At 45.0% G+C, this 71,657-nt stretch overlaps 3 protein-coding genes across 6 annotated transcripts; all 3 read right to left on the bottom strand.

The window, feature by feature from the left end:
• Nucleotides 1-25,813: 25,813 nt before the first annotated feature.
• Nucleotides 25,814-28,850, bottom strand: LOC123075872 (glutamate decarboxylase). Its single transcript, XM_044498371.1, has 7 exons — nucleotides 28,565-28,850; nucleotides 28,273-28,477; nucleotides 27,568-27,768; nucleotides 27,258-27,472; nucleotides 26,816-27,069; nucleotides 26,678-26,730; nucleotides 25,814-26,591 (listed from the first exon to the last, which is right to left on the bottom strand). Exons 1-7 carry the CDS (start codon nucleotides 28,648-28,650, stop codon nucleotides 26,100-26,102), a joined length of 1,506 nt encoding a protein of 501 aa, XP_044354306.1. The 5' UTR covers nucleotides 28,651-28,850; the 3' UTR covers nucleotides 25,814-26,099.
• An 8,258-nt stretch (nucleotides 28,851-37,108) lies between these two features.
• LOC123075870 (F-box/FBD/LRR-repeat protein At1g13570) lies at nucleotides 37,109-39,805 on the bottom strand. Of its 2 annotated transcripts, none has more exons than XM_044498369.1 (4): nucleotides 39,568-39,805; nucleotides 37,942-38,786; nucleotides 37,690-37,845; nucleotides 37,109-37,590 (listed from the first exon to the last, which is right to left on the bottom strand). In XM_044498369.1, the coding sequence occupies exons 2-4, from the start codon at nucleotides 38,758-38,760 to the stop codon at nucleotides 37,321-37,323; spliced, it is 1,245 nt and encodes a 414-aa protein (XP_044354304.1). In that variant the 5' UTR covers nucleotides 38,761-38,786; nucleotides 39,568-39,805; the 3' UTR covers nucleotides 37,109-37,320. The 2 variants fall into 2 exon arrangements, with proteins under 2 accessions (XP_044354304.1, XP_044354305.1); XM_044498370.1 differs by having other exon boundaries at nucleotides 37,942-38,781.
• Nucleotides 39,806-56,026: 16,221 nt separating this feature from the next.
• On the bottom strand, nucleotides 56,027-61,643 carry LOC123075869 (F-box/FBD/LRR-repeat protein At1g13570-like). Of its 3 annotated transcripts, none has more exons than XM_044498368.1 (4): nucleotides 61,452-61,637; nucleotides 57,081-57,922; nucleotides 56,825-56,983; nucleotides 56,027-56,738 (listed from the first exon to the last, which is right to left on the bottom strand). In XM_044498368.1, exons 2-4 carry the CDS (start codon nucleotides 57,894-57,896, stop codon nucleotides 56,466-56,468), a joined length of 1,248 nt encoding a protein of 415 aa, XP_044354303.1. In that variant the 5' UTR covers nucleotides 57,897-57,922; nucleotides 61,452-61,637; the 3' UTR covers nucleotides 56,027-56,465. The 3 variants fall into 3 exon arrangements, with proteins under 3 accessions (XP_044354303.1, XP_044354302.1, XP_044354301.1); XM_044498367.1 differs by having other exon boundaries at nucleotides 56,030-56,744; nucleotides 57,081-57,917; nucleotides 61,452-61,643; XM_044498366.1 differs by having other exon boundaries at nucleotides 56,030-56,744.
• Nucleotides 61,644-71,657: the final 10,014 nt, after the last annotated feature.

Here is a 71,657-nt window from a genome sequence, read left to right as displayed (position 1 = left end):
CCCCTTCTTCCTTCTCCCTCCAATTTGAATTCTACTGTACTGGAGTTGAGATCTGAGCGTATCAATAAAGCTAGATCGAGTAGAGTAATTCGTTGCTCACAGCATGGGACATGTTTCTCTTCAAGATGACAAAATTAGGCTTGTAACGCATGCCAAATGATAATCAAGCTTTCAGCTCACAAACGCAGTTGCCGAGTACAGTTTTGTTCATACAAAGATACCAGACTTGTTTGCCGAAACTGCCATCCCTCGGTCGTTGCTTATTTTTTGTTTTGCTATGAATAAGCGACTTAATGCACCATTTAATTTCTGTATGTATTTTGTATTGAGTGATATGCGGTAGACTGCACACTTATTTCGGTACCCTGTCTTCTGGTAATGCTAGGATAGTTTAATCTGGATTCTGAAGCAATGAGCACCTGTAAAAAGGCCAGGGAGGAAGCTACATCTACTGGGTGCATCTGCTTGGGCCGTCGGCCAATAAAATCTTGTACGGAAGGCTTTGCTAACAAGGGCCCGATCTGCAGCGTGGTGCCCGCCGAGACCGGCATGAATCTCAGCCAGGAGCTGCCGCCCCTCCTCCTCGGAGATACATCTTTGAAGGACTCTGGTGGTGCTTTTCTTGTAGAGCTGTCCGTCATGAACCTTATAGGCCTTCGAACGCCGGACGATGCGGCAGGCCTCATTCTGATCCTCAGGGAGTTCCTTCCTACTAAGGTAGGCCAAGAAGGGTTCGGTCCATGGGGCAATGACTGCCCATGATGAGATGGGTCGACGGTGTTATTTCGGTGGCTGAGCCCCCGATGATATCGGTGTGTTCGGAATTTGGGGCTGTGTTCGAATCCGAACTAGTGTTGCCGCTCTCCCCTTGCCACACCACGGATGGCTTAAAAAGCCTTTCCAGAAAGATGTTACGTGGGACGGGGTCGCGCTTGGCGCCGATGCGGGCGAGGACATCCGTCGCTTGATTACTTTCTCGGGCCACGTGATGAAACTCGAGCCCCTCGAACCAAGCCAACATTTTTAGGACGGCATTACGATAGGCCGCCATCTTCGGGTCTTTGGCGTCGAAGTCTCCGTTTACTTGAGATATTGCGAGGTTTGAGTCCCCGCACACTTCTAGGCGTTGTATGCCCATGGAGACAACCATCCGAAGGCCATGCAATAAGGCTTCGTATTCGGCTGCGTTATTCAACAGCGTATGAAGGCTCAAGCTGACAAGCACCGGACAGAGAGATCTTTTGAGGTGGGAGACACAGTTTTCCTGAAGATGCAACCTTATATACAGTCTTCCATCGCTCTGCGAGCAAACCACAAGCTAGCTTTCAAATATTTTGGTCCCTTTGAGATCACAGCAAAGGTTGGAGCAGTGGCATAGAGATTGGCGTTGCCGGAAAACTATAGAGTGCATCCAGTCTTCCATGTATCTCTCCTCAAGCGCCATGTTAAGTCTGACCAGCAGGTATTACCAACACTTCCTTCTTCAGCAGCTCAACTGCAGGTTCCGTCTCGCTTTATCAATCGCCGCGTGGTGCCGCGGGGGAACAAGTTGGTCGCTCAAGTGCTCATAAAGTGGTGGAGCCACTCTCCGGCATCGATGGCCACCTGGGAAGATCAAGAGATGCTCAAGCAACGGTTCCCTTAAGCACCGGCTTGGGGCAAGCCGTTTTTCTTCCAGGGGGAATTGTCAGCAATACTAATGATGATCCAGCGGCAAGACCTGAAACGCTCCAGGACGATCCGGCAAGCGAGCAACAGGCCAGGCCCAAGAGAAGTATTCAAGCACCCGCCTGGCTACACGGCCCAGAGTGGGCCCGATAGCTAAACACTATACAGCGGGACTTGTGCTCTATAACGGGTGGGCGGGGGGCTTCGGCCGATGACAGGATAAGATAGTTGGTGTGAGTGGTTAACTCGCTCGAGTTCCCCTTCTTCTTTCTCCCTCCAATTTGAATTCTACTGTACTGGAGTTGAGATCTGAGCGTATCAATAAAGCTAGATCGAGTAGAGTAATTCGTTGCTCACAGCATGGGACATGTTTCTCTTCAAGATGACAAAATTAGGCTTGTAACGCATGCCAAATGATAATCAAGCTTTCAGCTCACAAACGCAGTTGCCGAGTACAGTTTTGTTCATACAAAGATACAAGACTTGTTTGCCGAAACTGCCATCCCTCGGTCGTTGCTTATTTTTTGTTTTGCTATGAATAAGCAACTTAATGCACCATTTAATTTCTGTATGTATTTTGTATTGAGTGATATGCGGTAGACTGCACACTTATTTCGGTACCCTGTCTTCTGGTAATGCTAGGATAGTTTAATCTGGATTCTGAAGCAATGAGCACCTGTAAAAAGGCCAGGGAGGAAGCTACATCTACTGGGTGTTCAGACAGAGTGAGCAACCTACTTCCAGAGATAAAGTGTGACATTCTCTCCCGTTTGAATGTCGAAGAAGCGGTTAGGACTAGCACCTTATCAAGTACTTGGAGGGATGCATGGACTGATATACCAGAGATATGTCTGCGCGATGGAAATTTTGCACGAACCAAGTACATTACATTAGTCGATATGGTGCTATTACTCCAGAGAAGAACAATAGATGAGTTTGATATTTCAGGTAACAAAAATTACCATGATGAGTTCGCTAGTTGGATGCTCGTGCTGGTGCTGTCAAGGAGATCATTAAGATCGGTTATAATCAAGTTGAGCTCAGGACCAAGGTATAAGATTACCTCATGCATCTTTTCTATCGCGACTTGGAGTTTATGCGCCTGAAAAGATGCATCATCAGCTTGCCCCAAGTATTCCAAGGTTTCAACAGCCTAACTGACCTAGGCATGAAAAAAAAATATCTTTCACAGATATGGATATCCAAATTTTGATCTCCTTCTGCCCCGAACTGATTCATTTGAGATTAAGTTCTTTTGTGGGCATCAACTGTCTGAACATTCAAGCCCGTAAACTGAAATATCTAGATGTTGATGGGGGCTTTGAAACATTAATTTGGATGCCCCTAATCTGGAAAGGGCCCTTCTGTCTTGATCAGGAAGCTAAAGTATATCAATCTGTTCCGATTGCGTATGGCAAGTAGTCATTGGGAACTTCAGCTTTTAATTTGTGGCTTTTTCCTCAAGGTGACCTATTACTAGCTCCAGCTTTACTATGCCCTTTTTCTGCCTTCTGAGTTCTGACTAATCTGTGTTGCTATTTTATTTTATTTTTCTGTTTTCTTGTTGCAGTATCTATCAAAAGGGTGCATACTTACAACATTCCCCTCTATGTTTACTTGCCTGGAGAATATTTTGCTTATGATATGCTTTTGGGACCACAGGCAAGTCCTCACCGCTTGTTCATTGTTTGAGAAGGCCCCTAACTTAATGAAGCTTGAGATGTGGGTACGTATGCCTCCAGTAATTCCTCTCTCTCCCTCGATCAGCCAATCCATGATCCTTGTGTTTACCGCACCTAATGAGTAGCGAAAATAATATATGCAGAGTTACCCTTCGAGCACATGGGATCAGGATCAGGCGAGCATTCATGAGCTTACCATGCAAATGTGAATGGACCATATTGCAGTGGCGAGTGTGATTGGTTTCGGGGGTCTGGTGTGCGAAGTCAATTTTGTGGCTAAGCTACTGAGCTGGGCATCAGCTCCGGAAGAATTGAAGATAGACTGGAGTGGAGGAACAGAGTGCAGCATGGTTTTTGCTAAGCTATTAGCTCTGCCGAGGGTGTCTACCAGTGCCAAGGTCATTGTTACATTTTGATAAGCATGCACCCCTACATTCTACAGAGCATCCCCCATCACTTTGCTGGTTTAATTTGCTGCCGAGTAGAACTATTTCATCTTTCTTTATGCCAAGACTAGCTGGTGGTTATATAAGTGTGCATTTGACGCAAATCATCATCCAGAGGGTAGTGTGTTTTGTTGGGAACATTCGGTGGGAGTACTTGATGTGCGACCAGCAACATCAAGTGCTTTCCATATGAAACACTCCATTCCTTTGTACTGTTTACCATGAATTCCTGGTTCTAGCAAATATATCTTTCCATAAGAAGTAATCACATATATGGAAACACAAGAATACAAGATGAATCAAAGGCACATGAGTAGACATACGAAGCCTGAAGTAATGAGTCTACCTTTTGGAAATCATAGCATTTATCAGATTGGTTTACGTTGGTTTCATATTGGAATGAGCGCTCAATGCTCTCCTTACATGATCCCTTTTTTACTACAATTTGTTTAAAAGAAAGTCAAAGCCATTTAATCAAACATGTGCTACAACTACTAGCCAGTTATTGTTCTCAGTACGTGCCTAGATCGGGCTTGCTTTTAGGGCGTTTGAATTAATGGCATCCTATCTGTATTACATACTCACTCCGTCCAATAATGTAAAATGTTTTTGCAAGCTAGTTTAGCTTGCAAAAACGTCTTACATTATGAGACAGAGTAGTATATCTGAAATTAAATGGCCATACATTTATTTCACCTATATAAACTCGCTCTGGGCTCTACTCTGGCAGCCGAGAAGGACTGAACTAGGCTCCAGAGGGAAAATTGTAAGACGCTATCTTTTTATGAAAAAAAATACCATATCCAAACAAACAAACAAACCCTAGGACGTCATTACATGAAATGTACCATTTTCTCATAACAATAACTTGGGTTGTTTAATTGTATATTGGTGTAGATACATAACTAAAATACAACAGAAAGAAAGAAAGAACACGTGGTTCAGATTATTAGCTCGGGAGGAAAGATCCATGTCAACGTATAGATATCGTAGACCTGCCGCTTTGATGCGCTAATGCTTTGTGATCTCAAGTTGAACCCCTCGCATGTGTCGTCGAAAACAATATCATCCTCTTTTATCTCCTCCCAACAAGCCGGAACAGACTTTGAAAAGAGCTTGCTAATGAAAATTGCATGGCCGTCTAGAGTAGTCGTTGTTAGAATACTTGTATGCGTATTATGCTAGAGTATAAACCGTATATACGCTGTAGGGCCGGTGTGGCATGTTTATCTCAATGTAACTTGGTTAGTAGGTTGTTGGAGGATCTCTATCTTGTATAGTTAACTTGGAGATCAATCCAACAACCTAACCATCCAGATCCTTGTAAACCCTAGCCGCATTGTGGCCTATATATAACACGCAACGCGTCCCTGCTAGGCATACGCTTAACGCAATCTTTCATGGTATTCAGAGCCTACCTTCTCTAAGCACATCTCGCAGCCATGGGCTCCTCCAGCTCCGCCGTCGCCACACCAGCCCTCATCCCAATCGCCGACCGCCTTCATCGCTCCAACTTCCTGGTGTGGCGCGCACAGGCCATGGCGGCCATCCGGGGCGCGCAGCTCGTCTCCTACCTCGACCCAGACAGAGAGCTGCTGGCCTGCAAGCTCACGGACAAGGACGGCAAGCCCACCGACGTGCCCAACCCGGCGTACGACATCGACAGGGCCCATGACTCCCAGGTGCTGAGTTTCATCTTCAATTCAATCTCAGCACTAGTTATGATCCAGGTTGCACACTGCAACACGGCGGCCGAAGCTTGGGTCGCCATCACGGAGATCTTTATCTCCCAGACTCAGGCGCACATCGTCAACACAAGGATTGCTCTCTCCATGACGAAGAAGCGCAACTCCACGGTGGCCGAATACTTCGGGCGCATGAAAGCGCTCGGCGATGAGATGGCATCTGCAGGAAAGCCTCTCACCGACGACGACATGGTGTCCTACATCCTGGCGGGACTTGACTTCAACTACATGTCTTTCGTCTCCACCATCTGCGCCCGAACTAAGTCCATCAAGGTGAGCGAGCTCTACTCGCAGCTCGTCAATTTTGAAAGCAGGCTAGCCATGTTTGAAGGCGGCGGCCAATCGTCTCACTCCTCCGCCAACACCGTCTCTCGCGGCGGGCGCGACGGACCCAGCCGTGGTGGTGGCCGTGGTGGCAATGGTGGTCGCTATGGAGGCGGCCGAGGCAACGGGGGTGGTGGCCGTGGCCAAGGCCGTGGCGGTGGCCGCGGCAACGGAGGAGGAGGTCGCAACGATCTCCCAGAAGTTTTCTGTCAAATCTGCACCAAGCCAAACCACACCGCCATGGAGTGCTACCGCCGCTTCGACATCTCCTTCAACAAAGAGAAGAGCGCGGTGGCCGTCAACACCAACCATGCCAACTCCCAATCCTCCTACGGGGTGGATACTAACTGGTATGTGGATTCTGGAGCGACAGATCACATTACCAGCGAGCTCGACAAGCTCACTGTTCGGGACAAGTACAACGGGCACGATTAAGTAAACATGCCAAATAGCGCAGGTATGAAGATTTCCCATATAGGTAATGCTTATGTTCGTACCCCTACTCGAAATCTTCATCTCAAAGCCATCTTGCATGTACCAAATGCCACTAAAAACTTGATCTCTGCTCATCGGTTATCATATGACAATCATGTGTTTCTTGAAACTCACCCTCACTTTTTCTTTGTCAAGGACAAGGCAACGAGGAAAACCCTCCTCCACGGCAGGTGTAGAAACGGGCTCTATCCCCTATCATCAGGTCCCATAAGCTCGGGCAGGCATGCACTTGGCGCCACCAAGATCTCATCATCACGGTGGCACAATCGCTTAGGTCATCCATCCTCGACGATCGTTCAGCATGTTCTCAAGCACAATAATATTTCCTTTTCTAGCAAAGAGTTGAATAATCAGGGTGTGTGTGATGCTTGCCAACAAGGCAAGAGCCATCAACTACCCTATCCGAATTCTAGTAGTGTTTCCAATGCTCCTTTAGAGCTAGTTTTTTCTGATATATGGGGGCCTGCCAGAGATTCAATCAATAAGAAAAACTATTATGTGAGTTTCATAGATGATTTCAGTAAGTTCACTTGGATCTACATTCTCAAACATAGATCAGAAGTGTTCAAAGTTTTTCATGAGTTTCAAGTGCTAGTTGAACGTCTTTTTGACCGAAAAATTATCACTATGCAAACGGACTGGGGAGGCGAGTATGAGCGCCTAAACTCCTTTTTCCACTAGATAGGCATTACACACCATGTGTCATGTCCTCATGCCCATCAACAGAATGGGTCAGCCGAGAGAAAACACCGCCACATTGTCGATGTAGGTCTCTCACTTTTGGCTCATGCTTCCATGCCCTTGAAATTTTGGGACGAAGCATTCCTCGCTGCCACCTATCTCATAAACCACACTCCTAGCAAGGTAATCAACCTTGAAACTCCCTTGGAAAAATTGTTTCATGAAAAACCCAATTATCATGCTCTCCGCACTTTTGGTTGCGCTTGCTGGCCAAATCTCCGTCCCTTCAACTCTAGAAAGCTAGAATTCCGCTCAAAACAATGTGTTTTTCTTGGCTACAACAATCTTCACAAAGGTTTCAAATGTATCGATATACAAGCAGGACGGGTTTATATTTCCCGTGATGTCATCTTTGATGAATCCATTTTTCCCTTTGCTGCTTTAAATCCAAACGCCGGGACTCCTCTTCGCTCCGAAGTTCTCCTCCTTCCTGAAACTATACCCTCTGCACCTCTTGATCATGGGGACGAACAAACAGCTGATCCATCGGTTGATCTTCATAAAAATCCTGCTGTTAATTTTGGTGGAAATCCGGTTGTGTTTCATGATTTTATGCAGCAGACAGGCGCGGAACACCATGCAGATTTAGGTGCTGCAGCAGATCCTGATAGCGGCGATCCCGGGGTTGATTTTCCCTCGTCTGGCACGCCTGTCAGCAGCAGTGGCGGCGTATCCGCCGCGGGAGGAGGCGAGCCACCAGCGACGTCCCACGCGTCCAGCCGCGGGCCCGGAAGTGCGCGCCCGATGGGTCCAGCGCGCCTGTCCTGAACCGCCAGGTGGCGCGGTCTCCTGCGCGCAGTCGGGCCGACTAGCCGGGTGCCTCACGGGCAGGGGGCTGCATTCGCCTTGCCCCTCGTGCCGGCCAATTAGGCGCGTCGCATGAGGCCGATAGCATCCGCATCGGATTTGATGCATCCGGATCGGCTGCTCCGGCGCCTGGTACGAGGACGGATGGATCTTCTGCGGCTGATGGTTCTGCGGTTATTCCTGCACCAACACAGAGAACAACAAGATCACAACATGGTATTTCGACACCAAAAATACGTACGGATGGTACAGTCAGGTATGATAAGGTGCGATTTGTTGGCCTTGCTACTACAGGAGAACCATGCAACTTGATAGAAGCTTTAGAAGATAAAGACTGGAAAAATGCAATGGATGAGGAATATAATGCTCTCATGAAAAACAGAACATGGCATTTAGTTCCTCCGGCAAAAGGCAGAAATATAATTGATTGTAAATGGTTTTATAGAGAAATAGATAGATACAAAGCTAGACTAGTTGCAAAGGGTTTTAAGCAAAGGTATGGGATAGATTGTGAAGATACCTTTAGCCCAGTTGTGAAAGCAGCTACTGTCAGACTTGTTCTCTCTATTGCAGTATCAAACAACTGGAGTCTTCATCAATTGGATGTGCAGAATGTGTTTCTTCATGGTGTTCTATAGGAGGAAGTGTATATGAAGCAACCACCTGGGTATGAGGTAAAGGATAAACATAATTATGTTTGCAGGCTTGATAAGGCTTTATATGGTTTGAAACAAGCACCCAGAGCATGGTACTCTAGGCTGAGTGAGAAACTCCAAAGGCTTGGTTTTCGGCCATCCAGAGCTGACACATCACTGTTCTTCTATAGAAAAGGAAAAATCACCATTTTCATGTTAGTATATGTTCATGATATTATTGTTGCAAGCTCATCACAGGATGCGACTAGGCCATTGCTTGAAGATCTAAGGAGAGACTTTGCTCTAAAAGATCTTGGTGATTTGCACTATTTCTTGGGAATAGAGGTAAAGAAGGTTAAAGATGGCATAGTCTTGAGTCAAGAAAAGTATGTGTCAGATGTGTTAAAACGAGTAGGTATGATGAATTGCAAGATTTCGAATATGCCTCTCTCAACTTCTGAAAAATTGTCAAAAGAAGAAGGTGAGCCTTTGAGTGCTGAAGAATCTACAAACTATAGAAGTGTTGTAGGTGCCTTGCAATATTTAACGCTTACAAGACCTGATATATCTTTTCCTATCAATAAAGTATGTCAGTTCTTGCACACTCCTACTCTTGCACACTGGACAGCAGTAAAGAGGATCTTGAGATATCTAAGAGGCACTATGAGTACAGGTTTGAAAGTCACAAGGTCAACATCAACTTTGGTGAGTGCATTTTCTGATGCAGATCGGGCAGGTTGTCCTGATAATAGAAGATCAACAGGGGGCTTTGCTGTTTTCTTTGGACCAAATCTTATTTCATGGAGTGCACGGAAACAAGCTATTGTATCAAGATCAAGTACAGAAGCTGAGTACAAAGCCTTGGCCAATGCTACAGCAGAATTAATATGGATTCAAACCTTACTAAATGAGCTTCGTGTGAGTCATTCTCCTATTGCACGTTTGTGGTGTGATAATATTGGTGCCACTTACCTTTCAGCAAATCCAGTGTTTCATGCAAGAACAAAGCATATTGAAGTGGATTATCATTTTGTGCGAGAAAGAGTAGCTAAGAAGCTACTTGATATTCGTTTCATTCCCACGAATGATCAAGTTGCAGATGGATTCACTAAAGCCTTATCTTGGCAGAAATTAGAAGAGTTTAAGAACAATCTCAACTTGGTAAAGTTATGATTGAGGGGGAGTGTTAGAATACTTCTTTGCGCATTATGGTGGAGTATAAACCGTATATACGTTGTAGGGCCGGTGCGGCATGTTTATCTCAATGTAACTTGGTTGGTAGGTTGTTGGAGGATCTCTATCTTGTATAGTTAACTTGGAGATCAATCCAACAACCTAACCATCCAGATCCTTGTAAACCCTAGCCGCATTGTGGCCTGTATATAACACGCAACGCGTCCCTGCTAGGCATACACTTAACACAATCTTTCAGTCATCATTGGCACCCACATGCTTGTGTTGGTATCTGCCTTGTGTACATCCACCTTGCGGGTGAAGCTGAAACCGCGTGAATTGTATTATATCACTAGTTGCCGCCTGACCATGAGAAATTTTGCACATGATTCAACAAAGTACCTAATGACGCAGAGATGACCACTGCCTTCTTCGTCATATATGTACTTGATGACATCTTTAATCTTGTCACGCCCTTCTTCAAGCGCATGATTATCATCGGCCTCGTCGCACTCTTCTTTAAGCACCATATCATCATCTTCGTTCTCATTCACATTCTCATCACTAGTCGCCTCCTCATCGTCGTGGTCGTTGCTCCACACATTGGAATCATCATTAGCTGCCTCCTCATCCTCATCATCGCTCCGCACAATGGAATCATCATCACGTGCCTCATCATCTTCATCATCGCTCCACACATTGAAATCATCATTAGCCGCCTCCTCATCCTCGACATCGCTCCACACATCGGAATCATCATCACCTATTTGATGTTGAATGATGCGCTTGATATTGGTGACCAGAGGTAGCCCATTGCTATCAAAGCTGACATTGAGGGAGATGAGGTCCTCAGCTTGAGTGATTCCATAGACCATGTCTCCAAGGAATGCAATCTCGATGATGCGAGTGAAGATAGTACTATATGGCTTAGGCAACCAAACACCTTTCCCGGGGCGGATAAAAATGACGGGGTAGCTTGCGATGTTGGTCATGAGGACGACAAGGTCATCCGGATTTGACCGTACGAGCACCTTGTGGATCTGGAACCACTCTGGGACACTGCCGATGATGGCATCAAGTTCGGAGAGTAGCACAGTCGTTCTATAGAAAGGGTTGTGCAAGAGATAGGTACGTCTCTTCTGGGCATTAGTGCAACAGGCGGCTAGCCAGCCATCCGTTGAGCCAATGCAGATCGCAGTTTCTGGGATGGAGAGGATGGGCTGTCCGTCGCAGTTGAGATCAGATGTTTTAAAAACCTTGCCCGAAAAGACAGGATCCAAGGCAGCTGGCGCTTCGGCGGACCTCGACGACGCAGAGCACGATGCCACGAGCGACAGACGGCTCGATAGCGCGCGAGATCTACGGTGCTTGGGACCATGCCGATGCTGGGGATCATGCCGAAGATGAGGCCGAGGAGTTCCGGTGGGAGGTCAGACCACGGCGGAGTTGAACCACTACGGAGTTGACGTCGTCATCATCGATCGCCGCTTGCACGCATGGCCGAGATCGAGGTATGGCGTGTTTTTCCCTTGTGTGCGCTGCAGGTGCAAGGAATTATGTGCCGGGACGGGACCAATATATATAGGACGTCGATAACTACCGAACGTTCGGGCTGGGAGACTCCCAACCCGAACGAGTCATTCGTTACATCGTGGGGAACCTACCGAACGATTCAGTTCGGTCACAAAATGTCCCGTCCCGAACGACCCCCCTGGTGGCCCACTTGGCACACAAGTCATCAGCCCAGAAACCGAAAAAGTGAGGCACAACCCAATTGCATACTGCAGCGCTAAAAAAGCCCGAAAACGCAAAAAAAAACAATGAGAAAAATTTCTTAACTTTGCCATCTTTCAATACACAAATATAAAAGGCAGAAAAACTTCACATGGGAAGTTAAACTAAAATTTGCCATGTGAATAAAAGTATTTTTTTTCCATGGCAAAAATGGATTAAATTTTGCCATGGAAAAAAATGGAGTAAATTTTGCCATGAAAAAATAAATGAAAAATTGCCATGGGAACACAAGTATATTTACCATGCTACATAGTAAAAATTTGCAACGTTCCAGAAAATGTAAATTTTCCATCATATTTAAATTATGGAATGTTGACATGATCTTATGATAGAAATGCATAGGCTATAATCTCATGGCATGATCCATAGACTAAAATGTAGACTACAAAATGCCATGATCCATACAATAAAATTTCCATGATGCATAGACTTAATTTGCCATGGTCCTGTGCAAAAGAAATTTGCCATGTTGCAAAAAGGAAGAAAGAATGGTCATGGTGCATATAGTTAAATTTACCATGATCATAACCAAAATCATATTAAAATTCGCATATATTTGACATGGCAAAAAAAAGTAAAATCAGCCATGTTAATAAAGGTCAAATAAATAGTAAATCTTGCCATGGCAATAAAAGCTAAAAATTGCCATGGGAATTTAGGTAAATTTTCCATGTTAAGAAAAGGTAAATTAGCCATGGCAAATAAGAAGTAAAACTTGCCATGGCAATAAAAAATAAAAATTTCCATGGGAATTTACGTAAATTTTCCATGGCAAATTGACTAAAAAAATTGTCATGGTAAGAAAAGTTTGACATCGTCTAGAAAAAAGAAAGTTGCCATGGCAAGAAAAGTTTGACATCGGCTTGAAAAAAGAAACTTGCCATGGGCATGTTAGTGAATTTGCCGTGGGACATCTAGTGAATTTTGCCATGCAAATTCAAAAAAAATTGCCATGGTAAGAAAAGTTTGACATCGTCTTGAAAGAAGAAAGTTGCCATGGCAAGAAAAGTTTGGCATCGGCTTGAAAAAAGAAACTTGCCATGGGCATGTAAGTGAATTTGCTGTGGGACATCTTGATGAAGTTTGAAATCATCTTGAAAAAAGAAGTTGTCATGGCAAGAAAAACTTTGACATCAGCTTGAAAAGAGAAACTTGCCATGGCAAGAAAAGTTTGACATCGGCTTGAAAAAACCAAACTTGCCATGGGCATGTTTGTGAATTTGTTGTGGGAGGTCTAGTGAATTTGCCATGGCAAATTCACTGAAAAATTGCCATGGTAAGAAAAGTTTGACATTGCCCTGTAAAATTGCCATGATGATCTACTAAAAATTTGCCATCGTCTTGGAAATTAATGTAAATTTGACATGCAAATACATGAAACTATAATTTGCCATGGTGTATAAACAAAATGTGACATGCAAATACATGAAACTATAATTTGCCATGGTGTATAAACTAAATTTGTAGTTGTCAATTACTATATTTACCATGATCAAACTGAAAATATGCCATGCTTAATTAACGAGAAAATAAAATTTGCCATGATTTGTTAACTAAATTTGCCATGGTCAAAATACTAAAATAACCATGACCAATGAAATAAATTTGCCAGGGTTAATGAAAATGAAATTTACCAACTTCATCTGTAGTAACATCGATCTACAAAGGAACAAAGTGCGAACCCGTGTGCACTCAGAGGAGGCGGCCACACCAGCGGCTACACCAATGGCTATGGGATCCTCTGTACAGGAGGCGTCAGATTCGCCTGTGTCAGCACATGGAGATTCCTCAGGATCTTCTGCGGTGAGTGTTCCTGTGGTCCAGCCAACAGCTCCTTCACGAGTTATGACTCGGTTACAGAAAGGTATACGAAATCCTAAAATAAGAAAAGATGGGACTATACCGTATGGAATGTTGTGTATTTCAGGAGAACCAACAACATTAAATAGTGCACTTGATGATCCTAAGTGGAAGAAGGCAATGGATGAGGAATACTCTGCACTTATGAGGTACAAGACATGGCATCTTGTACCAAATCAAAAAGGTAGAAATATCATCGATTGCAAATGGGTTTACAGAATTATAAAGAAGGCAGATGGCTCCATTGACAGGTACAAAGCACGTCTAGTTGCAAAGGGTTTTAAACAACGTTATGGTATTGATTATGAGGACACTTTCAGTCCTGTTGTTAAAGCTGCAACTATCAGACTTGTGCTAGCCATTGTTGTATCCAAGGGTTGAAGTCTACAACAGCTACATGTACAGAATGCGTTTTTGCATGGTATTCTAGAAGAGGAAGTGTTTATGAGACAACCACCTGGTTATGAGGATAAGAAGTCACCACATTATGTTTGCAAGCTTGACAAAGCACTCTATGGTTTAAAACAAGCACCCAGAGCATGGTACTCTAGATTGAGCTTACAGTTGAAATATATTGGTTTCATTGCCTCCAAAGCTGATACATCTTTGTTTATTTATAACAAGGCTGGAGTAGTCATTTTTGTGCTTATATATGTTGATGATATCATAGTTGCAAGTTCTTCACAAAATGCTACTAATGCACTTCTGCATGACTTGAGCTCAGAGTTTGCCTTGAAGGGCCTAGGTGATTTGCATTTCTTCCTAGGTATTGAGGTCAAGAAAACTCAAGATGGAATTGTGTTAAATCAGGAGAAATATATCATTGAGCTTCTGTCTCGCATGGGAATGAAAAATTGTAAGCCAGTTCCTACACCTTTGTCTTCCTCAGAAAAACTTTCAGCATATGAAGGTGTGCCACTTCAGGAGGAGGAAAGCACAAGGTATAGGAGTACTGTGGGAGCATTACAATATCTAACTCTCACACGTCCAGATATCTCTTTTGCTGTCAACAAGGTTTGTCAATATCTGCATGCACCTACTTCTGCACATTGGTCAGCTGTCAAGAGGATTGTAAGATATGTGAAGCATACTATGGGAATAGGACTTCATTTCAAACGTTCTAGTTCCTCTCTTGTGAGTGCATTCTCTGAGGCTTTGCAGTATTCTTTGGGTCTAATCTTATTTCTTGGAGTGCTAGAAAGCAAGCCACTGTGTCACGGTCAAGTACAGAAGCTGAATACAAGTCCTTGGTGAATGCAACTGCTGAAATCATTTGGGTTGAATCACTTTTGGAGGAATTGGGAATCAAGAAGAATCGTATCTCATGTTTATGGTGTGATAACTTGGGAGAAACATATTTGTCTGCAAATCCTGTGTTTCATGCAAGGACAAAGCACATCGAAATTGATTTTCACTTTGTGCGAGAAAGAGTTGCAGCAAAGAAACTCGAGATACGGTTTATTCCCTCCAAGGATCAAGTAGCAGACGGCTTTACAAAGGCATTACCAGCAAGACCATTTGAGGAGTTCAAGAGTAATCTTAATCTAGGATAGTTAAGATTAAGGGAGGGTGTTAGAGAATATTTCTGTAACCCGTTGCATTGTAATCTCAACCTCCTTCCTATTCCTTGTTCTACTCAAACTTCTGTAATATCTCTTGTACGCCAAGGCAAGGCTTCTGCCCCACATCAATATATACGAGACGCGGCTCCCCTCGAGGGAGTAGGAACGCTTATTATCTTTCACAAGTTACATTAAGGATTACATCGAGAGAAGAGGTATAGATGCCAAGACACGGCGGCCTCCCTACTTATGGTGTCCTTAGATAAAGGCCCAAAGGGGAGTAGTATTTATTGGAATACGAAAGTTGATCAAACTCGGTTTGCTCCCCCCATAACGGAAGGGAGGGGAGGGCTGATCTGTTTGTTTTAGCTCGTAACATTTTTTTGGCCCATTATACACACGAAGCTGCAAACAATGTACAAGCGAACGGACGAAATTATGGCAGCAAGGACGATGTACGAAACTATGGCAACGAGGATGACGTACGCAAATTAGGGAGGAAGAAGTGTTAACCCTTTTATTATTAGGTAAAGATAAAGATAAAGATAAAGTTAGTAAAACTTGAGCCTCGGCTCAGTGGTTGGGCATTGCGGTTGTGCAGCCTAGCGACCCGAGTTCAATTTCTAGAATTGGCAGGTGATGCACAGGGGTTTTCCCCCGTTTATTGAGAATCAAGCTTGGTGTGTGGTGGAATATCTCAATAAGAAATATCTTGATACTCATTTAAAAAATTCTAAGGACCATGTTTATCTTGGTACTCATACTAAAATGGCGGTATGCATCCCTGGTTGGTGGAAAGGCCGGGAAGTGGAGTCCCCGTCCACACCGCCCTCAGCCCTCCCCCTCCATCGCCTCCCACTACCGCCGCTGTCGCTGAGGATGCCGCGGGGCGAAACCCCTGTGGTGAGGCGGCGGCGGCGACGCAGTCCTCGGCCGGCGGTAATGTTGGGGAACGTAGCAATAATTCAAACATTTCCTACGTGTCACCAAGATCAATCTAGGAGATGCTAGCAACGAGAAAGAGGGAGTGCATCTTCATACCCTTGAAGATCGCTAAGCGGAAGCGTTACAAGAACGCGGTTGATGGAGTCGTACTCGCGGCGATTCAAATCGCGGAAGATCCAATCTAGCGCTGAACGGACGGCGCCTCCGCGTTCAACACACGTACAGCCCAGGCACGTCTCCTCCTTCTTGATCCAGCAAGGGGAGAGGAGAAGTTGAGGGAGAACTCCAGCAGCACGACGGCGTGGTGGCAATGGAGCTCGTGGTTCTCCAGCAGAACTTCGCTAAGCACTACGGAGGAGGAGGAGTTGGAGGAGGAGAGGGCTGCGCCAAGGGAAGGGTGTGGCTGCCCTCCCACCCCCTCACTATATATAGGGGGAAGGGAAGAGGGGGCCGGCCCCTCTAGATGGATCTAGAGCAGGAGGCGGCGGCCAGGGGAAACCCTAGATGGGTTTGGGCGCCCCCACCCCCTAGCAAACTTGCCCCCCCAAGCCGGGAGGGGCGGCTGCCCTAGGGGTTGCGCCCCCACCTCTCCTGGTTACATGAGAGGGGTTGGGAGGGGCGCACAGCCCCTTAGTGGGCTGGTTTGCCCCTTCCCCTTGGCCCATAAGTTCCCCCAACGCTTGTCGGGGCCTCCGAAACCCCTTTCGGACATGCTGGCCATAGCCTGGTACCCCCGGAACAATTCTGGACTCCAATACCCTTCGTCCAATATACCGATCTTCACCTCCGGACCATGCCGGAGCTCCTCGTCATGTCCGGGATCTCATCCGGTACTCCGAACAACCTTCGGTAACCACATACTGTTTCCCATAACAACTCTAGCGTCACCGAACCTTAAGTGTGTAGACCCTACGGGTTCGGGAACCATGCAGACATGACCGAGACACCTCTCCGGCCAATAACCAATAGCGGGATCTGGATACCCATATTCGCTCCCACATGTTCCACGATGATCTCATCGGATGAACCACGTTGTCGGGGATTCAATCAATCCCGTATACAATTCCCTTTGTCTATCAGTATGTTACTTGCCCGAGATTCGATCGTCGGTATCCCAATACCTCGTTCAATCTCGTTACCGGCAAGTCTCTTTACTCGTTCAGTAACGCATGATCCCGTGGCTAACTCATTAGTCACATTGAGCTCATTATGATGATGCATTACCGAGTGGGCCCAGAGATACCTCTCCGTCATACGGAGTGACAAATCCCAGTCTCGATTCGTGCCAACCCAACAGAAACTTTCGGAGATACCTGTAGTGCACCTTTATAGCCACCCAGTTACGTTGTGACGTTTGGTACACCCAAAGCATTCCTACGGTATCCGGGAGTTGCACAATCTCATGGTATAAGGAAATGATACTTGACATTAGAAAAGCTCTTAGCAAACGAACTACACGATCTTGTGCTATGCTTAGGATTGGGTCTTGTCCATCACATCATTCTTCCAACGATGTGATCCCGTTATCAACGACATCCAATCTCCATGGCCAGGAAACCATGACCATCTATTGATCAACGAGCTAGTCAACTAGAGGCTTACTAGGGACATGTTGTGGTCTATGTATTCACACATGTATTACGGTTTCCATTCAATACAATTATAGCATGAACAATAGACAATTATCATGAACAAGGAAATACAATAATAACAATTTATTATTGCCTCTAGGGCATATTTCCAATAGTCTCCCACTTGCACTAGAGTCAATAATCTAGTTCACATCACCATGTGATTAACACTCAAAGTTCACATCGCCATGTGACTAATACCCAAGAGTTTACTAGAGTCAATAATCTAGTTCACATCACCATGTGATTAACACTCAATGAGTTCTAGGGTTTGATCATGTTATGCTTACGAGAGAGGTTTTAGTCAACGGGTCTGCAACATTCAGATCCGTGTGTGCTTTACAAATCTCTTTGTCATCTTGTAGATGCAGCTACCACGCGCTACTTGGAGCTATTCCTAATAACTGCTCTACTATACGAATCCGGTTTACTACTCAGAGTCATCCGGATTACTGTCAAAGTTTGCATCGACGTAACCCTTTATGACGAACTCCTTTTCCACCTCCATAATCGAGAAAATTCCTTAGTCCACTAGATACTAAGGATAAGTTTGACCACTGTCATGTGATCCATTCCTGTATCACTATTGTACCCCTTGACTAACTCATGGCAAGGCACACTTCAGGTGCGGTACACAGCATAGCATACTGTAGAGCCTACGTCTAAAGCATAGGGGACGACCTTCGTCCTTTCTCTCTCTTCTGCCGTGGTCAGGTCTTGAGTCTTACTCAATACTCACACCTTGTAACACAGCCAAGAACTCCTTCTTTGCTGATCTATTTTGAACTCCTTCAAAATCTTGTCATGGTATGTATTCATTTGAAAGTACTATTAAGCGTTTTTGATCTATCCTTATAGATCTTGATGCTCAATGTTTAAGTAGGTTAATCCAGGTTTTCCATTGAAAAACACTTTTCAAATAACCCTGTATGCTTTCCAGAAATTCTACATCATTTATGATCAACAATATGTCAACAACATATACTCATCAAAAATTCTATAGCCCACTCACTTCTTTGGAAATACAAGTTTCTCATAAACTTTGTATAAACCTAAAATCTTTGATCATCTCATCAAAGCGTACATTCCAACTCCGAGATGCTTACTCCAGTCCTTAGAAGGATTGCTGGAGCTTTGCATACTTGTTAGCATCTTTCAGGATTGACAAAACCTTCTGGTTGTATCACATACAACCTTTCCTCAAGAAAATCGTCGAGGAAACAATGTTTTGACATCCTATCTGCAAGATTTCATAAATAATGCAGTAACTGCTGATATAATTCCAACACACCCTTAGCATCGCTACGAGTGAGAAAGTCCCATCGCAGTCAACTCCTTGAACTTGTCGGAAAACATCTTAACGACAAGTCGAGCTTTCTTAATGGTGACACTTACCATCATTGTCTGTCTTCCTTTTAAAATCCATCTGCACCCAACAGCCTTACGACCATCAAGTAGTTCTTCCAAAGTCTGTACTTTGTTTTTATACATGGATCCTCTGTCGGATTTTATGGCCTCGAGCCATTCGTCGGAATCCGGGCCCACCATCGCTTCTCCATAGCTCGTAGGTTCATTGTTGTCCAGCAACATGACTTCCAAGACAGGATTATGTACCACTCTGAAGTAGTACGCATCCTTGTGGGCCTACAAGGTTTGGTAGTGACTTGATCCGAAGTTTCATGATCACTATCATAAGCTTCCACTTCAATTGGTGTAGGTGCCACAGGAACAACTTCCTGTGCCCTGCAACACACTAGTTGAAGTCATGGTTCAATAACCTCATCAAGTCTCCACCATCCTCCCACTCAATTCTTTTGAGAGAAACTTTTTCCTCGAGAAAGGACCCGTTTCTAGAAACAATCATTTTTGCTTCCAGATCTGAAATAGGAGGTATACCCAACTGTTTTGGGTATTCTATGAAGATGCATTTATCCACTTTGGGTTCGAGCTTATCAGCCTGAAACTTTTTCACATAAGCGTCGCAGCCCCAAACTTTTAAGAAACGATAGCTTAGGTTTCTCTAAACCATAGTTCATACGGTGTCGTCTCAACGGAATTGTGTGGTGCCCTATTTAAAGTGAATGCGGTTGTCTCTAATGCCTAACCCATAAACGATAGTGTAATTCGATAAGAAACATCATGGTATGCACCATATCCAATAGGGTGCAGTTATGATGTTCGGACACACCATCACACTATGGTGTTCTAGGCGGTATTAGTTGTGAAAGAATTTCCTCAATGTCTTAATTGTGTGCCAAACTCTTAACTCAGATATTTATCTCTATGATCATATCACAGACATTTTATCCTCTTGTCACGACGATATTTAACTTCACTCTAAAATTACTTGAACCTTTCAACAATTCAGACTTGTGTTTCATCAAGTAAATATACTCAGCATCTACTCAAATCATCTGTGAAGTAAGAACATAACGATATCCACTGCATGCCTCAGCACTCATTGGACTGCACACATCAAAATGTATTACTTCCAACAAGTTGCTTTCTTGTTCCATCTTACTGAAAACGAGGCCTTTCAGTCATCTTGCCCATGTGGTATGATTTGCATGTCTCAAGTGATTCAAAATCAAGTGAGTCCAAACGATCCATCTGTATGGACTTTCTTCATGCATATATATACTAATATGACTCAAGTGGCAGTGCCACAAGTATGTGGTACTATCATTACTATCTTATATCTTTTGGCATGAACATGTGTATCACTACGATCGAGATTGAATAAACCATTCATTTTAGGTGCAAGACCATTGAAGGTATTATTCAAATAGACAGCGTAACCATTATTCTCCTTAAATGAATAACCGTATTGCGATAAACATAATCCAATCATGTCTATGCTCAACAACACCAAATAACAATTATTTAGGTTTAACACCAATCTCGATGGTAGAGGGAGCATGCGATGCTTGATCACATCAACCTTGGAAACACTTCCAACACATATCATCATCTCATCTTTAGTTAGTCTCCGTTTATTCCGCAGCTTTTATTTCGAGTTACTAACACTTAGCAACCGAACCGGTATCTAATACCCTGGTGCTACTAGGAGTACTAGTAAAGTACACATTAATATAATGTATATCCAATATACTTCTGTCGACCTTGCCAGCCTTCTCATCTACGAAGTGTCTAGGGCAGTTCGCTTCAGTGACCGTTCCCCTCATTTCAGAAGCACTTAGTCTCAGGTTTGGGTTCAACCTTGGGTTTCTTCACTAGAGCTGCAACTGATTTGTCGTTTCATGAAGTATCCCTTCTTGCCCTTGCCCTTCTTGAAACTAGTGGTTTTACTAACCATCAACAATTGATGCTCCTACTTGATTTCTACTTTCGCGGTGTCAAACATCGCGAATAGCTCAAGGATCATCATATCTATCCCTGATATGTTATAGTTCATCACGAAGCTCCAGTAGCTTGGTGGCAGTGACTTTGGAGAACCATCACTATCTCATCTGGAAGACAACTCCCACTCGATTCAAGCGATTGTAGTACTCAGACAATCTGAGCACATGCTCAACGATTGAGCTTTTCTCCCTTAGTTTGTAGGCTTAAGAAACTTGTCGGAGGTCTCACACCTCCTGACGTGGGCACAAGCCTGAAATCCCAATTTCAGCCCTTGAAACATCTCATATGTTCCGCGACGTTTCAAAACGTCTTCGGTGCCTCAATTCTATACCGTTTTAACATTACGCACTGAACTATCACGTAGTCATCAAAACGTGTATGTCAGGTGTTCGCAGCATCTACAAACGACGCTCGAGGTTCAGCACACCGAGCAGTGCATTAAGGACATAAGCCTTCTGTGCGGCAAAGAGGACAATCCTCAGTTTACGGACCCAGTCCGCATAATTGCTACTATCAACTTTCAACTAAATTTTCTCTAGGAACATATCTTAAACAGTAGAACTAAAGCGTAAGCTATGACATAATTTGCAAAGACTTTTGACTATGTTCATGATAATTAAGTTCATCTGATTATTTAATGAACTCCCACTCAGATAGACATCCCTCTAGTCATCTAAGTGATACATGATCCGAGTCAACTAGGCCGTGTCCGATCATCACGTGAGACGGACTAGTCATCATCGGTGAACATCTTCATGTTGATCGTATCTACTATACGACTCATGTTCGACCTTTCGGTCTCTTGTATTCCGAGGCCATGTCTGTACATGCTAGGCTCGTCAGGTCAACCTAAGTGGTTCGCATGTGTAAATCTGGCTTACGCCCGTTGTATGCGAACGTTAGAATCTATCACACCCGATCATCACGTGGTGCTTCGAAACAACGAACCTTCGCAACGGTGCACAGTTAGGGGGAACACATCTCTTGAAATTTAGGTGAGGCATCATCTTATTTATGCTACCGTCGTTCTAAGCAAATAAGATGTAAACATGACAAACATCACATGCAAATCATAAAGTGACATGATATGGCCAATATCATCTTGCGCCTTTTGATCTCCATCTTCGAAGCGCGGCATGATCACCTTCGTCACCGGCAAGACACCATGATCTACATCATCATGATCTCCATGATCGTGTCTTCATGAAGTTGTCTCGCCAACTATTACTTCTACTACTATGGCTAACGATTAGCAATAAAGTAAAGTAATTACATGGTGTTTTTCATTGACACGTAGGTCATACAATAAATTAAGACAACTCCTATGGCTCCTGCCGGTTGTCATAATCATCGACATGCAAGTCATGATTCCTATTACAAGAACATGATCAATCTCATACATCACATATATATAATTCATCACATCCTTTTGGCCATATCACATCACATAGCATACCCTGCAAAACCAAGTTAGATGTCCTCTAATTGTTGTTGCATGTTTTACGTGGCTGCTATGGGTTTCTAGCAAGAACGTTTCTTACCTACGCAAAAGCCACCACGGTGACATGCCAATTGCTATTTACCCTTCATAAGGACCCTCTTCATCGAATCCGATCCGACTAAAGTGGGAGAGACAGACACCCGCTAGCCACCTTATGCATCAAGTGCATGTCAGTCGGTGGAACCTGTCTCACGTAAGAGTACGTGTAAGGTCGGTCCGGGCCACTTCATCCCACAATGCTGCCGAATCAAGATAAGACTAGTAACGGTAAGCAAATTCAACAAATCATCGCCCACAACTACTTTGTGTTCTACTCGTGCATAGAATCTACGCATAGACCTAGCTCATGATGCCACTGTTGGGGAACGTAGCAATAATTCAAAATTTTCCTACATGTCACCAAGATCAATCTAGGAGATGCTAGCAACGAGAGAGAGGGAGTGCATCTTCATACCCTTGAAGATCGCTAAGCGGAAGCGTTACAAGAACGCGGTTGATGGAGTCGTACTCGCGGCGATTCAAATCGCGGAAGATCCGATCTAGCGCCGAACGGACGGCACCCCCGCGTTCAACACACGTACAGCCCGGGGATGTCTCCTCCTTCTTGATCCAGCAAGGGGAGAGGAGAAGTTGAGGGAGAACTCCAGCAGCACGACGGCGTGGTGGCAATGGAGCTCGTGGTTCTCCGGCAGAGCTTCGCTAAGCACTACGGAGGAGGAGGAGGAGAGGGCTGCGCCAAGGGAAGGGTGTGGCTGCCCTCCCACCCCCTCACTATATATAGGGGAAGGGAAGAGGGGGCCGGCCCCTCTAGATGGATCTAGAGGAGGAGGCGGCGGCCAGGGGAAACCCTAGATGGGTTTGGGCGCCCCCACCCCCTAGGAAACTTGCCCCCCAAGCCGGGAGGGGCGGCTGCCCTAGGGGTGGCGCCCCCACCTCTCCTGGTTACGTGAGAGGGGTTGGGAGGGGCGCACAACCCCTTAGTGGGCTGGTTTGCCCCTTCCCCTTGGCCCATAAGTCCCCCCAACGCTTGCCGGGGCCTCCGAAACCCCTTTCGGACATGCTGGCCATAGCCTGGTACCCCCGGAACAATTCCGGACTCCAATACCCTTCGTCCAATATACCGATCTTCACCTCCGGAGCTCCTCATCATGTCCAGGATCTCATCCGGGACTCTGAACAACCTTCGGTAACCACATACTATTTCCCATAACAACTCTAGCGTCACCGAACCTTAAGTGTAGACCCTACGGGTTCAGGAACCATGCAGACATGACCGAGACACCTCTCCGGCCAATAACCAATAGCGGGATCTGGATACCCATATTGGCTCCCACATGTTCCACGATGATCTCATCGGATGAACCACGTTGTCGGAGATTCAATCAATCCCGTATACAATTCCCTTTGTCTATCGGTATGTTACTTGCCCGAGATTCGATCGTCGGTATCCCAATACCTCGTTCAATCTCGTTACCGGCAAGTCTCTTTACTCGTTCCGTAACGCATGATCCCGTGGCTAACTCATTAGTCACATTGAGCTCATTATGATGATGCATTACCGAGTGGGCCCAGAGATACCTCTCCGTCATACGGAGTGACAAATCCCAGTCTCGATTCGTGCCAACCCAACAGACACTTTCGGAGATACCTGTAGTGCACCTTTATAGCCACCCAGTTACGTTGTGACGTTTGGTACACCCAAAGCATTGCTACGGTATCTGGGAGTTGCACAATCTCATGGTATAAGGAAATGATACTTGACATTAGAAAAGCTCTTAGCAAACGAACTACACGATCTTGTGCTATGCTTAGGATTGGGTCTTGTCCATCACATCATTCTCCCAATGATGTGATCCCGTTATCAACGACATCCAATGTCCATGGCCAGGAAACCATGACCATCTATTGATCAACGAGCTAGTCAACTAGAGGCTTACTAGGGACATGTTGTGGTCTATGTATTCATACATGTATTACGGTTTCCAGTCAATACAATTATAGCTTGAACAATAGACAATTATCATGAACAAGGAAATACAATAATAACCATTTATTATTGCCTCTAGGGCATATTTCCAATAGGTAACACATGGGGGCAGCGGCGTCCATCTCCCTCCTCCTCCAACGGCAGTGCACAACGGGTTGGCGGTGGCCAGGAGATCTCCGGCTGCCGTTGGCGGATGAGATTTTATCTGCGATGAGATCTGATTTGGGCCCGAGGGTTTTAGATCAAGATCCACTGCGGCTGCGCCTCGTCTCGACAACGGCAAGAGGAGATCCCCCTGGGTAATCTTCGCGGCACGAGGACGTCCGGGTCTCTTGGCCCGGGCATGGTGGTGGTGGCTGCCTTCTCCACCGAAGGCGGTTGGTCAGGCTCGTAGTGACGGATCTTCGATCCCACTATTAGCACCGGCGGCGAGTTAGGGAGACATAGTCGCCGGTGAAAACCGAGCCGACTACGGTCATGGCGGGCGAGGGCGGCGTCTACGTCGTTACCTTGATGAAGGCATCGTCAAGCAACTATCGTCAACCTGCTCGTTCCGCTCCGGGAGAAATCCTAAGATCACCGGATCGGACGATGGCGGCGCTGCGGTGTCGTGTTCCCTATTGGGGGCATCGTTGTGGAGCGGCGCCGGATGAAAGAGGCGTGAGGCGGTGTGGTGTGCCTTCTCTCGCGTCGACGACGGCGGGTCTCGGCGGCATGGAGCAGCGGGGTCTCGGCGGTGGGCGTGTGATGATGGACAAGCGCAGGGTGGTGGCGTTGTCCGGCGTCGTGGTGGCGTCGACGGCAGCTAGACCGGGCAAGGTAGATGCAATAGTACAACACTAAAGATGGATTGGTGGCAGGTGGCTGCGGCGGCCTCATACCCGGCATGCGTCCTGGTTGAGGAGTGCGCCGGACTGGTGGGTGCCCCATACCCGGCAGGAGTCCTAGTTGAGACCTCAGGTCTTAGATGTTAGGTTTGGCTGCGAGGTCTGTTTGGTATTAGGCCCAGACTATCAGCATCCCTTCATCAACTGGATAGGAGTAGCGACGGGTGTTGCCTAGACGGTGGCTTTAGTCTTACTGTTGTATGACTTTGTAAGGTCTTGTGTGAATAATTAATAAAGTGGCTACATGCATCGCCCAGATGCAGAGGCCGGGGGTCCTCCTCCTTTTCTAAAAAAAGTGAAACTTGATAGTGACAGAATTTCTAAAGTTGGGGTTTTACATTTTCCCTTTTTAGGAACAAATCCAGTTGTTGGAAAAGCATCCAGTTATTGTGTTGATTTGATAGGGATAGTTTTGGGTTTGATCTTATAGCTAGCTACTGAACTAATCTTTACGTGCATCCATGTTTGAATTCTGCTTATGGGGCTCACCCATGTAATCTTGAATTGACAACGGGCAACCGAATCTGCTTGAAGGAAGCAAGTCCAATCCGATAGCTATCCTCTCTGTATATCGTCAAGCTTCTATATAAGGTGCAAAGCCCAACAAGCCACATGTACAATCATCTCAGTACAAAACTAAAGGATGCAGCAAACACGTAACATTTCAAGGCATAACTAAAGCAAAAAACAAATACGTACATAACCACCATCGAGAGGTGTCATGTACTGTACAGAACCAGAGGCCCTGCGCACTAATCTCTAGCAAGCTGACAGGGAGTGTAATCCACGTACAAAATAATTATAGATACATAGGCATACAAATGACCTTCAAGCGTGCGTCTGAGCATGCCCTTTAGCACACTCCAGTCTTTTTATTTTTCTTTACCAGGGACATGCAGGCCGCAACGAACCTCTTCTCGGTGTCCAGGACGCTCTTCTGTGTCACGGTGTCGTCGCCGTCGACGCCATTGCCGTTTTGTGTTGCGGTAGGAGCAGTGACCTTAATGGCATGGGCTGCATGCGCGTCCAGCTCGTGCAGGACCTTGTTGATGTCCGCGAGGAGCCGCTGGGCGAGGCTCCGGCTGAAGTCCTCCCTGATGACCACACGGAGGACGGCGACGTGCTCCGCATCCGGAGCCATCGTGTAGGCTGGCACGATCCAGCCGAATTTCCGCAGGTTCTCAGAGACGTCGAACACGCTGAATTTGGTGCTGTCCTTGAGCGAGGCGGCGACTAATGGCACGCCGTCCTCCTTGGACACGATGCTGAATCGGCCAGTGGCCTCCATGCCCTCCCTCAGCACGGCTGCATTCGCCTGGCAATTCTCCATGATGTGCTTGTATCCCTGTCAACAAGTCAACACGAAGACATAACTTATGATAAAATTACCAAAGTTCTCTCAAGTCCTAAAATGAGGGAAAATGAACATACCTCGAAGCCAAGGCGTATCAGTTGATAGTATTGTGCAATTATCTGGCTTGCACCTGAACAAAAATGGCATGTACTTAAGTTGTTGAAACGGCATATAACAGAGGATTCATGCTCAACTACAGAACAATTAATACTGACCTTTGGAGAAGTTCAGTGTAAATGTGGGCTGATCTGTCCCTAGATAGTTTATATGGAAAATGAGTTCTTCGGGCAAATCGTCTTTGCTCCGCCAAACGACCCATCCAACACCAGGGTAGACAAGGCCATACTTGTGTCCACTAACATTTATGCTCTTCACCAATGGTAGCCTGAAGTCCCACTCAAGCTCAGGATGTAGGAAAGGAGCGATAAATCCTCCACTAGCAGCATCAACATGGATTGGCACATTCCACCTGCATTATGTGTATCATGTTAAAACATATGCCAACTATGTTTCTTTGCTATACTTCAACAAAACAATTTAGTCAGTATCCATCACTAATTCGCTATCATGCCTTAACAACAATGATGCATCTTTTCTGAACAATTTCAAAGCAATTTGCCTAATTGGGACACAACTGTAAGCAGATAAAATGCATACCCCGTTTCCTTGTTCTTTTCCACAAGAAGGTCATTCAATAGTTTGACATCTTCGTACTCTCCAGTGAGAGTTGATCCCAAGATGGCTGCAACACATATAGTGTTCTCATCCACCATCTCAACGGCCTTCAAAGGATCCATTACATAGTATCCTTCAGTTAACTTGACCTCCTTCAATTCTACTTCAAAATATCTAGCAAATTTCTCCCAGCAAACCTATTAACATGAGAGAGGTTACGAGAGGCACCTTTAAAGTACACACTGTGGTAAAAACGAAAATATTCTACTCCACAGAACAACAACAATAGTACCTGAACATTTGCACCAGTAACAATGTTGGGTTTGTCATATGGCTTCCCCTCCTCCTTCCTTTTATTTGCCCACTTCCTCTTGAACGCAAGGCCTGCAAGCATTATTGCTTCCGAGGATCCAACTGTTGAGACTCCAATAGCTTTCTCATCCTCGTTTATCGGTGCATTGAATAAGTGAGCAATCATATTGACACAACGGTTCTGCAAATTGCAAACACATAATTAGCAAATGCATGTACACGTGCTGAAGGTTAATAACTTCTCCGTGCATTCCAATGATGCATATCAATGTAACATGCATACATATATAGGAGCAGCAGCAGGAGGAGGAATATTAGCTAAATTACTTTTTGACTCCAAACATACCCGCTAGTCACTTGTTGTGGGACCTCCAGAATAGATATCCTACATATATATGTCGAAGAAGAGAGAATGCGGTATATGTGTAACACAACATACGTGGTATAGCAACTACTACAAGAATAATACGGGCAAGCATCCCAATCAAATATCTACGGTGGAATTTTATCCGCTAGAAACCGGTTCAGACAGGAGACTCTCAACCAAGGGACATCAATTGTGACGTCACTTACTAGAACTACTAATTGTGGCATCAATTTTGAGTAGTATTCTTAGAAGTTAAATTACTACTGCTGCTCTTACTACTACTACTGCTGGTGGTGCAAATAAACTGTGATCACGGACCTGGAGCTCGGTGGTGACAGGGTACTCGTCCATGTCGACGTAGTTCTTGTTGATGGAGTCCATGATGAGCTTGTCGCACTCGGGCTCCATCCACGTGGTGACGAAGGACGCCAGGTCCAGCCGCGGGTTGCCGTCCAGCATCAGCTCGTCCGTGATCATCTGGTACGCCGTCTCCTTGGGGATCGAGTTCTCCGGCATCCGGTACCTGATCGAGGCAACAAACACTCTTGTCAGACGGCTCGCCCTGGCGTCGGACCGGTCGGCGGTGGTGGTCGGATATACGGGTCGTCACCTCGGGAGCTCCACGCGGGCGTAGCGCGACGAGAAGGTGTTGTACGCGGACTCGCCGGGGCCGGAGCTCGAGTGCGAGATCACCATGGTCGCCGGCGCTAAGTCCTCTGCTCTCCGCTGCTTGGCCTGCTTGCTGTCACAACGACGGCGTGTGTGTGTTTGGTGCTTGTGGTGCTGAAGTGTCGGCCGTGGAGTACTACTATAAATAATTTAACAGAGAGCCGGATTAGCTCGCCGGAGCATTACCGGCATGTGTACGTGCATGGGAAGGTGGAGTTGTGCGGCTCGGCCGGTCGCTGCCAGTCAGCATCGCCATCGATCATTCTCGCTGTCGACAGCCTCGAAGGCACCAAGACATATCGCCAAAAGGAAGCAAGGTGGCGGCGGGGCCCTCGGCGAGGCACACGTATGCGCGCTCCGTGGCACGCGTGGCGGGGCGAGGTGGCCAGGTGACTCATGACGTTGCCATTTGTTAGTGTTTATTATGCAGGAGATAGATTCCTACGCTCTCACATGGGTGACACGCGTATCGGTCGTCAAGCTGCTCACCAAAAGAGCATCGTCTCCGCTACACTACCAACCCCCGATCGTACCTAAAAGATGCCCACAAGCCACAAGCCAACTTCTCATCTTGTTGCTCCCTATATTATATTTAGACAGACATTATTGCTATGCTTTTGGGCAAAAAGCTTAGACACCGACGTGGAGACCGACGGTGCACTCATCAAAGCCTTGTTTTTGGGGGAAACACATGGAAGATTTTTTTCGATGGAAAGAATGTGGTTTCAATTTTTTCAAAACAGTTGGAACCATTATTATTTAACAACAGGACCCGACCAATCCCACAGACCGTTTCGCCTAGAAGATTCCCACAAACCACCTTCTCATCTTCTTGACAACTATATATTTCATTTTATTTAGCGAGATATGATTGCTAGGTTTATGGACCAAAATCTTACACACAGAAGGTGCACTCGTGAATGCCTCTTTCTGCTAAAAATGTGGTTTCAACTTTTTTCAAACAATTGGAATCGCTATTTCAAAGCATTATGAGTGGTATTACTATAATTAAAATAAGTTATTCTTTAAGGGGATGGTAGGTACTTGCCGGAGCAAAATCCGGCAGATCTCTAGTAAGGAGTCCCGAACTGGTGATCTTGGCATGATGGTAACAGGAAGTAAAGGGACACAGTATTTACCCAGGTTCGGGCCCTCTAGAAGAGGTACGATCCTACATCCTGCTTATATTGTATTGATTATGGATGGGGTACAAAGTACAAGATGATCTACCTCAAGATCGTATGAATGAGTCTAGTCTAAAAGCCTTGCCTCTATAGACTAAAACTCTCGGCTTATATAGGGGCTGAGGGGTACCTAGAGTTACACATGGTCGGTTGCATCTAGAGATAAACATGCCGAATATTTGAATATGCCTTGAAGTATGTGCCAAGTCTTCGTAGGATTTCATCTTGAGTACACCGAGGGCCACAACTATGCGGTCCATTCTTTGATTGTCGGTGGTCCTTGGCCTGGCCCATGATCGGCAGACCGACGTGGCGAGAAAACCATAATCTAGGACACCGTCAGTAGCCCTTGAACTAGTCTTTCTGCCGAGGACCGTAAATTATTCCTCGAGACAGCTTCTTCTGGTCTTCGGCTTCGTAGAGGAATCGGATCTTCCGAATTAACTCCATATCCGAGGATTCTTTGAAGTCCGAAGTTGATGAATTATATTCGACGTTTACTTTATTGCAGCCATGTGTAAACCCGAGCAAGGACGCTCGCTAGGTACAGGGTTGTCTTTTACAAAAAAAAAACCTTCGAAACATTTTATTTTTAAAAGATCCGAAGACCTTTAGCTTAACTGCGAAATCTTGCTATGTGGTAGTGATATGTCTTCAACATATCTACTTTTCCAAATACTTTTGCTTTTGTTTTGGATTCCAATTGCATGATTTGAATGAAATTAATCTGGACTTACGTCGTTTTAAGCAGAACTACCTTGGTGTTGTTTTTGATGCAGAAATAAAAGTTCTCAGAATTAGATGAAACTTTACGGAGTTTTATTATTGAATATATAAAAAATACTAGTGCAAAGATCTACCGGAGGGGGGCCACCAGCAGCCCACAAGGCAGGGGCGCTCGCACCCCCTAGTGCACGCCGTGCTATCTTGTAGGGCCCACGGGCGGCTGTCTAATCTAATTCCACGCCTACAAATACCGTCTTCTTGAGAAAAAATCAGGGACAAAGTTTCATCGCATTTTATGATACTGAGCACTGTCTTTGATATTCCGATAAATCGGCCGATTTATCGCTTACCGGTGTCTAACCGATAAGATAAATTGGCTGATAAATCAGCCGATATGCCGATAAAATGGCTGATTTACCCCTCAACGAGGGTCGACCGATAAGTTCCCGATAAGCGATATCCCCAACATTGATTCTGAGCCGCCGTCACCGCCTGTTCTTTGTCGGGAGGCCTGATCTGGAGTCTATTCGGGGCTCCGGAGAGGGGTATTCGTCACTGTCATCATCCTCAACCTTTCTTCATCAACAATTTGATGATGCTCACTACCGGGAGTAAGTAATTCCTTCGTAGGCTTGCTGGACAGTGATGGAGATGGATGAGATTTCTTACGTAATCGAGTCAATTTCTTAGGGCTTGATCACTGTGTTCTGATAATGATGTTACTATGACTTTGCTATGCTTAATGCTTGTCACTAGGGCTTGAGTACCATGATTTCACATCTGAACCTATTATGTTTTCATGTATATTTTTGAGTTCTTGATTCTATCTGCAAGATATGTGCACCTGTTATTGTTCTAAATCATAGACCCAAGGTCACAATAATTGGGATACTCTGCGGGAACGACTGAATTTGAGGAGTTTATGTATTCACTATGTGTTAATATTTTGTTCTGGTTCTCTATTAAAAGGAGCACCTTACTTACTCTTAGTTTCCATTAGGACCTTACTGCTGCGGGAGGGTAGGATAAAAGATGACATGCAAGTTCTTATTTCAAGCATGTATGACTACATACGGAATACATGCCTACACATGGTTGATGAATTAGAGCCATTGTATATCGCTCTAGATCGTGAATGTGACATATTGAATTTCATGCAAATATCCATCATTGATCCAATGCCTACACTTTCACAATATTGCCTTTGCTTTAATCACTATTGTTGATGTTATTTCAATCACTACAAAACTGCTACTACTATTGTTGATGTTACTTTGTTACTACTGCTATTATCACTATTATCATACTAGTACTATGCTAGTAATAAATTTCTGCAAGGAAGCGACCTGTCAGATGTGGTTGAATTGAAAACTCAACTACTAAGGCTTATAAATATTCTCTAGCTCCCCTTGTGTCGAATTAATAATTTTGGGTGAAATACTACCTTCGAAGACTGCTGCGATCCTCTATAATTATGGATCATCAAGACTATTTACTGACGCCATTGCTAGGAAGCATAAACAACGGCATTAACGTTCGAATCAATACAAAGTGGCAAGTAAATTCTCAAACAAGCAAGTAAAAAGCAAGCATTCGAGCAAGTGGCATAAGTGCCACACTAGTAGAAAACAGGGCTTTGGTTCGGCCAGAAAAGAGCATTAATCCCGGTTGCATTACGAACCGGGACTAATGTGAGCATTAGTCCCGGTTCGAGCGGCTAGGGCACCGTACAGGCATTAGTCCCGGTTCAAATGGGACCTTTAGTCCCGGTTGGTGCCACGAACCGGGACTAAAGGGTGCGATGCCCATTAGTACCGGTTCGTGGCACCAACCGGTACTAAAGGTTAGACCTTTAGTCCCGGTTCGAGCCACCAATAGGTACTAATGGGGTTTGAGGCATTAGTACCGGTTCATGGCACGAACCGGTACTAAAGGTCCCATTTTCAAACTCTACCCCCCCCCCCCCGCCCTATCGCCTTTTCAGTTTTGTAAGAAGCAAAAGAAAATGATAAAAACTTCAAAAATTAAAATCCTTCCAGATGTAGTTATGTTACTACATGTACTAGTTAGGAAAATTTAAAAACTTAAATTTGGACATGTTTTGCAAAAAGTGTAGGGAAAATGTAAAACGGCCATAATTTTTGCATACGATGTCAGAAAAAAACGTATAATATATCAAAATGTTCAGCACGAAAATCCGCATCCAATTTTGACCGCCTACGGCCTGTTTGCAAATTTTTAGAATCCTCAAATTCTAAAAGGAAAAAAAGTTATGCTCAAATTTCTATTTTTTCTTTGAATTTTTGTTAAATCTGGTCAAACTACTTATTCAAGAAGTATTAGTCAAGAAGTATTAGTGTTACTAAATAATTATTCAAGAATATTAGTGTTACTAAATAATTATTTCAGTTTTTTTGAATTTTGGTCAAATCTGGTCAAACTGTGATCAAACTGTGGTCAAACAATGGTCAAACTAATTATTCAAGAAATATTGGTGTTACTAAATAATTATTTCAGTTTTTTTGAATTTTGGTCAAATCTGGTCAAACTGTGGTCAAACTATGGTCAAACTACTTATTCAAGAAATATTAGTGTTACTAAATAATTATTGTTTTTTAGAACAATAGTTTCAAACTCAAACAGTGAAATGCGTGACTTCATGCTCAAGCTAAATTCCTGAGGGTTAATAGGATTGACATCTTACTATTGTCAGGAAAACAACAAGTGCAGACTTGGAAACGAGGGAGAATAGAACCCGGAAGTTAAGCGTGCTCAGGCTGGAGTAGTGAGAGGATGGGTGACCATCCGGAAAGTTAGATGATTTGGAATGATGAGGGGTGATTAGAGATTAGAGGTTAAATTGAGCAGTGATGAGGGGCGATTAGAGATTAGAGGTTAAAATAATTCAGAAATTTGAAAATAAAAAAATTCAAAAAAATCAAAAAAAATCATAAAATTTCCTTTAGTACCGGTTGGTGTTACCAACCGGGACTAAAGGTGGACCTCCAGGCAGCGGCCACGTGGAGGGCCTTTAGTCCCGGAAAGTTAGATGATGAGGGGTGATTAGAGATTAGAGGTTAAATTGAGCAGTGATGAGGGGTGACCGTCCAGAAAGTTAGATGATTTGGAATGATGAGGGATGATTAGAGATTAGAGGTTAAATTGAGCAGTGATGAGGGGTGATTAGAGATTAGAGGTTAAATTGAGCAGTGATGAGGGGTGATTAGAGATTAGAGGTTAAAATAATTCAGAAATTTGAAAATAAAAAAAAATCAAAATTTTTTTAAAAAAAATCATAAAATTTTCTTTAGTACCGGTTGGTGTTACCAACCGGGACTAAAGATGGACCTCCAGGCAGCGACCACGTGGAGGGCCTTTAGTCCCGGTTCGTGTAAGAACCGGGACTAAAGGGGGAGGCTTTAGTAACGACCCTTTAGTCCCGGTTCCAGAACCGGGACTAAAGGCCCTTATGAACCGGGACTAAAGGCCATTTTTCTACTAGTGCCACTAAACCAACACATTGCATGAAAAGTTGACCGCAGCCAAGACCATCTAGAGACTTAAATGAACGCAGAACAGTTGAACCCAATAACAATGACAAGAGTTAGCTAGCAGCACACCACACAGTTTTGGCCATTCTTTTCTTGTGTGGGCCAAGGTTCTTTTTTAAGAGGATGATTACCACCACCCTCTGCATCAAGCGATGCACATAATCATATTATTATGGATCAACCCAAAGTCACCTTCCTGGCAACTACTATCGCTACGTCTACAAACTTGATGATGTACTCTGACCTTGCATCAACACACACCATATACTTCGATGGCCTTACCAAGCCACTCATTGGCAAGCTGAGAGCACCAACCGGTCTAGTTAGACCATTTGCGCGCACCGCATGCGCATGCTCTAGAACTGGCCTCTGCCATTTTCCGATGTCCAACCTTCAGGTGCGATCAACGCATTCATCTCGCTAGGCCATTCTACCGTCGACGCCACCGCGACGTCAGACATCTCCACCATCATGCGCACGTCGATCCACACGCGTCCATCACCAAAACTCCGCCACGCCATGCCGCCGAGACCCGCCGGCGGCCTTGCGATAGATGTAACACCGCTCCTCCTCTTATCCTATCTAGCCAGCACCTACTCCAAAATGATGCCCCGAAGAGAGAGAGAACGGCACCGAAATCACCGTCATCATTTGATCCGGGAGGCTCATATCTGGGACTTAAAATGAAATTTTGGATGTGCGGATCCGAAGGGAATATGAATACCGGAGTTTAAATCCCCGATCTAAAAGTTACACATTCGGCTCAGCCGCGCGGGGCACACTGCAATGTTACACGTTAAATAGCTCAGAACGCCTTAAATAAAACTATGCATGTGGTCTTACATCTCAAGTTAAATATGTATCCTCTTCAATGGACCATATCTTATTTTCTATGGACTGATAAACCGTGTGCGTCCTTGCCATCCTGATGATATTGTGTCGCATTGTTGGGTGTTCTCATGGATAGAACAACTAGCGTTTTATTTGTAGAGCAACACAAGGCGTTCTGTTCTACTGACAAATGTGATTTTAACTAAATTTAAATATAGGATTTTTTTTTTCTTCAGTTGCAACGCACGAATATATGTGCTAGTTATATACTCCATCCTCCCAAAATAAATGTCTCAATTTATACTAAAGTAGTACAAAATTATACTAAAATTGAGACTTTATTTTAGACGGAGTGAGTGCAACATAAACAGGCGCCTTCGGGAGGCGTCGGTTTGTAGGTATGTTTGCAGAAGCGCGATTTCAGAAGCAACCCCTGTGAGGTTGCCAAAGGAACAACCGCACGTGAGGGGAAACGAGGATTCCCCTAATTAATCGTATGTATTAATTAGTCTTAACAAATTCTTCATGTAATGAAGCATTGAAGCCACCCAACATAAGCATACAGTACTCCACATCTAATGAGTACTCCCACCGTCCTTGAAATAGTATATTTTCGACTTTGTTGGAGGGTCACTCCGCAAAAAAGAAACTTTATTGAAGGGTCAAACTATCTTAAAGTTTGATCGAGTTTGTGAAAAAAATGTCAATGCTTGTGAAACCAAATAGATATATGATGAAAATATATTTTATCATGAATCTAATGCTACTAATTTGATGGCATAAATGTTGGTCTATTATTGTATAAAAACATAAAAAAGTTTGACTTTCCAACAAAGTTTAAAGTACACTCTTTCAAGGAAGGAGGGAGTACTAGTCAAGCAAAAATACGATGGTGAACATGGTTTCACGCGCACCCAAATAAATAGTAAATTCAGAAAAGTACTTGAAAAAGTTTTAAAAATCTGAAATTTTGGAGTATGAAACTTAGTCGACCATTGTATTCCAGTGGCGAAGCTAGCCAAAAACTATATTACGGTGCAAATATACTAGAAACTACTCCTCGTCATCGTCCTCCTCAGTGGTGTAGTCCGACGACAGAAACGCGTCATCCCACCGAGGATCGTTGTCAGCAAAGGTCGACGCATGTCCCAGTTTGCATTGCGCTATCGCCAGTGCCTTCCGCGTACGCCTGTCCGCCCGTTCCGCGGCTCGCTTTGCCTTCCTCTCCGCCCAGAAGGCGTTCTCGATGGCGACGTCCTGGGGGAAGTGCTGGCGCCACTCGGCCATGGAGTACTCGTCCGCCTCGGTGGGAGGAGGCGGCGCTCCCGCCTATGGTGTTCGCGGCGGTCCTCGTCGGTTATTAGCCGCCGCGGAGGCACGAGGTCCTGCGCCTGCTGGCACGTCCACGCGTCGTCAAAGTTTATCTGTGAACGTGGCCTCGAGAGGCGCCACGCCGCCGCGTCATACGCGCGGGCGGCCTCGTGGGCGATCTCGAATGTCCCGAGACCGAGACGCACGCCACTGAAGCGGATCTCCGCGTAGAACATGCTGAAAGGGCAGACACGGATGCCACGGTAGCTGGAGCTGCTCCGGGCGCGTGGCGGCATGTCGACGGCGGGGGAGAAGGCGCGGCGGCGTCGGTAGAATGGCGCGGCGGGGCGCTGGATGCAAGGAAAGAAGGGGGCGGCGGGGAAGAAGAAGGCGCTCGACTGGCGGTTGGCGGGCTCAGACGCGCGCGTCGGACGCCGCGCGCCGGGCCGCTTTTTCGCGTGCGCGCGATATTTTTTTTCCCGCGCGCCGGAATCTCCCGCGTCTGTTGGAGCGCGCCAAACCGCTCCGCACGCGATAAAACATGCTTTTCCTGCGTGCACGATATATAGCACGGCTGTTGGAGATGCTTTTCGACAACAACTCTAGCCCCAGTAGCAAGCGTCAAACCCAAAAAGGGAGCACACGAAGAAAGAAAAGAGCATCCAAGTGCCAGAAAAGCAGACACACTAAACAAAGCATGACAACAGAAATAGACATATCATCAAATAACTGAGGTCGACGAAGTTTATGCCATGAGTTCGATTGAGAGTTCGCCATGTATGCAAACCTTTGGGTAAGCTCATCATCCTTTGAAGTGCTCTCAAATATCGTATCTGTGTTGCCTACTACAATAGCATCAGGCATGTGGTGTTCCTTTGAAAGTAAGAAAGCAATAGTTCCATTAGCAGATTTAGCAGAGCAATCCGATAACCCACATAACTTAATCACGCAACTAGGCCTCATGAAGCAAATGAATCTAATTCATGAATCCACCGCACACAAGTCTTGAATTTCAAATATATGAGAACGGGAAGCAAAACGAACCTACGGAGTTGCCATAGGAGACACTCTCGGCAGAGCTAATAGCATACTTATCATGTAACAATGACCTTGGCCCTGGGAGACACTCTCGGCAGAGCTAATAGCTTGGTAAGAACCATGCTGCGGTCTATTTGACCCTTCCACTCTAATTTCACTTCTTCCAAAGCAGGTGCCCAGGTCAGTAGCTTTGCCACGAAATCGACTTCGTAGTCCCGACCCCTAAATTCTTTCACACTAGCTGTTACGAGATGGTCCATTTGCATTTGCAGGGTAAGCTCTTGAATGCTAGCCTTATCCTCATCCCATGTTCTCGAAGGGTAACTCTGCATATATTTTTTCTCACAACGATTAGGTACCGTAAACTCAACGAACATGGATTGGATGGTCGAGGGAGGGAGAGGATTTACTGGAGGCATACATACCAACATCCCAAGGTTCTTCAAGTTGGGGGCATTCTGAAATAATGAACACGCGGTCAAGACTTGCCTCTGGTCCGAAAGGCATATCACAAGATAAATATCCTCTAGGCGAGTAAACACGACAGGGAGCTTCGTAACTATGCACCCCTTTGATAGATACTGCAAAAAGAAAAGAAAAAAAAAAGGAAATGGCAACACACATTAGTTAGAAGGCAGAAGAAGGCCATAGTAATGTTGGAGCAAATAATAGCTCACCTTCATGAAAAAACCACCAACTAAAAGCATTTCGATGTCACTCAGGCTTCCCAATGACTGCTTGACATGGCTTTCCTTGTCATGCGGAATTGGAACAAATTGATATGACTTAGCTTTGAGATCAAGAGAGAGAATGGCCTCCTCCAGATTAGGGGCATCTAAATTAATGTCTTCAAAGTACCCATCAACAAGATCTTCCAGTGTAGGAGATTGAATGTTTAGACATTTGATGCCCTCAAAAGAAGTTAATCTCAAATAAGTCAGTTCAGGACAAAAGGAGATCAGATTTTGGATATCCCTGTCTGTGGAGGAGAAAAAGCTCAGGCTGAGGTAAGTTAGGCTCTTGAAACCTTGGAATACCCGTGGCAAGCTGATAATGCAGTTTTTCAGTCGCAGAGACTTCAGATCGCCGAGAGAAAAGAGGCATGAGGGAATCCTATACATTGGCCCTGAGTTCAACTTGATTATAACTGATCTTGGTGATTTTCTTGACAGCATGAGCATCCACCTACCGAACTCATCATGGTAATTTTTGTTACCTGAAATATGACACTCTTCTATAGTTCCTTTGTGGAGTGATAGCACCATATCGACCAACGTAACGAACTTGGTTCGTGCAAAATTTCCATCGCGCAGAGATATTTTTGGCATATTAGCCCATGCATCCCTCCAAGTACTTGATAAGGTGCAAGTCCTAACTGCTTCTTCGACATTCAAAAGGGAGAGGATGTTGCCCTTTATCTCTGGCGGTAGGCTGCTCAGTCTATCTAAAGTCACAACACATATACCTTCCGCCCTGGCCTTTTTACAGGTACTCATTGCTTCAGAATCCAGATTAAACTTTCCTAGCATTTCCAGAATACAGGGAGCCTAAATTAGCGTGCAGTCTACCACATATCACTAAAAATACAATACATGCAGAAACTAAATGGTACACTAAGTAAGTTGCTTGTTCATAGCAAAACAGAAAACAAGCAACAAAGGAGATATGGCAGTTTAGGGAAACAAGTCCGCTATGTTTCTATGAGCAGAACATAACTCAACTCCTGCGTTGGGTTGGTATAAAGAGAAAAGCTTTCATTATCATTTTACATGTGTTAAAAGACCCTAATTTGTGATCTTGAAGAGCAAACATGTGCCACGCAGAAAGTTGAAAGGGATTTTCTTTTGTTGAATACATGGGCCGTCATTTGAAGAATATTTTATTAAAATTTGGAAGAAAGTAAACCTTGCATTGCAAAATATGGACTGGACAAACAATATAGGGTATATAACTGAGACTCTGTCAACTTTACTTCAGGACAGAGTCAATTTGCACCTGAACAAAGCTTTCTGTTCTTAACCTAGATGTGGACTTGCACCCAAATTATTCACGAGCAGCATGTTTAGTTCCAACATTAACTAGAAGCATGATGGACATGTACTAAACTGGATTCAGTTAAGCAATTTTAATATAAACAAGCATGTGAACAACTGAGTAACAAACAATCTTGCTAGTCGTTAATACTCACAGAGCAATCAGATAACCCACATAGCTTAATCACCAGAGCAATTGAACCAAATTCATCAACCCAACGCACACAAGTCTTGAATTTCAAATATATCAGAACAGGAAACAAAACGAACCTACGGAGTGGCTCAGTTGCTGCAGGAGCGCCGGAGAACGGACGAAGGCGACGCCGCTCGCCCGCTCCGACCTGGGGCCTGGGGCTTGCGCGCCGGCGCTGCCGCCGAACCGGAGCGCAGAATCCAGAGGGGCGAGGAACGAAGGCACGACGCCACGCCGGATGCCTCCGCCGCCGCGGCCGTGCCGTGTCTAGGGATCAAAATGGTCTGCGACTCGTGGTCTCTCTGCGCTGCAGGGCTGGGGATTTCAGAATTGGGCTTATGGAGAGACTGGGCCACTGGGCCATATACTGGGTTAGAAGTTCGAACCCCCAAAAAGAAAACAGACGACTGGGTTGGAGAGATGCGCACCTTAAATTTTGTTCACTGCGTAGGATTTTTTTTTCCGCAGATTCCCGCCGGTTTGACTCTTTTGTCTAAGGCCTCATTCGGTTTGGAGGAAATCAAAACATAGGAATTAAGAATAGTATAGGAATTTGATAGGATGGCATTTGCTATCCTAAGGAAATGTCCTGCCTTGTTCCTACGCACAAAATGAGTTTTGAGTGGATGTGTAGATTCCTCCAAAAACACAGGAAATGAATAGTATTCCTATTAAATCCCCGTACGCGTTTCCTATAAACCGAATGCATCTATAGAAATTTTTCCTATGCAATCCTTGTTCCTACGTTTTTCCTATAGAAATCCTCCAAACCGAATGAGCCCAAAGTATGACTATTTCCCCACTTTCATTCAAAACAAAGAAAAGAAATTCCATGTTTTTTATGGTGCAAGGTTGCTTATCGCCCATGGCTCTTGCCGCATTTGGTGCATGGATGGTTAGTGAATCCAAGTCATAAGACCGACGATCAGGTCATTTTCCAGTTTGTACACAAAGCTTTGTAGCAAGCAATTTATATATCTAGCCAAGTTCAATAATGAAATGTGATATTCCCAGTTAAAATAAAAAAACTTACCATGAGATCAGGGGTATCTACATCTTTTCGGCTTCATTTGTGGTTTGAAAGTGACACTAGGTTTACGCGCTCCTCTCAATGCACTAGGTTTTCAAACTCCAAATGGTGTGGATGATGAAGACGCAAGTATTAGCTAACAATATGTACTTTTATTGACCATCTTCAACATTGATCTCCTCGACGCTCTCCCTCTCCTGAGCGGTGCTCCTCTCCCTCCCTTGAGCCCGCCGAGCGCCACTACAGCGCCGGCGTCCACCCCTCCCGACATTTCCCACTCCGACTACGGCGTCCACCTCCCTCCTCGTCACTCACCACTCCGGCCATGGCGGGCCCTCCCTCCCCTCCCCCTCTCCCGCTCGATGCCATGGCTGGGAGCCCACAGTCGGTGTCCTCCTCCTTCTGAAGGGCGGACGAGCGCCCGGTGGTGTTCGGCCTATGGTTTTCGTCCGGCTTGGAGGGGTCGGCCCTACAACAAAACAGTCACTAACCACGCTCAATTCATACTTAGGGACGTATTGTTCAATCTCTAGGCAACTATAGAGCCATTTTAATAAAGTGTCCTTGGAGCGTATCCTCACGGACCGTCTCACCCATGTAGACACGCTTGCAAGCGTTTCTTACATGGAATGAGAAGCTTTCTAGGGACGCTCAAAATCGTGTGTACATGTAGAGACGTTATATTAGGCAGGTACAACACACGACACCTCCTTTCCAATTTTCCCTCTCGAGGCATGAACCCTCTTGTTTCTTGGCAAAAACGGGTGAAAGAGAGGTGATTCGTAGAGGGTCTCCGGCAACCGAATCCATCTGCATGCAAAGGTTCGAATCCTTTTACTCCAGATTATGAAGACCTGAACGGATTTCTTGCCTCTTCCTGCCTCTCGGTGAACGGAGGTGGGGCGACGATGTACGAGGCACGATGGTGTACTATAGAGTGTAGGGTTGAGGGAGACGCCAGTGAGGCCATTGTGCCAGTGTTGCGTCGGTATAAGCTTCACCAGGTTCCTTCTGCCCATCGTTGAGGAGCTAGCGGGGAGGGGTTTCCCCGGATCTGGTGGAGGTCGAGGGGTATGGGCATTGTGTTCGGCTGGATTTGGCCGGAGGCGGGCACTTCTCGCTGGACTGAGAAGAGTGGGTGTCCTCTTCTTCCTTGTCGGCTCGATCATGTTGTTGTTGTTCATCCTTCCTCCTTGTGTTGGTGTTTGGGGGTTGCTTTGCCCGGGCAGTTGGCCTGGCCACGGCACCGGAACCGGATCCCAGTTCCCTTCCTTCAAGATGGGACATATTTTGCGGTAATCAAAGCCACAATTGGCGAAGGCTCAAGTACGTTACGTGGATGCATGTGTGAATCCATTCCCATTCGGCGTCGGCGTGAAGAAAAGGAGGATAGCAACGGCGGAGATGTGGCCATGCCTAAAGAAGATGACCTGCTTGGGCCAAGTTGTGGTTTACTTTCTTACATGGATCTCTTTGTTAAGTCCAGCGAAGATGTCAAACATCTCCAGGGATCTAGGTGCATTTATGTTTGTTTCAAGGTGCTCTTTGTAAATGTTCTGGGACGTTTTTTTAGAAGAAAGGCCATGACGGGCTAGAGGTTCATTAAAACTTGAGCGGTTACATCACAAAGCCCACACAAGGACTCACATAAAACGAAAATAACACCTAAGCCCTTGGCTTTTACAAGAAGGACCCTAGACTGGAATTGAAAATTGCAACGAGGTCCACAACATCTTCTTCCTCGATGTAGCCTCGCCGGCACCAGGGACGCACCATTTGCGGTGACGAGACCATCACAGCAGCTTGGAACCGCTTCGAACTCCGGATAGAAGATGCATCTGCCTCTCCTATAGCTCTTTCTTTGGGAGGAAATATACACCTGCCATTCAACCAGACGGGGCAGCAGGGTGATGTGGATGACCGATAGCCAGCGGGCGCCGTTGCTCCACCAGATCAACTGCCACTGCTGATATGCTTCGAACCCACTTGCAAGAACTAGATACCCTCGCATCACCATCATTCCATCCGCCCCCATTGCGGCTTGAAGCAACAGAGGAAGGGGACGAATCCTTATCCAAATCATGGCACCAACTGAGCTTATTAAAGGATGTGCCGAGGATGAATCACGAAGCAGTGAGTCGTACCACGCCACCGCCATCAACCAGAAAAATCGCCACTACCCACCATGCAATGCTCTTTGCGCAGGCGGCACGATCCTCTTCGGCACATCACTAGACCTAGGCATCAGGCCCAACACCAGAGTATAAACTGAACCTACTGCTAATATGTACAAAAACACGTCGAGCACCTGCCCATCACTTCTCCGACGACCGCTGCCGGCAGAGATGATCCGGGATCAGGCCGGGGATGAACTCTCTGGAGTGACTCTCAACTGTAGTAGGAAAAGGAGGAGACGTCTCGTACCAATGTCCTGGGATGTGTGGGGTGTCCAGAGAGATCGTGTGAGGTCGAGTGTGTGCTTGTATGTGATCTGTTTCTTGTGCTCTTCTGTGATAGGAATACAAGAATACTTCTAAAAGGAAAGAATTGTACCTCTCGAGCTAGGCCCATGTGACAGAAGAGGTATATGTGTCTTGCCACGAGTGAACTATTTCATGAGTATATATAAATGAAATACAGACATGCCCATTTAATTTCGGATGTATAGAAATGTAGACACGGAGATGCGGCCATGGCTGAAGAATAACTGGCTAGTAGCTGCAGCTGATTCCAAGAGCGAGATTTGATTAAGTACATATTGTGGTTGCATGATGAGGGAGACTGGGCGGGCGACAGGGCGGACGCCCGTGCACGTGACTGCGACGGCGCCGTCCGCCGCCGGTGATCGCCAGCGCGTCGGCGGGCGGTTTTGGGCTCTCGCCGATTCCGACGAGAAAGACGTGGATGACGATGGGGATGCATCCCCGGCGGAGTCGCCGCCCTCATCGACACCTTCGGATCTCATATGTGAATTTTTCCATTCAGGTTATAATGAAGATGAAGTGGCAACGACGATTGATCGTGTTCTGCCATCGGACGATCCGGCGCGAATCGGTCTTCATGCGGGCGAGAAGAAAGAGATGATCCGACGCGTTGTTCATCGGAGGACGGCGGCGTCCGCGCTCAGACCTTGGAAGGGTCCCCTACCTAAGGTGAGTCTTCCGAATCTTACGCTTTTCGATATGATTAGGCCGGAGTCGTGGATTACTGTTAAGAAGAGGAAACATGCGAGGCGGATCGGCGTTCGTCAGGCTCCGACGGCGCCTGTGATGGCTGCTCCGGCGACCGGGATCTCGGAGATGAGATCGCTGCGTTTGAAACGCCTGCTGGGCTGTGCTGGGCCGGCTCGGAGGGAGCCGGGTCCGCGAGGAGATGGGCCTGGGTCAGATGGGTATGAGGCCCATGCTGTACCGGACCATATTCCTGCCCGTATCGCTATCACATGCACGTACGTGGGAGATCGATCTTCTTCCTGTCGTGCGCCGTCTCCTGCAGCTCCTAGGGTTCACAGGCGCGGGACTAGAGGTTTCCCGGTGTGTGGTGCTCGTCGGGCAAGGAGGATCCGGCCTCTCCTGGACATGGCCGGCCGCGGGGCTGCGCCGCCGCCAGCCAAGAAGATGGCCTCATCCGCTCCAGCAGGACGGGGCGGGGAGGCTCCGCCGCCGGCGGCGGGTGCCGGGCGTGGATCCCTGGCGCCGCTTGGCCAGAGGCCGCCGGCGGGCGGGGGTGTTCCTCTGGGTAACCCGGGCCGTGGCAATGGCCACTTGGGCGTGCGGCCGCCGGGGCAAGTGCCCATGCAAACGGCGGCTGGAAAGGGCGGGCTGAGGCCTCCGGCGCCGGGCGCGGCGCCCGTCGCTCAGCCGGCCGCGGGTCGGGGTGGGCCTAGGCCTCAAGCGCCGGGCGTGGCTGGTGTAGCTGTTGCTGGCCGGGGTGGTGCTGCCCTTGGGGTCGTGCCGTCGCATGCGGGCGGTCAGCCTCGTGCCGCGCCTCCGCCTCACTTCGTCGCGAGGCCGGCTCAGAACCGGTCGGGACCGTCTCAGACGAGGCTGAATTCAAACACTAAAGAGTCCCATGTTCCGCCCCGAGGCCAATGGGGGGACGATGGGTTTGATGCGTATGGAGATGGACAACATCGTGGTTCCTCTTCCACGGGAGGAGGTCGTGGTTATGCCCGGCAGAGTGACGGGTCTACTGAGAGACCGTTTCTCGGCCCTCCAAGTGGTTTTGTCGAGGGAGCCTCAGGTCCGGACCACCGCCAGAGAGGTGGCTACCGTGGACATCGTGGTGGTCGGGGCGGTGGCCGTGGGAGGTATCGCAGACTGTCGCCGCCTCCGGCAGTTGTTGACCATGCGGCGTCAGCAATGGAGACCGATCACGCTTCCACGGATCTCCCTACCCAGGCGATGGAGGTGGTGACGGCCTTAGCCAATGTTGAGGTTCCTGCGACTGGGACTGTGGCTGAGGCTACCGACAGGTCTGATGCTGAGAGGGCGTCCAAGTGGGCGCGTAAGAAGGAAAGGATGCTTTGCTACCGTTGTGGTGAGAAGGGCCACTTCATTGCTGAGTGCGTGGCGGAGCTGTGTGAGTCGTGTGGCAAGCCAGCACATGCCTCGGGGGATTGCCCGTTGTTGCGTGACCAGGCTCCGGCTTTGACAATGTATGGAGTTTATTGTGCTGAGCTAATGTTCTTTGAGTCCCCGGCCGCGAGAGAGATTCCGGAGGAGACTCTGAGCTTGACCACCGGGGTTGTGAAAGCTACCTAGGGTGAGGTATCTGAGGCTCAGATTGTGCGGAGGCTTCAGGAGCTGGCACCGGGGGACTTCCAATGGGAGCTGGTTGCTCTCGAGGCCAATGTTTTTAAGGTTGATTTCCCCTCTGTGGATGATCTGCAGAGACTGCTGAGCTTTGGCTTGTGTAGAGTTCCTGGCACTAAGTGCATTCTGGAGTTTCACGAGTGGAAGAAGGTGGAGCCTAAGGGAAAGCCGCTTACGCAGATCTGGTTGAGGTTTTCGGGGGCTCCATCTAAGCCTTTGCAGGATGTTCGAGTTGTGGCCAGTATGGGTATTATGGTTGGCAAGACGGAGAAAGTGGATATGGCTTTTACCCGTGCTCATGAAGTGGCCCGCATTTTAGTGAGCGTTTTGGATATTGAGTTCGTGCCTGATGTGGTCAACTGGACTTATAGGGGAGAGGTGTTTCCGCTTGAGATCGAGTTTGAGGACGCTGATCTGTTTGCTGAGGCGATTAATGGGAATGATGTTGATATGCACGAGGGTGACGACAGTGCGGGAGCCAAGGGGGCACCGACTGATGAGTCGACACGTGAGGGGACTAACGGTTCTCGCCCTGATGCTCAGTTACCCGGGGATGGGACCGGGGTTGAGCCGGCACCCTCACCATCGGTGCCTATGACTTCGTTGCGTTTTGGGTCCTTTGAGCCAGCCTCTGCCCCTCCCAGACTTTGGAGTGACCAGGTAGATTCTGATGATGTGTTTGAGCATTCGCTCCCTTTGTTGGAGTTCGAGGGTGCTGGCGGATCCTTGGCTGGATGCTTGGTGAGGGCATCGTCGGCGAGGACTTTGGATGGAGTTGGGGAGGTGGAGCCGGTGGTTGCTTCCATCTCCCTTGCTTCACCTGTGGTCGAGGCTCCGGAGATGACGACTGCGGCCGAGGTGGGGCGTGGGGGAGGGGGTTCGGGGCAGGTGGCCTCGACTTCTCTCCTCCTATCCCGACGTTGGCGTCGCCGGTCACGGTGGGATCGGCTGGTGCTGGGAGAGGGGGCCCGAAGCAGGCGGCCTCGGCTCTTTCTCCTCCGGTCGTGGCGGCGGCGCCCGCGCTTCCAGAGGCGTTGGGGGAGGGGGGTTTGGGGCAGGTGGCCCTGGCTCCTCCTTCCTCTTCGGCAGTCAGGAGGACCGCGTCTCCTACGGCGACGACGTCCCGCTCTACGCCAAGGGGTGGGGCGGGAGGAGGGCTCGGGCAGGCGGCCCCCTCCATCCTCTCTCCCAACGTGCCCGTGGCCATGGGCCTCGGTGTGGGGCACTTGTCCGAGGGGCATGGGAGCCCGCAGCCGCCTCCTCCGGTAACCTTGGTTGACCCTTTGCGGGATTCAGCGCGAGGATTTACTAGGGAGGAGGTCGTTGCTTTTGGCGGGATCCCTGACCCGGTCTCGACGGGGAGACGGATGAGTGCTCGCATTCAGGAGCTTCCGGAGGTTGATGACATGCAGCAGAGGTGCGCTATGAGGGCGGCCAAGCTTCATGATGCTGAGGTCTCTACTGGTATGTCCGTCAACATATCTAATTCTTTATTGCATTTTTCTAATGAGGAAATTATAAATAATGCAAACCAATTAGGAGTTTCACTAGGGGCTACTGATAGTGAGATTTCCATTTCGGTGAATGATTTGTTAAATTTGGAGGCGGAGCGTGCCTTAGAGACTATTCGTAATCTCGCCTCGGTTAAACCCATGAATGATAATGAGATTGATGCGTTAGGGGTCAGAGTGCTCGATAATCTGTGTGCGGATCTAGCACCCTCCAATCATGAGTCTGTGGACGATGATGTGCCCATAGATAATGCAGTTGTTAGTACCGCTGAGCCCGGTTATGAGGACCGGGAGACAGAACCTAGTAAACCAAAGCGCAAGTGGAAACGGAAAATTTATCCCGATTCTGCAGTTCGTAAGAGTGCTAGGATTCGGACTACTAAAAAATTTCATGATGAGTTATGAAAGGAATCTTTTGGAATAGCAGAGGTCTGAAAGACTTGGCTAAAAGAAGGTTTCTTGCTGAGGCATCTCTGGAGCATCGTTTAGATTTTATTGCTCTATCGGAAACTGGTAGAGATAACTTTGCGCCCCAGTTTCTTTCCTCTCTTGCGGGTGGTGTTGATTTTGATTGGCATTGCCTCCCTCCGCGAGGAAGATCGGGTGGTATCTTGCTGGGTGTGAGATGCGATTCGCTTGAAGTCCGAAGTGTAGTGATGGGCGACTTCGCGGTTAAGTTTCGAGTCATGTCTAAGGTTGATGGTTTCAACTGGGCTTTGGTGGCGGTTTATGGCGCCGCACAGCCCGAGCTTAAACCGGATTTTCTGGCGGACCTTGTTCGAATCTGTGGGTCCGAGCAGCTTCCAATTTTAGTTGGGGGTGATTTTAATATCATTAGGAGGAGAGAGGAGGAGAATAATGATAACTTTGACGGCAGGTGGTCGTTCATGTTCAATACCATTATTGAAAGCTTGGATCTAAGGGAGATAGAGCTTTCTGGTAGAAAGTTTACCTGGGCTAATGCTATGCCAAACCCGACATACGAAAAGCTTGATCGAGTTCTCGCGAGCGTGGAGTGGGAACAGAAGTTCCCTCTTGTTACGGTTCAAGCTCTCTCGCGGGGCATATCCGATCACACACCCTTGTTCTTGGACTCAGGGGAGCCGAACCACGTGGGAAACAAAAACACCTTTTCATTCGAGATGGCCTGGTTCGAACGCGAAGGGTTCTTGGACCTGATTGCCAGGGAATGGGCTAAGGGTGCAGGAGGTAGGACTGCGGTCGAGCGTTGGCAGAATAAGATTAGGAATTTGAGAAGTTTCTTACGGGGTTGGGCTAAGCACCTTAGTGGGGTGTATAAGATTGAAAAGGACAGGCTCCTTTCTCTTATACAGACCCTAGACATAAAGGTCGAATCCACGATTTTGCTGCCAGCTGAGCTTCAGGTTAAAACTGAGGCAGAGAAGAGGTTGAAAGAACTTCTCCGCGAAGAAGAATTGAAGTGGGCATTGCGGGCTAAGGTCCGCAAAGTGGTCCAAGGGGACGCAAATACTCAATTCTTTCACTTGATTGCTAATGGTAAGCACAGAAAGAAGAGAATCTTTCAACTTGAACAAGATGAGGGCACTATTTTAGGACAGGATAACCTAAAAACCTATATAACCGAGTATTATAGGCAGTTATTTGGACCTCCGGAGGATAATTGTGTGTCCCTCGATGAGTCCAGGACTGAGGATGTGCCTCAACTATCGGCTGCTGATAATGATATTCTGGTAGCCCCGTTCTCAGAGAAGGAGGTGTTTGATGCTATTGCACAGATGAAAAACAATAAGGCTCCCGGACCGGATGGATTCCCGGTCGAGTTCTACAAAAAGTGCTGGCACATTATTAAGGGGGATTTGCTACCTATGTTTCATGATCTGTTCTCTGGACAGCTTCACTTATTTCACTTGAATTTTGGAACTATCACACTGCTTCCTAAGAAAACGGATGCTGTGAGAATTGAGCAGTTCAGGCCGATCTGCCTTCTCAATGTTAGTTTCAAAATCTTCACCAAGGTCGGGACTAATAGGCTCACACAGATTGCGCATTCTGTGGTGCAACAATCCCAAACTGCTTTCATGCCGGACAGAAACATCCTTGAAGGGGTGGTCGTCATTCATGAAACGCTTCATGAAATCCATTCCAAAAAATTAGATGGAGTAATTTTTAAGGTGGATTTCGAGAAAGCGTACGATAAGGTCAAATGGCCATTCCTCCAACAGGCATTGCGTATGAAAGGTTTTGATGAAGCCTGGCGCCGCCAGGTTGAATCATTTACGCAAAAAGGGAGTGTGGGAATTAAAGTGAATGACGATATTGGTCATTACTTCCAGACACATAAAGGCCTAAGACAAGGAGATCCGATGTCCCCTATCCTGTTTAACATTGTGGTTGATATGTTAGCAATTTTGATAGGAAGGGCTAAGGAGAATGGTCAAGTAGGTGGCTTGGTACCTCATCTTGTTGATGGAGGTGTATCCATCCTTCAGTACGCTGATGATACAATCATCTTTATGGAGCATGACTTGGCCAAGGCGAGAAATATGAAGCTGGTGTTATGCCTTTTCGAACAATTGACCGGGTTAAAGATTAACTTTCATAAGAGCGAGTTGTTCTGCTTTGGTAGAGCCAAAGACGAACAGGAGGCTTATAGGCAATTGTTTGGGTGCGAGTTGGGGGATTTACCTTTCTCTTACCTAGGTATTCCAATCCACCATCGTAAGCTGACAAACAGAGAATGGAAGTGCATCGAAGACCGATTTGAGAAGAAACTGAGTTGCTGGAAGGGTAAGCTCATGTCATACGGAGGCCGATTAATTCTGATAAATTCGGTGCTCACGAGTATGCCTATGTTTCTCTTATCGTTCTTTGAAGTCCCAGTTGGTGTTAGGAAAAGACTGGACTTTTATCGATCGCGTTTCTTTTGGCAGGGTGATGAACTAAAAAGAAAATACCGGCTTGCTAAATGGGATATCATCTGTAGACCGAAAGACCAAGGGGGTCTTGGTATTGAGAATCTTGAAGTTAAGAACAGATGCCTTCTTAGTAAGTGGCTGTGGAAGCTCTCTTCTGAGACTGATGCCACGTGGGCGCAAATCCTTCGCAGCAAGTACCTACAGACAAAAACCTTGTCCCAGGTCACAGTCAGGCCGACTGACTCGCCTTTCTGGAAAGGACTGATGAAAGTCAAACAATCCTTGTTTAATAGGACAAAGTTTGTTATTGGCAACGGCGCTAGTACACGCTTCTGGGAGGATACTTGGCTCGGCGAGACACCCTTGGCCATTCAATATCCGTCTTTATATCGTATTGTTCAACGACGTGAGGTGTTCGTTGCAACGGTATTTCAATCTATCCCCCTTAATATTCAGTTCAGACGGTCGCTAGCGGGCAATCGTTGGGAAGAATGGCTCCGTCTAGTTAGGAGACTGATGGAGGTTCAGCTTTCTCAACAACCCGATGAATTACGCTGGAAACTGACTAGGTCTGGAGTATTCACAGTTAAATCAATGTATATTGATGTTATTAATTCGAACTCCATTCCTACCTCCAAGCATGTTTGGGCTGTCAAAGTTCCATTGAAAATAAAAGTGTTTATGTGGTTTGTCCATAAACAAGTTATTTTAACCAAGGACAACTTGATAAAGCGTAATTGGACAGGACCGACTAGGTGTAGTTTCTGTGATCGGGATGAGACGATCAAACACCTCTTTCTTGATTGCCCGTTGGCCAAAGTCCTTTGGCGGACGGTCCACATTGCTTTTAATATTACTCCACCGAATTCTGTCAACACGTTATTTGGGACATGGCTTAATGGGATTGAGCCTGACTTAGCGAGACATATTCGTGTTGGAGTTTGCGCTTTGCTGTGGACTATCTGGAATTGCAGAAATGATTTGGTTTTTAACAAAACATCACGTATTCACTTTTTGCAGGTTATTTTCCGAGCCACGGCCGTGATCCGTTCGTGGTCGCTACTCACTCCGATGGAGGCCAGGGAGCATTTGGTTACTGGATCTATCCGCTGGGAGATGGTAGCTCGGGATATTTTCAACCGGTTTGGATGGCGGTCATGTAATAGGATAGGCAATTAGTTTACCTATCTATCTTTAGCCAGCCGGTTGTGGCGTCTTTTCTTGGCTAGTTTGTGTTTCTAGCCCATTATGGCTCTGTGTGAGCTTTCTTTTTAGTTTTTACAGTTGGAGACTTTGGAACCTTATTGGAACCTTTTTATTTGGTTAATAAGTTGGCCGTATGCATCACTCTGATGCAGAGGCCGGGGAGACACCCCTTTTCGAAAAAAAAAACCTGAATCAATAGTTTTCAATTCTTTAAAATTATTTAAGTAAAACCCTGGTTTCTCTTCACCTCAATACGAGAAACCACAGTGAATAATATTGAGGCAACATATTAAAACCTGGTGATTGCCCTTCTACTGAACATTCATTCCATCCTGAAACCAATGTAAACCATTCTGATAAATGCTTTGATTTCCAAAGGTGTACTGATTGAGGCATGTGTTGCCTTATCTCAAAACTGCAGGCTTCTTACATGCACATGCATAAAGTACAAAATGAAGGTACCATTTGATGTCTTTGATTCAGTCTTGTTGACACAACATGAAGGTGCCTTCATAAATGTTATCACTTCTGAAGGACACGTATTTACGAGAACCACGATTTTGCCATATAACAAGTTAACAACATAGGGACAGAACTGGACAAGCTAAACTGATGCCGTCCCACTGGATGTTCTCAACAAAGCACGCTACCTCTACCTGATGATTTGCGTCAAATGCACCCATACATTATAATAACCACCAGCTAGTCCTACTTGGTACATTCGCATAAACATAGCCAAAATAATTCTACCCGCAGCAAATTAGATTGGCAAAGTGATGAGGGTGCATACTTATCATGTAACAATGATCTTGGCTCTGGGAGACACCCTCGGCAGAGCTAATAGCTTGGTAAGAACCATGTTGCGGTCTGTTTTGCCCTTCCACTCTAATTTCACTTCTTCCAAAGCAGGTGCCCAGCTCAGTAGTTTTGCCACGAAATCGACTTCATAGTTCAGACCCCCAAAATGTTTCACATTGGCCATTACGAGATGGTCCATTTGCATTTCCAGGGTAAGCTCTTGAATGCTAGCCTGATCCCGATACTGCTCCCATGTGATCCTAGGGTAACTCTGCATTTTTATTGTTTTCTCAGAACCCATTAGCCGTAAACACAACGAATGAATATGGATTACAGGGGCAGACATACCCATAGCTCAAGCATCTTTAAGTTAGGGGCATTCTGCAACAATGAACAAGTGGCCGAGACTTGTCTCTGGTCCCAAATGTATATGCCAAGATAAATATTCTCCAGGCGATGAAACATGACACGGAACTTCATAAGTATGCATCCTTTTGTTAGATACTACGACAAGAAAAGAAAAAGGAAATGGTAACACAGATCGGTAAAAAGGCATAAGAAGGCCATACTAGTGATGGAGCTAATAATACCACACCTTCCGGAAAACAGAGCCACTAACTGAAAGTGTTTTGACGTCACTTAGGCTTCCCAATAACTGCTTGACATAGCTTTCCTTGTCATGCGCAATTGGAACAGATTGACATGCTTTAGCTTTGTGATCAAGAGAGAAAATGGCCACCTCAAGATTAGGAGCATCCAACTTAATGTCTTCAAACTCCCCTTCAACATTAAGAAATTCCAGTTTAGGAGCTTGAATGTTTAGACAGTTGATGCCCTCAAGGCCTCAACAGAAGTTAATATCAAATCAGTCAGTACAGGGCAGGACGAGATCAATGTTTGCATATCCATGTCTCTGGAGGAGAAATTTTCCAGGCTGAGGTCAGTTAGGCTCTTGAAACCTTGGAATAAGCTGATGATGCAGTTTTCTAGGTCCAGAGACTCCAGATCGCCGATAGAAAAGAGGTATGAGGGAATCCTATACCTTGGCCCTGAGTTCAACTTGATTATAACTGATCTTGGTGATCTCCTTGACAGCATGAGCATCCACCTACCGAACTCATCATGGTAACTTTTGTTACCTGAAATATCAAACTCTTCTATAGTTCCCTTGTGGAGTAATAGCACCATATCAACCAACGTAACGAACTTGGTTCGTGTAAAATTTCCTTCGCGCAGAGATATCTCTGGCATATTACCCCAAGCATCCCTCCAAGTACATGATAAGATGCTAGTCCTAACCGCTTCTTCGACATTCAAACGGGAGAGGATGTCGCCCTTTATCTCTGGAGGTAGACTGCTCAGTCTGTCTGAACACACAACAGATGTAGCTTCCGTCCTGGCCCTTTTACAGGTACTCATTGCTTCAAAATCCAGATTAAGCTGTCCTAGCATTTTCAGAAAACAGGGAGCCTAAATTAGTGTGGATTCTGCCACACATAACTGGATTCAGGTAAGCAATCTAAACAAGCATGCCAACAGCGTTAAGACCTTGCCACCAACAATCCCGCTAGTCATCAATTAATCCTCACGAGCAATCCTGAAGTGATGTTACTGGTTGTTCAATATGTTGAAATGGGAAGCCAACACAGCGCCGGAGAACGCTTCCTTCAGTAACCAGGGAAGGCAACGCCGCTCGCCTGCAGCGGCCGTGGGGTGCGCGGAGGAGGCGTACGCCGCGCCGCCGTGCCGTGTCTAGGGTTCGAAGAGCGCCAGTGGTGGAAACGCCGAACTGGTCTCGTGCGAACAAGGAGGATTCTTTTTTTTTAGAAGGAGGAGGGTTCCCTAATTGGGCTTGAGGACCAGGAGGTGGTGGGTGGGCTAGTCCTTATCTTGGGTTTTCTTTTTCCTAGGCCAGAAAGAGGGTGGGCTACTCCTTACATTGGGATTGGGATGAATGCTTGAATAAGCTGCCATTTTCGTTTTTTCCATACATGTACATTGTTGTATACTTTTTATCAGAAAAAAAGGTTATATTCTACGTATGTACATAATTCTTTTTGGAGAAACAATGGGTATTCGGCTGAATACCCATGAAATGAACTGAGAATGGGTACACAATTGTGGGGTGGGGGGACACAAGCAAGATACATAGGTAGGTTTCGACATACTTTTCAATGCAACATGTTGCTTCATGGTGAGTTTCAAGTTTACTTGTTGAGACATGAGGAAATAGGGGAGAGGGTAAAAGTGCCGGAATGGTTCTGCGGTACTCCGGAGGGGAGACCATAATTATCATCATGTATGGAATTGCGAAACTTGAAGCATGTAGAGAAGGGATCCATCTTGCTCTCCAGTGGACAAATGCTGCCGATTGTTGCTGAGATGGACTGCCTGGAGGCCACACAGCTAAGCTCATTCAAGGTGAGAACGTAGATAGATCAGCGTGTGCTATGCTGATTGATCTAGGCTAGTCTTCGACCTGGATGGGAGTTTTTAATCAAGCACATTAGATGGGAGCAAAATAATGGAAGCCATTACACGGCCAACTTTGGTGGAAGGGAGAGGCGTACAACCATTTGGCTTAGATCTTGACCTGCTGATGTGCTGAATATTTGCAAGGCGGACTTCCCTGCTGCTTGATTAACACAACTCTTTTTCCATCACACACAAAAAAATTATTCTTACTATACATCTTCTGACCGCGGTGGGCACTGCATCCCCTCCATCCCAACAAATGTGATCTGCATCGGCTGAACGGACGCCTGGCTCACCGTCAAGTGCACCGACGCCAACAAGAGACCCACCTATCTCTTGCACAACCCTTTCTTCAGAACGACCATGCTTGACGCCCTCATCTATCGGTCATGTCCTGGAGTGGTTTGAGATCCGCAAGGTGCTCGTACGGTCGACTTCGGATGACCTTGTCGTCTTCATGACCAACAATGCGAACTACCCAATTATTTTTATCCACACGAGGAAAGGTTTTTGGTTTCCTCAGCCATATAGTACTACCTTCACTCGCATCATTGACATTGCATTCCTTAGAGACATAGTCTATGGAATTATTCAGGATGAGGACCTCCTGTCCCTCCGAGTTGGCTTTGATGGCAATGGATGACGAGGTGGCTAATGATGATTCTAATGTGTGGAGCGATGACGAAGATCATGAGGCGGCTGATGATGATTCAGTAGTGTGAAGCGATGACGAGGAAGATGAGGCAGCTAATGATGATTCCAATGTTGTTGAACAACGACGGCGAAGATGAGGAGGCAACTAGTGATGAGAATGTCGACGAGAACAAGAATGCTGACATGGTTCTTAGCCAAAGAGAGTGAAGAGTCTCATGATAATCATGCGTTAAAAGAAGGGCATGACAAGATTAAGGAGGTCATTGAGTATATATATGAGGAAGAAGGCGATGCTCATCTTTGCGCCCTTAGGTATGATGTTGAATTGTGTGGAAAATTGCTCATGGTGAGTCGGCAACTAGTGCTGCAATAGTGTTCACGAGGTTCCAGCTATATCCGCAGGGGTCAATGTATTAAGGCAGATGCCAGCACAAGCATGTGAGTGCCGATGACGGGTGGTCAAGATGGACATGCGATTTTCATTAGCAAACTCTTCTCCAAGTCTGTTTCGGCTTGTTGAGAGCAGATAAAAGAGGGTGATATTGTTTTTGACGGTGCTCAACTCGAGATCCCGGAGCAAGTCTACGATATACTCCCTCCGTTCCAAAATAGATGACCCAACTTTGTACTAACTTTGTACTAAAATTAGTATAAAGTTGAGTCATCTATTTTGGAACGGAGGGAGTATATGCGTTGACATGGATCTTTCCACCCGAGCGAGTGGTATGAACCATGTGTTTTTTCTTTCTATTGTTCTGGTTTGAGTATGTATCTCTATACAACGTATAACTAAATAACACAAGTTATGGTTATGAGAAAATGGTATATCTCCTGTAATGACTCGTCCTAGGGTTGGGTGTTTGGATAAGGTATTTACTTTTCATAACACAAGACAGCAACTTACGAATGTTCCCTCTGGAGCCTCGAGTGAAACTCGTTCAGTCCTTCAAGGGTGCTCATATTTGTACTACGTCTACATATCTGAAAGTAAATGGCCATATCTGCTCGTAAATATATAGAAATGTAATCCAGGCTTTCCAAGAGCGAGATTTGATTAATACCTGAAAACCAGTAAATAAGGCGACAGTGATATAGAAATATTTCACTGATATCAACAACAAAAAAAGGAGATGTAAGAAGCACTGAACATTCATTCCAATCTGAAACTAGTCTGATAAATGCTTTGATTTCCAAAAAGTACACTGATTCAGGCTGCATATGTCGACAAATGCAGAAGGTACAGTTACATGCATTTGATTCACATCTTCATTCTTGTTCATACAAGATGAAGGTGTCATTATATATTTCATTACTTCTTATATTTTTTAGAATCAGGAATTTACGATACACAGGACAACGGGACGAGCTGAACTGACACGGCAACAGCGGCTTGTGTCCCCGGCTCAACAAAGAATAACCTTGCTAATAACACATGAAGTACTCCCTCTGCCTGATGATTTGCGTTAATGCACACATATATAACCACCATCTAGTCTTGGCATAAAGAAAGCTGAAATAATCCTGCTTGGCTGCAAATTAAACCGGCAAAGTGATGGGGGATGCTCTCTAGACTGTAGGGATGCATTCTTATCAAAATGTAACAATGACCTTGGCCCTGGGAGACACCCTCGGCAGAGCTAATAACTTGGCAAGAACCATGCTGCACTCTGTTTTGCCCTTCCATTCTATCTTCAGTTCTTCCAGAGCTGGTGCCCAGCTCAGTAGCTTTGCCACGAAATCGACTTCGCAGTCCAGACCCTTGAAACCTTGCACACTGGCCGTTACGAGATGATCCAATTGCACTTGCATGGTAAACTCTTTAATCCTCGCCTGATCCTGATCCCATGTGTTTGAAGAGTGACTCTGCATCTTTTTTCACAACTCATTAATTAGGTGCCATAAATACAAGAATGAACATGGCAGATGACTGAGGAAGGGAGAGGACTTACTGGAACAACATCAAGCCTCTTTAAGTTAGGGGCATTCTGAAACAATGAACAAGCGGCCAAGAATTGCCGCTGGTCCAAAAAGCATATTGCAAGATAAATATTCTCCAGGCGAGCAAACAGGGCAGGGAGCTTCGTAAGTATGCAACCTTTTGATAAATACTACAACATGAACAGAAAAAGAATAAGGAAATGTCAATACAGATTAGTCAGGAGAAAAAAGAAGGCCATAGTAATGCTGGAGATAATAATAGCTCACCCTCAGCAAAAAGCCGCTAATTGCAAAGCTTTTGATGTCACTTAGGCTTCCCAATAACTGCTTGACATAGCTTTCCTTGTGAAGCGCAATTGGATCAGAATGAGGTGCTATAGCTTTGTGATGCATTAAGAGAGCCACCTCCAAATTAGGTGCATCCAAATTAATTTCAACGTCCCCAATGACATAAAGAAGTTTCAGTTTAGGAGCTTGAACGGTTAGATGGTTAATGCCCTCAAAATAAGTTAGTCTCAAAGAACGCAGTGCGGGGCAGAACGAGACCAAATTTTGGATGTCCATGTCTGTAGATGAGAAATTGTTCAGTCTGAGGCGAGTTAATCTCTTGAAACCTTGGAATACCCGGGGCAAGCTGATGATGCAGTTTTGCAGGTGCAGATTCTCCAAATCACCGATAGAAAATAGACATGAGGGAATCCTATAACCTGGCACTGATTTTAACTCGATTATAATTGATCTTGGTGATCTCCTAGAAAGCATGAGCATCCACCTGCCGAACTCGTCATGGTAAGGTTTGCTACCTGAAATATCAAACTTCTCTACAGTTCCCTTGTGGAGTGATAGCACCATATCGACTAATGTGACGAACTTGGTTCTTGCAAAATTTCCATCGCGCAGAAATATTTTTGGCATATTAGTCCATGCATCCCTCCAAGTACTTGATAAGGTGCTAGTCCTAACCGCCTCTTCGACATTCAGACGGGAGAGGATGTCGCCCTTTATCTCTGGAGGTAGACTGCTCAGTCTGTCTGAACTCACAACAGATGTAGATTCCGCCCTGGCCTTTTTACAGGTACTCATTGCTTCAGAATCCGGATTAAGCTGTCCTAACATTTCCAGAATACAGGGAGCCTATATTAGCATGCAGTCTACCACATATCACTAAAAATACAACACATGCTGAAATTAAATGGTTCACTAAGTAAGTTGCTTGTTCATAGAAAAAAAAGGAACAACCGAGAGATGGCAGTTTAGGGAAGCAAGTCCGGTATGTTTCTATAAACAGAACTGAACTTGACTACTGCATTGGTAAGCTCAAAAGCTTGATTATCATTTGACATGTGTTACAATACCCTAATTTGTGATCTTGAATAGCAACCATTTCCCATGCTGCAAGTTGGAAAGGGGTTTCTTTTGTTGAATATACATGTGCCATCAATCCATCATGCTCCAAGCTGAAAGTGTGGATTTAGCAGTTTTGTCATTTTAGTTTAAACATTAACTATGAAGTCATGATTATGTGTGGTCATACTAAGTACTCCCTCCATTCCATAATATAAGATGTTATTACATCCTTTATCTATATATATTTATTTTCTACTAATAAAGGGAATAGGTATTCTTGGTCCGTCGTGACATTTTACAGTAACACCCTTGACTGTTAGTACAATCTACCGGCAGTAAAAAAACGGTTCGGCAAAAAAAAATGAACGGTTCATGCCTGCCCACGGACTCGAACTCTGGTTGGCAGAAAAGGAGCACAACTTGACCGATTAGCCAACTCAAGCAGCCCATGTTACATGAAAAAAACAATGTTTAATAGATTATATTAAGCCGGACTATGTTCCCATTGCTTCATGCGTCCTTCACACGCACGGGGGCTTGCATGGCCTGGACCGGCCCATGCACGCAACCGCTCATGGGCCTTCCATCCGATAAATCAGCCAACATGTTATGATAAATCAACACAAAGTTAGTCCCACCTTGGCCCCTTGCATCGAATACTTTACAATTTATATACGCCTTTAAGTTTTGTGGGTAACAGGAAGCTCTCTCCGGAATTAATTAGGGAAGGGTGGGGAATGATTCCAGAAATAAGGAAGGAACGTTTCTTGCCTATCCACAGAATAAATCTGGTGTTCAATCATCAATTATCCATGTGAAAGAGAAATAAGGAATGGAAACTGGCCTCTCCACAAAATAAATTAGTGGCGAGAGTGAATTCCAGTGCTACTGGAAAGAAAAATATGGAATGGAATGGAACGACTTTTGTACAATCTACCCGCAGTAAAAAAAATGGTTCGTCAAAAACATAAAAGAACAGTTTGTGCCTCCGCATGGACTCGAACTCGGGTTGGCAGGAAAAGAGCACGACTTGGCTGATTAACCAACTCAACCAGCCCATGCCACGTGAAAAAAACAATGCTTAATACTCCCTCCGTCCCATAATGTAAGACGTTTGTGTCAAAAAACGTCTTACATTATGGGACGGAGGGAGTAGATCATATTAAGCCGGGCTATATTTCCATTTCTTCCTACGGCCATCACACGCACGGAGGCTTGCATGGCCTGGACCAGCCCACGCACGCAACCGCTCATGGGCCTTCTATCTGATAAATCAGCCAACGTGTTATGAATAATCAACAAAAAATTAGTCCCACCTTGGCCCCTTGCATCGAATCCTTCCAATTTATATATGCCTTTAAGTTTTGTGGGTAACAGAAAGTTGTTTCCGGAATCAATTAGCAAAGGGTGAGGAATGAATTCCAGAAATAACGAAGGAGGGTTTCTTGCCTATCGACAGAATAAATCAGTGGTGAATAAATCCGGTGGTCAATCATCAATCAGCCATGTGAAAGAGAAATAAGGAATGGAACCTGGCCTCTCTACAGAATAAATGGTGAGAGTGAATTCCGGTGCGACTGGAAAGAGAAATATGGAAGGAACAGCGAGAAATATGGAATGGAACAACTTTTAGTACAATCTACCCGCAGTAAAAGAACGCTTCGTCAAAAAAATAAATGAACGGTTCGTGCTTGCCGCACGGACTCAAACTCAGGTTGGCAGAAAAAGAACACAACTTGACCGGTTAGCCAACTCAACCAGCCCATGTTATGTGAAAAAACAATGTTTAATAGATCATATTAAGTCAGGCTATGTTTCCATTGCTACCTGCGTCCTTCACACGCACAGGGGCTTGCATGGCCTGGACCGGCCCACGCACGCAACCGCTCATGGGCCTCCCATCCAATAAATTATCCAGCGTGTTATGATAAATCAACCATTGTTACAAATATCGGCTGATTAACTAACGATATGAGCACCCCCCCCCCCCCCCCTCCGATACGAGAAAGGCCTATTCGGCCCATTAACTCAGAGGCCCAGTTAACCGTTCTGTCAGACCGAATTATCAGCTGGGTTGATTAACTGGGCGGCATATTTTGGCCTAAATCTGACCCGTTCCTCCCTTTACCGCCCTACTTTTCAGTTTTCATAGCTGCCACAACATTAGGTTTAGGCCACTCCTCCCTCCTGCTTGATCAATTGCTCGCTCGCGCTCCTGGAGGAGGAGCCGCCGCCCCTCCCAAATCAGCATCTGCAGGTGGTGTCCCCTCCACCAGCAGCCCCCTCCGGCCCTGACCCTCCGTCAGCAGTATTTGGATCTATCCCCTACCCGAGCAGCGGCAAGTTCCCCTCAATGAGCAGTGGTCAATCATCAATTAGTAGTGTGAAAGAGAAATAAGGAATGGAACCTGGCCTTTGCACAGAATAAATTTGTGGCGAGAGTGAATTCCGGTGCGACTGGAAAGAGAAATACGGAAGGAACGCAAGAGAAATATGGAATGGAATGGAACGCGGCCTCTCTACCGAATAATAAATCGGGTGGGGCTCTACACCTACGGTACCAGGAGAGGTTTAAACTAAATCGGCCACTTTGGCCAATTAAACGGGGAGCATACAATTCACGACGTACCAGGCTCCCTGCCAAAGTGAATCTCAAAAAGTTGATATGTTTCTCTGCTTACTTCGTTTGCTTCTTTTTCTTTACATGTCATGTCTTAACTATTTTTTCGCGAATACGCAAAGATTGCGTATCATTGCATTGATAGGAGGGGGTGAAAATACAGGGAGGTGCCTACATTGGCCACGCGTACACAAGCCGGCGCGGGCACAAGTGGCCGGAGCAGAGAAACATGTCATGTCTTAACTAACCACCAAATACTTCATCCTTTATGTATTACAGGCTAGAGGCATATGAGTATTTTTTTTTCACCTGTTGCAATGCAAGGTAATTTTGCTAGTACTCATGTATTGGATGTAATAACATCTTATATCCCGGGTCAGAGGAAGTACAAGACTACTCATGGAAAAGATTAATTCTAGGATCTAGAGAATAATAAGAAAAGGCAATGTAAATAGCAGGGAACTAAACTGGATTCAGTTAAGCAACTGAATCTGAAAAAAGCATGTGAACAGAATTAAGATTAACCAGAACAATCTCATCAATCCTCACAGGGCAATCTGATAGCCCAAAGAACTTAGCGCTGCAGGCCACATGAAGTCATGATGCTGCTTCTTCAATAACTCGTGAATTCACCGCGAACAAATCTCATCTAGGAAGCCAAAATAACTTACGGCGGAGTGTTCCTTCTTCAATAATCAATGAAGGCCACGCTGCTCGGCTGCTGCGGCCTGTCGCCAAGCCGGAGCGCCGAGGGGCGCGGATCGGAGGCACGACGCCACGCCGGATGCCTACGCCGCCGCGCAGCGCCGCCGCCGGAGGGTTGCGCCAGCTGTGGAAACGGCGAATTGGTCGGCGACTCGCTGAGCACTGGTATTACCGAATTGGGCTTGAGGAATGAGGATAGAACCAGGCGGTGGGGATGGGCTACTCCTTATATTGGGCCTTCGTTTTTCTTTGACGTTGGTCCTTACCTTGGGCTGAATGCTTGAATGGCCTGCCATTTTCGGGGTTTTTTTTTTCATAATGGGTGGATTTTATTAATTTACAAGTCGCATCAAGAAAATACAAATATTGGGCACCAGGTCTCTGCACAACTAAGATGTGCATAGCCAACACCAACGCACACAAACACAAGGAAAGAAAAATACATGATCTCCGAAAGTCATGTTCAAGCAAACTCAAGCATGAAGCTGCAAAACAACACCCCCGACTGTGAAAGAAGTGCTTCAATGAAGAGGCATCCAAGAAGGGAACAACACATGACTACCTCTATCACCAGATCGACAGTGGCGAAGCCAAGGGGGGCGAGCAGGAGCCTGGACCCTGCACACTATTGGAGCGCTCTCAAGCTATTATTGGCCGTTTGATCAACTTATAATCCAGCTTTGCACACTATTTGGAACCCTCTCATGCTATTAGTGTTTCCTACCTTGTACCTGTAGGCATTATTGGCCGTTTGATTAACTTATAATCCATCTTGGTTTTAATTGAGGACCAAAGAGGGCTACACAGATAGGTTGTTACTCTTGTAACAAAATTGAAGGTCTTCTACCATTTGGACTTTATGGGCCTTATGTAACCGAGCGATAGTCGAAGAAAGAGCAAGATACACAGTTGTCGGTCTTGCAGTAGTAGGTGGGCTTCGCATGCTGCGAGGGGCTTTGGGGGAGGGGAGCGCTGCTATGTCTAACGGGTGGGTAGCATCCAGATCGTCCATTCGCAAGGAGTAAAGTTTTCTTGGTAGCCGAACACGTGGGGGGGCGCCCCTATATCTTGCCTTCAGCGAGTCTACGTTCTGACTCATTGAAGGGGGTGAGCGAGATGGACATGCCCATGCACGCGGCAGGCCACAACCTCTTTTTTTTTTATGTTTTCCGTTTTTGTTTTTGCTTTACTTTTGTACTTTTATTTATACTTTAAAATATTCTAAATATGTACTCCCTCCGTCTCAAAATAAGTGACTCAACTTTCTACTAACTTTAGTACAAAGTTGGGTCACTTATTTTGGGACGGAGGGAGTATATTACAAAAAGAACTGTACAAAAAACATTTTGAAAATGTTGGAAAGTATTTGAAAAATGTTAACCAAGCATTCGGAAAACGTTGAATAGGTATTTGAAAAATATTGAATAAGCATTTGAAAAATGTTCAACGAGTATTTGAAAAAATGTTGAAGTTTTTGAATTTTTTTAATCAAGCATTCAGAGAATATTGAACAATTTTTTGAAATTTTTTGAACAAGCATTTGAAAATATGGAACAGGTATTTAAAAAAATTGATCAAGCATTTGGAAAATAGTGAACAAGTATTTGAAAAATGTTGAATACGTATTCAAAAAATGTTAATCAAGCATTCGGAAAATGTTGACCAAGTATAGGAAACTTGATTATTTATTAAAATGACAATTTTTTATCATGTATATAAAAGATGAATCAAGAAATTAAAATAAATATTGAAAAACTATTTGAAAAATGTTAATCAAACAATTGGGAAATGTTAAATGTATATAGGAAATATCTGGACCGTCTATTAAAATTTTTAAGAAAAAATGATCTTGTATATAAAAATGTTAATCAAGAATTTCAAAAAATGTTGAACAAGTGTTTGATAATGTGAATCAAACATTTGGAAGAGGTTAAACATGTATAGAAAAAATGTTGACCATGTATTGAAAAAATGTTAATCTTTGTATTTGAAAATTGTTAATAAAGCATTTTAAAAAATGTATCAGAAAATGTGACCACGTGTTTAAAAATTGTTAGTCTTGTATATGAAAAATGTTAGTCAAGCATTTGATTCTTTTTAAATGTGTACAGAAACAATGTTGACCATATATTAAAAATATTAAATTTTATTGGAAAAATGTTAAATGTATGTTCAAAAAATGTTGTTTACATATACAAAAAAATTAGAATGAAAACCCAAAGAAACAAAGAAAAAGAAAAAAAAGAAAAAAATACCAAAGAAAAAATGAAAAATAAAAACCAAAGAAACAAATGCAAAAAGACTGAAAAGGTAAAAACAGAGAAGAAAATAAAAGCAACAAGCGAAAACGAATAAAACCCAAAAAAGGTGACAGGAAAACTGTGGAGAAAATCGGTTCTTTCACCTTTTTTTAAAACACCCCCCTTTATTAATTGGCTACAATTGTAGCATCAAAGACAATGAGGGGGATGACAGCCGTCGGGGCTGCATCCATCCATACATCAGGAGGAGTGAATCTAGCTAGTCTAGCTAATTCGTGGGCTACTGTATTTTTCTCTCTAAAACAATGCTCAAAAACAATATGACTGAAATCTAAGGACATGAACTAACAATCATCAAATATTATCGCGCTGGGCACCAAAGAAGAGTAGCCCTCTCTGAGTGCTGAGATCACCTCCACATTATCTGAATTTACTTTACCTTTGCTAGCTACATCCAGTTGTACGAGCGAGGTTTAAACCCAACCTCATTGCAATTGCTTCTGCTGTGAAGGCATCAGTTTTTCATTCGCGACAGCTATGAACTTGCCGCTGTGGTCTCTGATGACAGCACCTACCAAATCTTCAAGTAAGTCATGATCAAAACTCGCATCCATATTTAGCTTGACATAATCAGTCATCGGTTTCGTCCAGCCTCCCACCCGATTTTTTGGCTTTGAGGGGTTCGCTGCAATGAAGTTTGCCGCCAAGGCTCGTACAGCAAGGTTGATCTATGGCGCTGTTTGTGGATCACCTCCGTGTGTAATCTTTCTCCTTTCCCACCAAAGAAACCAACAACACGTAGCCACAGTTTCTCTCAGTTTCAGCAACCCTAGCACATGGATATGATCGTCTGGTAGATTGAGAAGAAATTCCAACACAACCTCCCAGATGTGTTCATCTCTAATCCCTTATGCATCACATCTAGCACTCCAAGGAGTTTCCATACCTGAACCGCAATTGTGCATTCAAATAGAAGATGGCGGATACTCTCCGGTCCTTGGTTGCATACTGGACAATGTGGTTTGATCTTGATATGTCTATCAACCAGTATTGCACAGCATGGAATAGCACTAAGAAGTGCTCTCCAGAGAAAAAATTTAATCTTTGCTAGGCAGCTCAAACTCCACACCGAATTCCATGTAGGTGTTGGCGAGGATTAGCACGGCGTACCCTGCGAATTGTGGCCAAACTTTGACTCCCAAACGACATGATATCTTGATTTTACTATGAACACACCTGTTTTAGTAAAGCTCAAAGCTAAGAAGTCTGTCGTTTCATATACTGGGAGTGGGATTGCAAGAATTCTCTGAGCATCAACACTGCAAAAAGTTTGGTTCTCCAGCAACGAATCCCAGTCACCCGACACTGGATCAATAAGCTCTGACACCCGAGAGAGGAGATTATTTCCTCTACTAGAGATAACCTTCCTGGATGGTGATTGTGGAATCCAACTATCTTCCCCGTATCTTAATTTTTTGACGATATCCCACCCTCCAAATGTGCATGTTTCAAAGTCTCCACACCTGCCATTATACTTTGCCATGTATAAGAGGCCTTCTTTTTCAACCTACCATTCATAAGCTCATCAGTAGGATAATATTTTGCTTTAAGAGAATCTTTGCACAGAGGGATTTGGGATCTTCAGTAAGTCGTCGTGCTTGTTTTGCCAGCAATGCAAAGTTGAAACAGTGAATGTCTCTGAATCCCATTCCTCCTCTGCTCTTTGGTATGCACATCTTCCACCAAGTAAACCGGTGCATTCTCTTATGTGACGCATCATCATCCCTCCAGTACCGACAGACCGCGTATGTAATTCCTTTGCAAATTTCTTAGGAATTTTGAAGAAGGACATCGCGTATGTTGGTATGGCTTGTGCAACAGATCTAATAAGCACTTCCTTACCTCCGGAAGACAGACACTTTTCCCTCCATCCTGACAATTTCAAGATCAACCGATCAATCAAGTATTGAAAGCTATCTGTTTTGTCTAGTCCTAGGGTAGTGGGCAACCCCAAATATTTGTCATTCAAAGCCTCAGTCATGATATTAAGAGTAGTGCACACCTGAGCCTTGGTAATCGGCTCTTTTACCTTAAAAGAGGTCGTGCCCTACTCAACACGAACCAGACCCAGTGGCTGTGGCTAGCGTCGCTCCTATCCAGGAGAGCCGGATTTGAGCCCTGGTGTTGCTCGCTTTTTCTCCACCTTTTAATTTATTAAGTGGGCCGGCCTAGTTGCTATATGAAACTAATAAAATCCAGCGACAGGTGCTAATATAGCTCTCGCGAGAGAGCTCCTGCTCGACGCTCGCGAGCGTCAAGTTGAGGAGGTTTCGCTGATAGACGTTATTTGCGGGCTGGCTTGTTCGCGGCCCGTTAACTAAGTTTCCCTCGTTTGTTAATTGTCGTGGCTGTTTCCATACTACTTTGCGTACGTGTACGCTGCTTCCGTTGCTCAAAAAAAAAGTGTACGCTGCTTGCCAATTCTAAAAAAAAAAAACGTGTACGCTGCTTCCTGAACATTTTCACGGCTGTTTCCTGTACCTTTTCGTGGCTGTTTCCTGAACTTTTTCGTGACTGTTTTGTGGCTGTTTCAGTTGTTTCAAAAGTTTGTACAATAATTTTGTTTCTGAATTTGTACAGTGAGAAATGCAGACCTGAGGATCATAATAAGAATCGACAACTTTTAGTACAAGAATTTGTACTAATAAGTGACTGTTTCATAGATTTTTGTTTCTGAATTTGTAATAAAAGCAACTGTTTCATCAACTTTTAGTACAGGAATTTGTACTAATTGTTGTTTCTGAATTTGCAGCAATATATTTTCTAGTAATCTGAAGAATAATTAGAATGAGAAAAAAACAGATGTTTGGTGTATATATAAAATTGAAGAGTAAAGTGAAGGGTAAATTCTTGCGTTGTTGAACAATATTCAGAGACAAAAAGAATCAGCAGAAACATTATTTTGGCACAACCGTCTACCAAACGGAATAAATGTTCTCAAAGAAAAAACGAGTTTCACGAGTGGGCTCTCTTTGCATTTGTAATTCTGTCCACTTGTGAATCTGTTCATCCATGTCTCTGTGCACCTGTAACAATTTAGTTTATGTTAATTGTTGGAAAGGAACATTATCAAGTGCGAAGAAAAAAAGATTACTCGTAATATCAGCGAAAGTAGGCTTATGTACCACTACTGTATTTCATAGGAAAATATGTTCCTCATGAGTTTAACTTGAATATGCGGAATCCCTTAAGAATAGGAAGAAATTAAATAAAGTTAGGCCACAAAATCATATCTAACAACCCTCTATTGCTGTAAATGTTGAATAAGATTAACGTGTACATGTTCATGCAGGAATGATTTCACCAGTGGTAATTGAATTCTATTGTCTTTACAATTGACTATGTGATATAAGAACTTCTCACGAATTTCTTTAATAATAAAAGTAGCAGAACCTTTTTAATGAACAACTTTAAAGAATGGAATGAACAAGAATTGATTTAACAAATGTTGAACCGATTGAAACAGGTTTAATAAAAAATTGTTCAACCATAAATAAGTAGTTGAACATCTTTTTTGTTAACAAATTGAACAAAAAAGAGATATGTAAATATATTGAACAAAAAAACTAGGCAATTAATAAAAATGTTTAACAAATGTTCAAATTTGTTTTTTTCTGTTTAACCTATTAAAAACAAATGTTCAGTTTTTTTTGTCGCAAACAAATGTTCCATTTTTTATACAAAAATGTTCATCGTATATTACAAAATTGTTCACGGTATATTTTTTAAAAATTAACTATGCATTATAAAAATGTTCTCGCATATTAAGAATATGTTCAATGAATACTACAAAAGCTCACTGTGAATTTGAATTTTTGTTCAGCGTATATTACACAAAAATGTTCAGTGTGTATTCGGAAATTGTTCAGCATCGATTACACAAAATGTTCAATGTGTATTAATAAAAATGTTCAATGCCTACCAAAATTGAACAATAGATTTTAATAGGTTAAACAAAAATATGGATCGAATGAACTCTTAAGAATTGCCATAGTTCATTCTTTATGAAATTAGTTGAACAGAAAATGAATAAGTTTAATAGATGATGAACAAATGTTGGAATGTTAATAAACAAAAACAATTCCTTTTTACACTGAAAGTTGATTAATTAAGAAACAAATACACAGAATGACAAGTTAATTAGAACCATGCTTAAGTAGATGATATTCTGCAGGGCGAACTCTGCAAAAGGCAGTAAAATTAGAATATCACCCAGCACAAAAGGAAACATCACTCTGTTTCACCTTTTCTCATAAAAATATGGGACCAAACTTAACTGCATATGGAAGACATATGTCATGTTCAAATTGAGAATGATTGAAAAAATAGCACCCATGCAGAGTAAGGAAAATTGCTTAACGAAATAACACTATGAATCACCTTGCACATACTATTTGGGGACCAAACTTCACTAACTATGGAAGAACATCATCACATCAGAACTGCCAAATTTGTGAGAAACGAAACACATCCAAGCACCAACTAGTGTTCAGATTGAGAGGTTTTGCTTTTACATTTCACTCGATCTACTCTAATTCTAGACTCAGGTAGCCAACCGGACCAGATTGTTATTCCATAGCGCATATGTTAACCATATCTCGGGCGATATGAATGACTTTGTTGTTGTGCTAGAAAATGCCTACTTAACCATACCGCATATGCTTTGCTAACCATTGCAGCAAATCCATGGGCACAACCACATGTTCGCGCACATTCAGAAGATGGTTGAATTAGTCTGCCATAAAGCTTCTTTGCAAAGGAGACATCTTACTAACAACTTTGGCCCAACGAAGAGTAGAAAACCGTGACTGGAAATTCGCAGTGGACCGTACAGGAACATTTTGGCCTAGAAAAAGAAATAGAGGAAGGTATAAAACTCAGAGTCATAAAACAACACCAAAAGTGAAGATAGTGCAAGAAAAGCTGATAGATAATATATACAAATGAATTGCTAACAAGTAACCTATTAAAAAAGGAAAGTGAGTATTTTAGAATCATATGAGTTCAGATCAAACAACAAAACAAAAATCTGTAAACCAAGCATTATTTTTAACCTTTTCGTCATAGAAAATTTGTTCATAAGTCATGGACAGAGTGGACATACTTTTTCCTCAAGAAGCCAAGTACTGTGATGACCAATCCCTTCACATAAAACACATGCAAGCACCAACTACTGGTATGAGCACCGAAGTATTTCCAAAAATCACACAAATTGAAAACTGGTATGAGTAATCCCTACCAGAACGAACAAAACAACAACTAGGATGAGCAATCCCTACCAAAATCGAGCAAAACAACTACTGTGATGAACAATCCCTACCAGATCGAACGCATCAACTACTTGGATCACCAATTCCTATCAAAAAGGAGCACGAGATTGATCTAGGGGTCAAGAAACAGGGACGAATTCCAACCAAAACAAAGCAATCCCTAGCAGATCAAACTAACATAGCCGCATCAACCAGCTCCCCACTCCATAAGAAACCATAATCATGGAACTAAATGGATCGAGATCGAAACAGTAACTACAACCTGCTTCTCAAATCCGCCATGGAAAAGATGGGAGATGAACAACGAACCTTGCGCAGCCATGGCAGCAACCAATTCCACGAAGAGAAAACGCCGGCCGGGCAGTCACGAAGATAAAGAGAAGAAGCAAGCGAAGAGAGAAGAGAAACGCGGGCTGGGGAAGCGAGACGAGAAAGAGAGCAAAGGAAGGAAGCTAAGAAGGGCGACAAGGACTCGAAACAGTACAAGAGTTGCAAAGGGCCGGCCCGTCTAGACGGTGGCTTCAGCGAAGCCATGATGTTCTGACGCTAACGAGCGTCAAATAGGATCCACCCTCTCGCGACTCGCGGGTGAGCGAACTAGTCCGTAGAAGAAGACACCTACGCCGTGCCACGGAACAGACACCAGTAGAACCACAGATCCACGAACATGGGATTTTTCTAATAGTTCACGAACATGAAATGGAAAAAGAAAATCCACAAGACAAGACCAAATATATGTAACTGGGCCAACCAAATAAAAAAATGCCAGTCATCCTAACCAGAATTTATTTCTGACAAATGGCCAAAACTCCTCACAGAATTTATCATTTGCCTCATCAAATGATGTATTTCTTACCAAAAATGCTAAATGGTTTTTCATCAATAATAACTAATATTCTTGATTAAAAAATAATTAGGCTTCCCTCAATAACTAAAAATTCCTAATGTAAAAGAAATCAGCAACTGGTTCCATTGACACTAGTAGAAAACAGGGCTTTGGTTCAGGTCGGGCCAGCCCATTAGTCCCGGTTCAGCCAAGAACCGGGACCCATGGGGGCATTGGTCCCGGTTCGTGAGGCCAGGGGGCCTGCTGGGCCTCGTGGGGGCATTGGTCCCGGTTCGTCTGGCCCCTTTGGTCCCGGTTGGTGGGTCAAACCGGGACCAATGGGCCTCGCTCCTGGCCCACCACCATTGGTCCCGGTTGATGGCTTGAACCGGGACCAAAGGGTGTCCTTTAGTCCCGGTTCCAGCCACCAACCTGGACCAATGTGATGCCTATATATACCCCCTCGTCAGCGAGCAGAGCACTCCACACTGCTCTGTTTTTTTTGGCCGGCGAGGGGAGGGCTTTGTGGTGCTCTAGCTCACCTCCTATGCACATGAGGTGTTCGATGGAATGCCCGAGCCACACTACTTAAGCTTTCTCCTCTGCAAGCTCGACCTCCAAGCTCCATTTTCCTCAATATTTGTCTAGGTTTAGCGGTTCGTCACGTCCCGTCCCCGTCTTCATCGTCGTCGATTGCCCGCGCCGATCTCGTCGCTGGCACCACCGTGGTGAGCCTCTTGTTCTTATCTTCTTTCTTAAAGGAAAAAAATTCTTACTTGTATGTTTAGATAGATACTTGTATAATTTTCTTACTTTTATTATTGCTTCTTATTATATAGTGCAATGGTTTTGGTATCCGCCCCCGTCGCCCCTCTTCCTGTCTATGATTCGGATGTGGTATATATTATATTTTATAACTATTTGGTTCATTTATTGTTTATGACAATTATGCCGACCAACGTGACATAGATTTTATTTATCTAGGAGGTATGTGAACCGGAAATTCCAACCGACCCTATTGTCGAGAGGTTAAATTTAGTTAAAGAATAAAACAATTACTTGAAGGAAAAAATAAAAAAATTGAAGAGGAGAAGATGATATTGGAGTTGCATGTTGTGGATGTCGTCGATGATCACAAGATCAAGATGGATGCAATGCTCTTGAAGATTAGAAAGATTAGAAAATATGCCATTCATACCGAGACTTGGTATCATTATGTCGTTGGACCAATTGTTACCTTGGTTGCTATTATGATCGCATTTGTTTTTGCATTGAAATGTTTTATATAGTTTCAATGTATGGTTTAATTAGATGCTCTGGAGAGCTATATGTTGTTCAATGAGAACTATGCATGTACTTTGGTTTTAATGTGATGATGAACTTCTATTAATTTGGTCACTTAATTATCTAATCATGATGTTATGTAATGGTTTTTGACACACTTAATTATATATAATGCACGCAGATGAACCGACAATGGATGTACGGTGACAAACACACCTCCGAGTACATTAAGGGCGTGCATAATTTTCTCGAAGTGGCTGAGGCAAACAAGCAGAATGGTTTTATGTGTTGTCCATGTCCTATATGTGGGAATACGAAGTCTTACGCTGACTCAAAAACCCTTCACGCCCACCTGCTTTATAAGGGTTTCATGCCACACTATAATGTTTGGACCAAGCACGGAGAAAAATAAGGGTTATGATGGAAGAAAGCGAAGAAGAAGAGGACGACGACAACTATGTGCGCCTTGAA

Source organism: Triticum aestivum, chromosome 3D (assembly GCF_018294505.1).
Source record: "Triticum aestivum cultivar Chinese Spring chromosome 3D, IWGSC CS RefSeq v2.1, whole genome shotgun sequence".
Lineage (NCBI taxonomy): Eukaryota > Viridiplantae > Streptophyta > Magnoliopsida > Poales > Poaceae > Triticum > Triticum aestivum.
The sequence above is the reverse complement of the archived record's forward strand: the minus strand, read 5'-3'. Positions and strand labels throughout refer to the sequence as shown.

Coding starts and splice junctions, on each gene's coding strand:
- LOC123075869 (XM_044498367.1), bottom strand. CDS start 57,896: ATGAGTACCTGTAAAAAGGCCAGGGCGGAATCTACATCTGTTGTGAGT. Junction 56,984..57,080: donor TTAGCGGCTTTTTGCTGAGG/GTGAGCTATTAT, acceptor TTCATGTTGTAG/TATTTATCAAAAGGTTGCAT. Junction 56,745..56,824: donor AGAGGCTTGATGTTGTTCCA/GTAAGTCCTCTC, acceptor TTGTGAAAAAAG/ATGCAGAGTCACTCTTCAAA.
- LOC123075870 (XM_044498369.1), bottom strand. CDS start 38,760: ATGAGTACCTGTAAAAAGGCCAGGGCGGAAGGTATATGTGTTGTGACT. Junction 37,846..37,941: donor TTGGTGGTTTTTTCATGAAG/GTGAGCTATTAT, acceptor TTCTTTTTGCAG/TATCTATCAAAGGGGTGCAT. Junction 37,591..37,689: donor TGAAGAACCTTGGGATGTTG/GTATGTATGCCT, acceptor AAATATATGCAG/AGTTACCCTTCGAGAACATG.
- LOC123075872 (XM_044498371.1), bottom strand. CDS start 28,650: ATGGTGATCTCGCACTCGAGCTCCGGCCCCGGCGAGTCCGCGTACAAC. Junction 27,769..28,272: donor CTGTCACCACCGAGCTCCAG/GTCCGTGATCAC, acceptor TGCAATTTGCAG/AACCGTTGTGTCAATATGAT. Junction 27,473..27,567: donor TTACTGGTGCAAATGTTCAG/GTACTATTGTTG, acceptor TCATGTTAATAG/GTTTGCTGGGAGAAATTTGC.